The 72,089-nt window shown below is 32.9% G+C and overlaps 5 protein-coding genes and 1 pseudogene across 5 annotated transcripts; 5 read left to right on the forward strand and 1 right to left on the reverse strand.

The window, feature by feature from the left end:
• Positions 1-5,374: 5,374 nt before the first annotated feature.
• Positions 5,375-10,101, forward strand: LOC120122200 (annotated as a pseudogene).
• A 3,836-nt stretch (positions 10,102-13,937) lies between these two features.
• LOC120122036 (GDSL esterase/lipase At3g48460-like) lies at positions 13,938-15,102 on the forward strand. The gene has a single exon (XM_039141292.1). The coding sequence runs from the start codon at positions 13,944-13,946 to the stop codon at positions 15,090-15,092; it is 1,149 nt and encodes a 382-aa protein (XP_038997223.1). The 5' UTR covers positions 13,938-13,943; the 3' UTR covers positions 15,093-15,102.
• Positions 15,103-20,095: 4,993 nt separating this feature from the next.
• LOC120122079 (kelch domain-containing protein 4-like) lies at positions 20,096-26,649 on the forward strand. Its single transcript, XM_039141320.1, has 20 exons — positions 20,096-20,227; positions 20,398-20,484; positions 20,599-20,667; positions 20,776-20,908; positions 21,008-21,054; positions 21,144-21,230; positions 21,447-21,508; positions 22,110-22,152; positions 22,252-22,332; positions 22,537-22,656; positions 23,277-23,382; positions 23,564-23,627; positions 23,923-23,965; positions 24,138-24,410; positions 24,496-24,657; positions 25,037-25,165; positions 25,431-25,583; positions 25,880-25,966; positions 26,245-26,313; positions 26,421-26,649. Exons 1-20 carry the CDS (start codon positions 20,096-20,098, stop codon positions 26,505-26,507), a joined length of 2,034 nt encoding a protein of 677 aa, XP_038997251.1. The 3' UTR covers positions 26,508-26,649.
• Positions 26,650-42,776: 16,127 nt separating this feature from the next.
• LOC120122032 (cyclin-dependent kinase G-2-like) lies at positions 42,777-45,293 on the forward strand. The gene is made up of 5 exons (XM_039141288.1): positions 42,777-44,182; positions 44,278-44,413; positions 44,504-44,592; positions 44,722-44,833; positions 44,919-45,293. The coding sequence occupies exons 1-5, from the start codon at positions 42,792-42,794 to the stop codon at positions 45,015-45,017; spliced, it is 1,827 nt and encodes a 608-aa protein (XP_038997219.1). The 5' UTR covers positions 42,777-42,791; the 3' UTR covers positions 45,018-45,293.
• Positions 45,294-47,837: 2,544 nt separating this feature from the next.
• On the reverse strand, positions 47,838-50,411 carry LOC120122033 (adenylate kinase 4-like). The gene is made up of 6 exons (XM_039141290.1): positions 50,261-50,411; positions 48,962-49,107; positions 48,780-48,899; positions 48,533-48,700; positions 48,271-48,360; positions 47,838-47,989 (listed from the first exon to the last, which is right to left on the reverse strand). The coding sequence occupies exons 1-6, from the start codon at positions 50,370-50,372 to the stop codon at positions 47,891-47,893; spliced, it is 735 nt and encodes a 244-aa protein (XP_038997221.1). The 5' UTR covers positions 50,373-50,411; the 3' UTR covers positions 47,838-47,890.
• Positions 50,412-53,760: 3,349 nt separating this feature from the next.
• Positions 53,761-56,994, forward strand: LOC120122031 (SWI/SNF complex component SNF12 homolog). Its single transcript, XM_039141287.1, has 3 exons — positions 53,761-53,936; positions 54,239-55,872; positions 56,408-56,994. Exons 2-3 carry the CDS (start codon positions 54,338-54,340, stop codon positions 56,475-56,477), a joined length of 1,605 nt encoding a protein of 534 aa, XP_038997218.1. The 5' UTR covers positions 53,761-53,936; positions 54,239-54,337; the 3' UTR covers positions 56,478-56,994.
• Positions 56,995-72,089: the final 15,095 nt, after the last annotated feature.

Genomic DNA, 72,089 nt, shown 5'->3' on the forward strand with positions numbered 1-72,089 from the left:
TCCGAAGTTACCCTGACCATCGAATTTCGCGACTTCGAATTTTGCTCCTGACATCTGATACCAATTGTTGACGAAAACGGGTAAAGAAAACGAAAGAACACGAGAATTTTACGAGGTTCGGCAATGTGCTTACGTCCTCGGTGCCTAGGCGACGCTAGAAGTTTTATTCAATGATATTTTAGGTCTAGGTTACATCTCTATTTATAATAGAAAACCCTGGTACATAATTATAAAATCAACCCTGTACCGTACCGCGGGGGCTGCGCCCCCACACCCCCAACCCACATAATTCGTAACCCCACAACGAGACTTTTTATGAGCCATACATAACACTTGGGAATAGTCTAGGATTCCACACCCTGGTTTAGGGATGTGCACTGTACCGTACTCTACGGGTTTTGATCCATCCTGGCCTTATTAGATTGGGGTTTTTTAAATTGGGTTTGGATCAGAATTTTTAGAGTACGAGTTTAAGTTGGATTAAGTTCGAATTTTGAATAAAAAATCCAACTCAATTTAAAAAATAACATGATTATGACCTATATATATGTAGAGATAACTACATTAATAAGTCTTTATATATTATTTTTTTAATTAGATTCCTATTTTATCTAATAAACTTAAAAATAATATATATATATTTGTGTCAGATCAAATCATGTCATATTTGAGTTTCATACAGATCGGATGAAGTCGTCCTAACACTGGATTAAGGGGCTGTTTGTTTGGCTCTGAATGGAATCATTCAACGTTGAATGTTGAACCGTTCAGCATTCAGACTGTTTGTTTCTCATCTCTGAATGATTCAGCAAAACAGTGTTGAATGATTCAGCACAGAAGTATATTTTGAATGATTCAGAGTTATTATCAAACAGCATGTCAAATTCAGAGCTAATTTATACAGAGCCTCTGAATCATTTAGCATTTGAATCATTCAGCGCTTAATCATTCTGAAGTAAACAAATAACCCCTAAGTCGAATTTCATGTGAAGAGTGTATTTTTATCGAAAAGGGTCGGGTTGGTAAAAAACTCGACCCATGCCTATGCTAGTTCAAGGGACAAGTTTTTTTTTGTTTTTAATCCGAAGATTCTTTTGAAATTTAGAGTATTTGAACAAAATATTAAATTTGGAATATATATATATATATATATATATATAATCCATTTAAAATATGAATTGAATTCAGATTCTAAGATTTAAATTTCGAGTTTGACCAGACTTGAATAATTTTTTAATTTTACAATATATTTTTATTTTATTTTAATTTATAATACTGTAATGTAAATATTATAAATTTATATTAAATTAAATTATTCATATATAAATGAGTAAAAAATAATTTTAGTAAGATAAATATATAAATCACTAAATATTAAATTAAAACTAGCCTTGATACAAAGGTAAGTGCCCAAATTATGTCTCGAAAAACGTTTTAGTACTTAAAGAGTTTTTTATTAAAAATAAGTGTTTAATGTTTCAAACGTTATATTTTAGGTACTTAGACGTTAACCGTTGTTAAAAATCCTCCATAAGTTATACGTGTAACATTCCAGTAATTTTGAGGATTTATTCAAAAAAAATTATATATATATATATATATATATATATATATATATATATATATATATATATATATATATATATATATTGTAAAAAAATAACTGACAGCAGCAACCCCCCTCATGCTCCCTCTTCTCTCCTCTTTCCCCTTCCATAGTCGTTAGTCGACCAGAGGTAATCGTCACCACCACCGTCATCATCACCGGTGACGACCCCTGATTAAATTCTCATTGATCTTTCGTTGTAATATGTCATCGTTTGTTATGGAGAAGCATTCAAAAGTTCGACGGATACCGTCATCTTTCTTCTTTAATTTCGGTCGATTTCGACGTTCATAAGGCATATCACCGCCACCATTCGAACCATCATGTAATTTCGATCGAAACCCAACTGTTCGACAATGACGATGATGGCCGAAGATGGTCGGCGACCGTTTGGGTTGGGAAATTGAAATTGGGAATTAGGGGTTTTAGGTGAGGGTAAGGACGACGATTGATCATTGGGTGAGTGGCAACAGGTGGGTAACCGTTCGAAGATGAAGATGGTGGTCAGAGATGGTTGGTAGTAGGGTTAAAATGAGAGATTTTATTTTTTATAATTTTAGTAAAAAATTGAATTTTTAGTGAAAACATTATATTTTTAATTAAAAGCAATATTTTTATTATTAAAAATTGAAAAAATGAAAAAATAAATAAATAAATGGTATACACCTAAATGTATAACTGAGAAAATATTATACACATATTTTTAGCGAAAAATTCTTTATATATTAAAACGTTTTTAGAGACATAATTTAAGTAATTATTTTTGTATTAATCCTTAAAAAAATATAAGGTTTAACTACACGGATGGTCACTTATGTTTGTGTTTTGTCCACTTTTGGTCACTGATTTTAAAAAACTAAGATATGATCATTTTTTATTTAATTAAGATGTGGTCACTCCGAGTTAACTGTCGTTAACAGCAGTTAAATATTTTTTATATAACCACACATTTGGTCCATGCTATTTGCATATTCTCTCAATTTAGTCAGACGTTTAATAAATTAAAATAAATTTATTCCTCCAATTGAATGATGTCACATATCATACCACGTAGGAGTGTTAAAAAATGCTCGACCTGATTGACCTGATCCGTCGATCCACCGACCCAGTTAAAAAATATCGGGTATTTATAATAAATATACCCGATTTTTCGAGTCGAGTACCTAACCCGCTATTTTTTTCGGGTTTCTAGGTCGGGCATGGGTCAAAAAATATTGATTAACCAGGTACCCACCGACCTGGCACCCTATTTATATTATTTTTTTATTCATAATTCTCAAATTATTTTACTCTAACATTATAAATTCTAAATTTCTTAAATTTTGACACCATAACGTTCTAAATTCTCAATTTCTTAAATTATTTCACATCAACCTTCTAAATTATTTTTTAAAATATTTATTTTAAATCTAAAACATTTGAAATTTAATTATATTTCTTTATTTTAATTTTTAATATATTTTATTTCAACTATGAATTTTTAAGTTTTATGTGTGGGTTATATATATTATAGACTTTTAAATTTTATAATTTATATATATATATATATATATATATATATATATATATATATATATATATATATATATATATATATATATATAAAATAATATAATTTTAAAAAATATGAACCGGGTACCCGTGACCTGAATTATATATAATATAATTTATATATATTTACTTAAAATATTTTTATAGTAACTTATTAAATATATTTTATTATGAACGTAATTTAATTTTTTTATTTTCATTTAAAAATATATAATTTATTTTAATTTATTAAAAGTATGACTAAATTAAAAGAATATATAAATAAAATGGATTAAATATGCGATTATATCAAAATATTTAACTACTGTCAACGTCAGTTAGCTTGGGTGACCACATCTTAATTAAATAAAAACATAATTGATAATATTTTATGTTCTTTGAAATTAGTGACTAAAAATTGACAAAATACAAATATAAGTGACCATCTTTGTAGTTAACCCAAAATATAATAAACATTTTTAAATAACTAAGAGATACAACCGAGGGGTTGTCTCAGGAAAGGCGGACTAATATAAGGCGTTACCGGATACATTAAAAGATATTTGATAAATTCGATTTAGCGCTACCGGAAATATCGAGTAATAATAATGTAATAGGTGGAAATCATGAAGAAATATTAAAAAATTTGACAACCGACAAACTTAGCTTGTCGGTTTGTGTCGATACTTTATAAAAATATATTAATCCATAACAATATAATAGGTAAAAAAATGAAAAAACCAGACTATAAATGACAAAACAGGTAAAGCACTACTGGATATATTGAAAGTGTCGATACTTTATAAAAATGTATCGATCCATAACAATATAACAGGTAAAAAAATGACAAAACCGGTCTATAAATGACAAAACAGGTAAAGCGCTATCGGATATATTTAAAGTGTCGATACTTTATAAAAATGTATCGATCCATAACAATATAACATGTAAAAAAAATGACAAAACCGGTCTATAAATGAAAAAACAGGTAAAGCGCTACAGGATATATTGAAAGTGTCGATACTTTATAAAAATGTATCGATCCATAACAATATAACATGTAAACAAATGACAAAACCGGTCTATAAATGACAAAACAGGTAAAGCGCTACTGGATATGTTAAAAGAGAAGAAGTTATATCGCTAATAAAGTGTCGATACTTTATAAAAATGTATCGATCCATAACAATATAACAGGTAAAAATATGACAAAATCGGTCTCGAAATGACAAAACCGGTAAAGAGCTACCGGATATGTTGAAAGTGTCGATACTTTATTATAAGTATCGACACTTTTGGAATTTAAAAGAAAAGAAGTTATAGCGGCAATAAAGTGTCGATACTTTATAAAAATGTATCGATCTATAACAATATAACAGGTAAAAATATGACAAAATCGGTCTTGAAATGACAAAACCGGTAGTAAAAAATGTGCTTGTGTGGTCATTTTTATTTCAGATTTTTCATTTTTTAATACAAAAGGTTGGATATTTTAAGCAAAACCCAGTAAGAAAATAACAAAAACTTTACAATAACAAAAAAATAACATTGAGAAACCCACTATGTTATCAGTTTATCAAAAAACAAAAAACTAGTGCACGCATAAGTGTCGATGCATTTATGAAAAGTATCGATCCAAAAAACATCGAAATCAATAATTATTATGTAACAAATAAATTTACAATATAACCGGTAAAAATATATTGGTTAATTAGCAAATATGTTTACGTTATGTATCGACACTCTTTAAATATGTGTCGATATTTTTTTCCCAAAATGAAAGCACAACGAGATGCACATATAAAGTGTCGATACATTTAAAATTGTATCAATCCCAAAAATATCAAAACCGATAATTATAATGTAATAGGTAATTTTACAATGTTACCGGTTTAAATATATCTATTTAGTTAGAAAATATATCAATATAAACACTACCTATTACATTATATAAATGATACCTAATATATTATTGTACTTGATAATATTTCCGATTAAATGATATAACATAACTTATTTAAATTTTAACCAATCACACTATTTTTTAACTTTTTTTTTTTTTAAGTTGCCGCGCAGCGGAAGTTCCCCAACTGAGGCCCTAATGCCTATGTGAAGTTCAAATCCATTCCAATACCAGATTCTTTGTTCTGCAACTTTTAAACGAGTCATATTTTCAAAAGTTCAGGTTAATCAGGTAAACAGCGACGGAAGAGTGTTGGGAACATACGGACTCTCAAACTTGTGAGCAACACGATGAAGCGATTCTTCAAACCAATTGAGAAGGAAGGCTAAGCAAAGAAGCCCACGCTCTCGCCTTCAAAACAATGTGTTGAAAAAGGTGATTCACAGCCTGAAGTGGACATCAAGAAAGAGCCATTGAAGTTCCTCACCTGGAACGCTAACAGTTTGCTCCTCCGAGTCAAGAACAATTGGCCTGAGTTCTCCAGTGTTGTTTCCAATCTTGACCCTGATATCATTGCTATACAGGTGATCATTCTCTCTCACTTTATTCCACGTTCCTATCAATTTGTTGTTTTAGTTTCTGTGAGGGGTTTTGATGATTTTGACAAGAGTTGGGTATTTTAGCTTTGGGATTTTACTGCTTAAGTGAAACAGTTTTTTCTTCTTCTTCTTTTTTCAAAGGAGGATTATTTTACATTTGGCCATGCCTCATTGTTGTTTATGCAATTTAAAATATTTATGTGATGGCCAAAGGGTTGTTCTGCAAGAGGATTAAATGCAGTTAAATGGCAATGTGATTACTGATTATGAACTGCCTATTTGCTCAATGTGAACAAAACTATGTTCCTACTAGTCTTCAGATTTCTTGAAGTATTCGTATCCAATATTTGTGGCAGACAGGCGGATCCATTCATGAATCTGCCCACCCTTAAATTTGAATTTTCTTCGATTTGTCACCTAATTTATTGATGGTGACCCTGAAATTTAAATTTTCTTCAATTGGTCACAGATTTTATTGATGGTGCCCACACTGAAATTTTATTTATGCTCAACCATTCAAAAATTTTATATTGTTAACACATATGTTCTCACCCTCAAAATTATTGCTGGCTCCGCCACTGGCTGTTCCCCGTTGAGTTTTAGTTAAAGATGGTAATGCTGTTTCCTCAAGGTTCATTTATTTGTGCAAGATAGTTTACCTGGTTATGATGAGATTCTTTTTTATTGCCTGGATTTTGTTTTTAATCACATTGCTTCATATTGGTTATATCATACATGCCTATGCTGACCTATGGTTCTGGGATTTAAGTTGGGACACTATCTAATTGTTTGTTATGATAGGAAGTAAGGATGCCGGCTGCTGGTTCCAAAGGTGCACCTAAAATCCCGAGAGAACTAAAAGATGATACCAGCTCTTCCAGAGAAGAAAGCAGGTAACATTTTATCTCATGCTACCATCCATGACCGATATATCCTAACTCTACTTGTTCTGTTCATGTCTGTCCTATCACTTTTCTCTGTTTATTACCTTAGTGTGTTACTGTGTTTTTATATTCTTGATGATCTTATGCAAACACTTTTAAATATTCTCTAAATTGACTGTATTAGAATCTTCAGTTACATTTTTTATGGGCAGAATTATGTTTTTCTTTGCAAGATACTTGGGAGATTCTTTATCATTATTTTCGTAGCTGCATAAGTCTATTATTTTTATACATTTGTTTAAATCATGCAAAATTATCTGTTGTTAATTGCAAAGTTACAGTTACAGCCAGTATCTGTAAAACCTGTGAGGATTCTATGTGATTGCGTCCTATTCTAAATTATAGGTCTTACTGTTATCCGTACATGTGAGTTTGCATGAAGAGCGTTGTATATTGCCTTCATCTTTTTGTCCCTAATAAACTGTTATATTGTTTTCGGTTAGGCTACAGTAAAGTTTTTCTTTATTTTTTTTGGGGGGGGGGTGGAGCTTAAAATGAAGGGCCAAAATAGCCCATTAAAGAACAGTTTCGTATTAGAGTAATGCATGTTTATTTCCCATCTACTCAGATTATTTCAAACCATGCAGGTATTGATACGTGCTCTTTCTAGTCCACCATTTGGAAATTATCGTGTTTGGTGGTCTCTGGCAGATACAAAATATGCAGGCACTGCATTGTTAGTAAAGAAATGTCTTCGACCATTAAAAGTTTCTTTTTCTCTAGATAGAACAGGTATTTTTGTTTACGAACATCCATTATTCAAATTCCTTGTGAGGAAAAAAATTTCAATTTTCTCTTTCTCTTCATATTGAGTCTGCACGTTTGTGTGTGGGTATGAATATCTGCCTGCACATGAGAGAAAAGAATGTGTACCATTTTTAATTGTCCTAGTGACTGTAAATTGGAATATTGTCATTTCGACATCTAATAAGAGATATTTCTTTTCTTATGTTCTTCCATGTTTGTTTCAATAATATATGTTTACCAAATTTTTTGCCAGTTTCAAAGCATGAACCAGATGGCCGGGTTATTTTAGCTGAATTTGAGACAATCCGTGTATTGAATACATATGCACCAAACAATGGTTGGAAAGAGGAGGAAAATTCGTTTCAGCGGAGAAGAAAGTGGGATAAAAGGATTCTAGAGTTTGCAGTTCAATCATCAGATAAACCTCTTATTTGGTGTGGCGATCTGAATGTTAGGTGAGTTCTTCGAGTGGTATAAGGGTGGGTAGGCTTAAAGAGCTTGTTAGGTTCATAGCATATACCACCTTCTGGAATTAACGTTGCTCTTATAAAGTTCCATTGCCTGTGTAGCCATGAGGATATTGATGTGAGTCATCCAGAATTCTTCAGTGCAGCAAAGATGAATGGTTATGTTCCTCCAAATAAAGAGGTTATCAACTTCATCTGTCTTTTGTTTTCACTGAGGATTAAATTTGATTCGAACCATTTCTTGACATTACATGCTTATTTATTTATTTATTATAAACTTAACCCTCAATTCCAAGATCGGTGCCAAAACTAGAATACAAACTGCAGAAATCAGTGGGGCAGTTAGATCACCAGGAACAAATTGATCATCTTATTTTTAGGTCGTCTGCCAAGTGATACTGGATCTATTTTAGAAATTGATAGGTTGGGATTACTATCGAAATGAAATTGATGGTTGAAATATCACTTAATTTTGCATATGCAGGCCTTGTGATGAAGAATGCATGTTGAACTTTATATCTTTAATGTTGAAATTCATTTTTCTTCCTTAATTCCTTTAAGATCCAGATATGGACTAGTTCAATGTAGTGTACCCTATATCCAAGAATAACTGACAAGATAGTTCACGATGATGTGCAGGATTGTGGACAGCCGGGATTTACCTTATCTGAGAGGAAGCGCTTTGGGGCAATATTAAAAGAGTGTGTCATATCTTCAGAGAGCCCTTTCTTCTATGGTTTCCAAACTTTCCATAACCCACTAACATGTTAAAAGTTGAAACCATGATGTGTACAAAAAAATTATCTCCATACAAGCGTTTAATATAAGTTGAAATTGAAAAGTTTTAGCTGATACTTTCACTTATCAATATATATTGAGATGCTATCTTCTTTTTATTTTCATTTTAATCTACTTTAAATAAATTTGTGAATTATGCTTTAGGGGAAGGTTAGTAGATGCATATAGATACCTGCACAAGGAAAAGGACATGGAGTTTGGCTTTTCATGGTCGGGAAACCCTGTTGGGAAGTAAGTAGTTTTTATGCCCACACAAGTATCTTCGATTATAGTATTTTTCTTGTGGTTATCATTCTTATCGTTGTTAACATTATTCAGAGGCTTTGGGGCAATTAAATTTTTGGATGATGGAGTTTATGATACTATTTAAAGCGTTAGCCTATCAATTTTCTGTAGAGATAGCTTACCAATCTTCAGTGGGGATGTAATGGTGGTGGTTTCATTGCAGGTATCGAGGAAAACAAATGAGAATAGACTATTTCATTATTTCAGAGAAGCTCAAGGAGAGGGTGGCCTCATGTGAAATGCATGGGAAAGGGATTGAATTAGAAGGTTCGTATTGTTCGGGTTTTTTTTTTTCTTATGGTACTTTTTGGTGAAGATAGAAGTTTAAGCTAGTGTTAGTCAGTTTCAGTTAGTTCAATTGCTCGACTGCTTTTCTAGGTCAAGTGGCAAGCATATGGTCACATTTGCTCAATATCTTTAGGTAGTTTGCAATGAACCTTCGATCCCATAACTCCATTATCATATTTATGTAGATCTGTTGGCCTAATTGTTCAAATGCACAAAGATACCACATATGTCATATGAAGGGAAATTGAAGCATTTAAATTTTGAACTCGCATGTAGGAAAACAAATGCGAAAAATAATAATAATAACTCTGAACTTTACTACTTCATCTAGATAAAGCTCTATACTTCTAGTATACCCTAATCAGCTCCTAACTTTTAATTTGTATCTCAGTGTCTTTTTACCCTTCAACTTGTACTTAGTTAAGCCCTCAGCTTTTAATTTATATGTGTATAATAGAAGCATAAGTTATATATTTCCGACTCTTCATTTTTCTTAAATGTATCCTTGCTCCCCAGACATGTCTATCTGACAAGTATACGGACATGGGTATCAGAATATGACCCTTCAAGGACCCTCCAAATACATAGAAAAACTTCTGCAAAACCGCGTCAGGCATATACCTATGTCTGGTACTTATTTAAGAAAAGTGAAACAGTTCAGGGTTTTCCAGTATTTTAGCCTAAAACAATTTATTGGAACTTCAGTATATTATTTAAATGCCTTATTTTAATGTGGATTGTTTTGTTTTTAGTACACAAGGCATCCTATTCCCTGCATTGATCTTCAAATTTTGCAGGTTTCTATGGGAGTGACCATTGCCCAGTTTCTCTCCAACTTTCAGAAGAGTGCAAAGAAGCAAATTGACATCTCACGGTGATTATGTAATGATATTAGTTAACGGTTTTTGTTGAATCTTAAGTAGTGTTTTCTAGTCATTGTAATACCCTGGACCTTCTTCTTTCTAACATGTCTGGATTGATTCATTTTGGTTTTAGATTATATTATGTTTTGAGCCCTTTTTGAGTTTGGATCTTTTCAATTTATAGTAATAATAATATTTTTAATTCTTGTTATCAAAATGGTATTAAAACAATATTATTGAAAGTACTTTTGAACCTTGGATGAATATGAATATTGGCGCCGACCGTTCCCCTATAGTTGAAAATGCTCACGTGTGACAGTCTTAATATACGGCTTAAAAAAAGTTATCGGTTTTGTTATTCTATAAATAACAAAACCGATAAAAAATTACCGAAAACATTATTATTTCTACCAGTTTTGTTATTATTTGGCTACTGGTTTTTTTTATTTTTTCTACCGGTTTTGTTATTATTAGACACTTTTACCGGAAATGTTAAAAAAATTGATGTTTTAGGTAAAAATAATAATGTTTTAGGTAATTTATTATCAGTTTTGTTATTTAAAGAATAACAAAATCGGTAGCACTTTATTTTAGCCTTATATTAAGATGTCGCACTATTGAACTTTTCCTATAGTGTATTGTACGTTTGTGTTAGATGGAAATAGAATGCGTAGGACCGACATAGTCTTGATAGCTCCATCGTTGTTGTCGTGGGTATTGGCTTCAAATTGTACAATTATGTTACACCTGGAACAACTTGGAAATTTGAAAATATTATTTAAATGAAATTTGAGGTTTTAATTTTTGTAAATTGATAATTTTTTAGGACTAAATTGAAAGTTTTTAAAATTTGTATCATATTTTAGAGTTAAAGAAAATTCAGGGACTAAACCTTGAATTTACCCCTAAAGTGTCGGCAGGCTCTAGTGTATTTAGACGTGCAATTGGTTTCTACAGAAACCAATTGCTCAAATTTCTTCTTTTTTTCACACAATTTTCAAACCCGATTCCGACGCCATCCGACCTACGATCGTCATTTTGAAACCACCATCGTGTTCATCATCGAGCGAGGAACAAACCCTTTAAATTAATTGAAGCGAAACGCTGTCAAACGCCGGGAATTTCCAGTCAAAGTCTCGAATTTTTTTAACACAATCGCCGAGAAAATCTTAAATTCATCGCTGATCGTTGCTCCGTTTACGACACCTCCCGCACCATCGTGTCCCTTGTGCCGTTCCGAGTCCGCCGGTGTCATCCTTGGTCTCCGTAGACGACGGCGCGTGGGGAGGTGAAGCGGTCAAAGTTTCCGATTTGTTGAAATCGAGCTCTCCGCCGTTCAAAAATTTGAACCGAGCTTTGTAAGTATCTCGAAATCGCTCAAAATAATTTTTAAATTTTTTTTCGTGAATTATAGGACACCGTAGGACGTCACACGCACCCCCACGCGGTGCCACTGCGTGGGGAAGCTTCGGCAGCAGCTTGAAACCGATTTGACCGGTCTGGTTGACCCGAACCGTTGACCCGACCCGTTGACCGTTGACCTCCTTTGACTAGAACTTTGACCGGGCATTAAACGACCTTTGATTTTGACCGAGTATACCTATCCTGACTTTTTTCGACGTTCCAAATCCGAATCCGAAGTCCATTTCACCAAATTTGAACCCGAAAGTCTCCAAATTGTCAGTCAAACCCTTTGACTTTGACCAAGAATTTAAATAACCGGAAGGTCATACTTTATGTTTTCGACATCTTGAATCTGATTCCGAAGTCCGTTTTGCCAAATTCTGACCCGAAATTCCTGAATCGAGCATGTGAACCCAAAAAGGCTTAGTATTTTAATATTTTGATTATTTAATTAAGTTTTGGTTAAGGAATTGATTCAATAAAATATTTTATGAAGGTACTGGTGTTCCAACTGAGAGAGGATCAGTTAGGTCCGGAATTGTTCGTTCTTCATATCAGCCCGAACCGCGTACTACGAGAATTACCCGTAGGTTTCCGTATATTATTTAAATAAATATTAAGATTATTTATATTAGGATTCCAATATGGATTTTTCCAATTCGTAGGATCTAGCGCTGCAGCAGAGCTTAATCGACAAACCCAGTAGTAGGCTTCCCTATCTGATTTCTCATACTGTTACAGGTGTGTTTCCTGATAGTGTTATATTATTGTTTTAAAGTATATAAATATCTGAATAATATGTATATGATTTCTGATTTACTGCATATTTCTGATATGATTTCTAGTTACGGTATTTTATACCGTTTTCTGAATACTGATTACTCAACATCTGAATTACCATACATTACTGATTTGATTTTTTGATTTCTGTATTTCTATTTATGGTTTTCAAACTTGAAATATTCTTAAGTTTTTAAAGAATTATTCATTGTTTTACGCGAATACATTCATGTTAATTACTATCATTGGGGGAATATTATTGGAGGAAGATTATCTGCATGCTCCTCAGCTGTGTGCTCAGGGGCTTACTGGTTGTGCGGGATGTATGGTTTTGGGAAACCTATACAAACATATTGTGAAAGGATGGGGGTAGTGTTCATGTTTTCAAAACATGTTGCATAAACAAATTTTATTATAATATTTTGTTAATATGTTTTTATGCACTGTATGGAGCACACTGGGCTTTTTAGCTCATTCTGTAGTTTTTACCTTTTTCAGATAACAACAGACCGTAAGCTAGCAGATTTGGCATCAGGAGAGATCAACTACTTATTTTGTATGAACATATATCTATATATGTTTTTCGGTTATATTTGGTGACATGTATTTGCTATCGTTTTGGATATATATGTATTATTAATATTTTGTTCTATATTATATTTAATGTTCTATAAGTTGTAAAAAAACCTCTGAATGAGACATGTGACCACTTAAGTTTGGGTCTAACTTATAGACCGGGTCTGATGGGTTACAACACCTCCTCATACTTTGTATTAATTTAGATTTAATGCAATCCAAAAATAAATAAATAAAGTGATTTTTTTTATTAAAAATAATTTTTTAATATTCTGAAGTAGTTATAAGATAATATATGTTCATAAATTTTTTAATTATTTGACAACATACATATCATGTGACATAGTTGTTCGATCTCGAATACTCTGAAAAAATAACATTGTCACTAAAATTACTTGGTATTAAGTTTTGCAGGATGAGTCACCGAAGAAACAGGTGATTTATTTAATTCACGCATTTAATGCCCCAACTGATCTTACTGCAACTACTTCCTTAAGACCTTCACCAATAAAATTCACTACTCTTTACTGTATTATAGTTAATGAAATATTTGTTTAAAGTAAATTGAAATGTTACTGTCTCTTTACTGTCAAGTAAATAAAAGTATTTTATATAAAAAATATATATAGATAAATTTCATCTAATAAATAATTATTGAGGAAGTATTAATGAATATATATATATATATATATATTAAATGACCATCCAGCTCAATTGGTAGAGTACAAGATTCTTAACCTTGAGATCGTGGGATCGAGTCCCATGGAGGGCATTTCATAAACTCTAAGCATAGATCATTTGATGGGTTCTCAAAAAAAAAATTAAAGTCTTGAAGAAAATATTATTGATCTAGACAACTATAAACTCTAAGCATAGATCATAAAATACATATAAAAATAATAAATTAATAAATTTGATATTATAAATATAAAATAATTACAATAAATATATTTTTGATAAACAATGTCATATTGTAAATCTCATTAAATACAATACTCAAAACTAACTGAATTATACGGCTGATCGTCACAGTAAATGTATGGGCACCACCACTATCCCTTGCCATGCCATTAAATGAACTTTGTCAATATATATATATATATATGTGTGTGTGTCTTGAAATCCCATAGGACATTGAATAAGCTTGTAAACCATGGCTACCCTATTTCCCACACATTCTTCTTTACGAAACATGCTCATCACATTCACCATAATCTTCTTCGCATCATCTCTTTTGTCTTCATCCTCTGCAGCATCCTTTAAGAAGATCTACGCCTTCGGCGACTCCTTCACCGACACCGGCAACACCGAGGCCCACACCGGCCCCAACGGTTTCGTCCACGTTTCCAACCCGCCATACGGCACCACATTCTTCCACCACCCCACAAACCGTTACTCCGATGGTCGACTAGTCATCGACTTCGTGGCCGAGTCGCTGTCGTTGCCGTTCTTGCCGCCGTTTCGTGACAGCAAAGCGAACAAAACTCACGGGGTTAACTTCGCCGTAGCTGGTTCGACTGCGATAAACCATGAATTCTTCGTTAGGAACAATTTGTCGCTCGATATCACACCGGAGTCGATCGAAACTCAAATGATTTGGTTTAACAGGTACTTGGAGAGTCAAGGTTGTCGAGATTCGGAACCGGGATCGGATCGGTGCAGAGAAGTGTTCGATGATGCTTTGTTTTGGGTTGGTGAAATCGGCGTCAATGATTATGCATATACCCTCGGATCCACCGTTTCCGGCGATACCATTCGAAGGCTTGCTATTTATAGTTTCACCGAGTTTTTGCATACATTGTTGAAGAAAGGAGCAAAATACGTCGTCGTCGAAGGACTGCCGACAACCGGTTGTTTTCCGTTGGCGATGACGTTAGCACCTTCCGATGACAGAGACGACATAGGTTGCGTGAAAAGCGTGAACAACCAAACGAACGCCCACAATCTTGTCCTCCAATCCAAGTTGTCGGAACTGAGACAACAGTTTCCCCAAGCGGTCATCGTTTACGCCGATTACTGGAACGCATACCGGACGGTGATGAAAAGTCCGGCGAGTTACGGGATCAAAGAGAGCTTCAAAGCGTGTTGTGGAACTGGAGGAGAGCCCTACAATTTCGATGTCTTCAACACCTGCGGCAGCCCTTCGGTCACGGCTTGTCCCGACCCTTACGAATATATCAACTGGGACGGAGTCCATCTCACCGAAGCGATGTATAAGGTGGTTACCGGCATGTTTATCGATGGAAATCTCAGCGATCCGCCGTTCAAAACCTTGTTGGAAAGAAAGGTGCGGAAGCCATGAATATGGGCTTTGAAAACTCTATTTTGTCTCTTGAATTGGTTTCCTTGCTTCAGATACAAGTGGCAGAGTCGTTCCCAATAGTTGTACTGAATGGAACTTTGTTTTGCTTTGGTGTTCTATTTTTCAATGCATGCCTTTTGGATTGTTTGTTTTAGCACAATTGATTATAGCTATGTTTACAATCACAATAAATATAAAATATTAAAATAAAATCCGTTAAAATAGCATGTCAATCCAATGAAGGTGAAGTGTTACAAAATATCAAAATATAATCCTTTAAAATAATTAGGCCAGTTCGATTTAAATAAAATATGTCAATAAAATTATTTAAAAAAATTATGTCTCAACTATATATAATTTGAACACTTATTTTTAAATTATTATTTTTTAAATATTTGTACCCAGCATGATGTATATAGATAAACATAAAAGGTATTGAGCATGCCATGTAGCTTAAGACCTTTAAATGATTATTTGCATATATAAAGTGAACCTTTTGCTGCTTCTTTTCATGTTCCTAGCCAACGAAGTTGTCATGATCTTACCTCAACATCCCCAAATAAGGGGACAACCATTATTGGCCATTAAATTGGCACTAACCAGCCATCAACTTCGCAGCCACCAAATATAATGAAACAATTTTTGAAATTTGATTATAAATTGCCCTAATAAAACATTATTTAACCCAAAGTAGAGCTTTGATCGACTCACCTCTTATACTACCTATATGTTTGCGGTTGGCGACATGTAATTAAAATTTCGACTTTAAATTTCATTTACTATTAATACTGTAATATTTTGATGGTATGATTATGAGACAATGGTGGTTGACGTTTTAAATTTTTAGAGAATCAATAGAGTATAATGTCAAAAAATATTTAATGTTGTGTTAAATAGTCACTTCGACTATTTTTAACTTTCAATGTCTTATTTTGAGATAAAAAAGGACCATTGATGAATGTAAACAATTAGTTAATAAATGATTTTGGTAACATCTCAAAAGTTGAGTTAGTGACCAAAATGAAAGTTTTTGAAACTTAGTGACCAATTACAGAAAAAAAAGATCAAAAGTTCAAGGATTTAATTAGAGAATTTTGGTGTTGGAGTTAATAGCAAAGTTTGAAAGTAGAAAGGGTATAATGGCCATTTGATAAGAAATATTTTTATTTTCCCTTTATAAGGGATTTAACCACGTGGAATGAGAATGGAAAAATAAAGGAAAAATCTGGAGAATTGGAGCTTCTTCTTCCTCCTCTTCACCCGTGAGCTCATTTCAAAGGTAATGTTTCTTACAAGTTGATTTTACCTTTAATTTTAAGGTTAGCTTTTGGTCTTTGGGTGTTAGAAAAGCTTAAGGAAAAATTAAGATGGCTTAAAACTCAAAGATGAATGGGTTAAGAGAGATTAAGTAAAAAGAGTTTTTAAGTGAATTATTGGAAGAGAGTTAGTAATTCATTTTTGACTTGTCAAGGGTCTAATTAAGAAGTTAGAAGTAATAGAAGTGAATTAAGGACATGTTGAAAATTTAGTAAGATTCTTGGTTTCAAGAATTATAATGAGATATTGAAGATGATGATGTGTTATAGTGTTAAAAGATGGTTTAAGTATGTATAGTTGAGTTTAATAGCATGAAGGGAGTTAAATAAAGGAAGTTTAAGTGAAGCATTGGTAATTTTCGGGTTAAAAGTATCGGTATTGGTTGAGTAAGTACCAATACTACAAGGCAAAATATGTGATTATTATGCGTAGGGTATCGATACTGCATGAACAATATCGATACCATAAGGCAAAAATGGGATAAATCTTCATGGGGTATCGATACTGAAGTGATAGTATCGATACCATGGGTATCGATACCAATGTGGTGGTATCGATACCATTTTTGCGATAAAATTACAGAATCAAGGAAGGGTATCGATACCGTGATAGGGTATCGATACTACAAGCATAGAGGTATCGGTATTGTGCTTGTAGTACCGATACTAAAGTTGGAAATCAGAAATTAGTGTTGTATTTAGTTTGCATTGGTAAGAATTTGTTAGAGTAATTCGAATTCCGACATTTATGTAAATTGTATTATTGTGTAGATATTGATCGGAAACAAGTATCTGATGGTTCAACGAGTTAAGATCAAGCAAGAAAGAGATAAGTGTACGATTTGGACTAGTGAGGCTAAGGTGAGTGCATATAAGAATCTGTTAGAGTAATTCGAATTTCTATATTAGAATGCATGAACTCATGAATATAAGCATATGATTAATATGAGTATATGTGTTGTATGTTATTATACATGTGATATGATATGTGTGAATGCATGTTATGTGATTATGATATAAATCCTGTGAGAAGGAACTATGTGAACATATGAAAAATGAAATAAGCTAAATAATATTAACATATGTGGCTATGTGTGAAATAGTATTAGCTATGCGATCATAAAAGTATGTAAATACATGCCTATGAGATAAGCCATGGGACTATGAGCTATGTGAAAATAAGTGATGTGATTACATGATCACAAGAGTTAAGCCATATGATGTGAATTATATGATAAGAAGCTATAAGAATATATGTCTCGGTGATATGACTATGTGAAATTGTGACAAACATAAATGATAAATTCCCATGTTATGTGATATGAGAGGTAGGGGTATAGTTGGCATGCCAAGAGTCGAGGGTTCTATGTGGTTCTTCGGGATATATATGTAATCCTTTGGAACATATATGCGATTCTTCGGGACACGTATTTGGTCATTTGGAATATGTATGTGATCCTTAAGAAGTGGTCATTCGGGACATCTATGTGGTCCTTCGAGACATATATGTGGTCATTCGGGACAAATTTTATATGCCACTTAGTGGGACTTTATACGAGCTGTGCTGACAGTATATGTGCACAACCTCAATGTACTCACATATCTTTAGTTCTCACAAGTGTACATGGACTATTAAAAGATATAACATAAATAAAATATATTTTTTATTATGTGTTTTGTTGTGTGAAAAGTATGATATGATGTATGTAAGTGTTAAGTACAAGTTTAAATCATAAGAGAGATTAATGAGAATAAAATATGATAATGTTAAGAATATAGAGGATGATATATGTGCATGTATGTATTTGCTACATGAAATAGTATATGATTTTGTATGATATAATAGAATTAAATGTTCATGCATTGTTAGGAAATTTCAGTTACATTATATGTTTTATATGCCTCACTAAGTCAACGACTTAGCGTGTGAGTGTTTCACACGTAGGTTTCGATGAGATTATGGAGCAAAGAGGAGCAAGACATGTCAGATTATCCTTTCCAAAAATCAGATCATAAATATATTTGAATAGTATGTATTTTGTTTAAGAAATATAGTTGGCATGTAAATAAAGATTTTAATTATATATGCTCTGGTCAGTTTTGTAAAATCATATAATTGTAATTAATGTAAAATATTCATCGTTTTTCTTGAAAGGTGAATTTGAATTTTTAGCTAATTTGTAAAGAAAAAACGTTTTAAAAAGTCAATGTGACACCAAAGATTCGTATCCGGGTCAGGTAGGGGTTGGGGGCGTTACAATGTTTTTGAAAAAAAAAATTAATAGATGATTAGTGCTCCAAATGGGGGAACGCTTTTTCCCTAAAATAAAACGTTGAGGGATAAAATACATTAAAAAAAATATAAGTCAAAATGATCATTTTAATAAACATTGGAGATATATTTTAATATTATATCAACTAATATATATATATATATATATATATATATATATATATATATATATATATATATATATAATTAAATTTGACTCAATGTATAATGTGATATTTGATACAGTTATACACATAGAACTTTAATTTTTTTATAATGATATATATTCAATTTATCAATTGATTAATTTGGATCAGGTACTGCAAGAGAAACTCTCTCAGTCCAATTTACTCCATTCACAAATGTCAGGATTCGAACCCATAACTTTACTTAAGGAATTTAGTGTTTCATTTCACCAGACCCATTGGTTATTGGTAAATTTTTACTTTTATTTAATTATAAATATCTTAAAAACTAAATATGATAATTTTATATTAAATTAATATAATTTTTTGAATTTATAATATGTAATAGTAAAATACTTTTATACTAGATAATTGTGATACTAGTTTATAAAAATTAAGTTAAATAAAAATTTTATTTATATAATTGTGAAAAGTTATATTATTTAACAAAAAATCATATAATCTTTAGATTTATCAAGTATAATCCATAATGAGATGTTTAAGGACTATTAAACCCAAGGTTTTGTGGGCTTACTCAACAGTCAATACCGGAAATTTTGGCCCAATACCATACGGGCTAATTATTTAATCCAATTTGACATTAGATTTTTTATTTTAGGAACTACGATATTTATTACAGTAACTTATAACTCGTCACGTCGAGATGATGAGTTTTAATAAAATACATTTTTATTGAAACTTGTCACTCAAACAGGACAAAAACTAATAAAAAATTATATTTTATTGAAACTCGTCATGACGAGTTTAAATAAAAAAATATTGTTTGAACAAACTCATCATATGAGCGTGACGAATTTATTAAGTAATGTAACATTTTTCATAGATTCCAAATTAATTTTAAAGATGATCTAATTAATTAATTTTTTTATGCACATGACGTATTGGGTCAATTTTACCATCAACACCAGGTTGACGGGTTGATTAATTTTTTATGCACATGCCTATTGGGCCAATTTTACCCTCAACACCAGGTTGACTGGTTGACCCGTTCATATTGTAGACCGGATTGAGGATATTAAAACGACGAGGTTTAGTACATTTAGTGTTTCACAATTTTGAAACGCCGCCGTTCCGTGAAAATGTTACTATTCATGGTTTCTGAGCTTGTAAAACCCTGTTTCTGCAACTGTTGAACTTTGAGATACGCTGGCTTTCGGTTGAGTTACTGTTAAAAAGAAGGAGCGAATTTAATCGAAAAACCTTGAGAAAATGGGGAAGAAATCGAAGAAGCCGGGAAAAGGCAAAGAGAAAACGGAAAGGAAAACTGCGAAAGCTGAGGAGAAGAGAGCTCGTCGAGAGTCCAAGAAACTCTCCCCTGAAGATGACATTGACGCCATTTTGGTAATTTAAAAATCTTCATTTCTTTCTATTTAATTTCACAGAAATATTTGAAGCTTGGAATCATCTTCCAGAAGATATAGTTTTAAGATTTTCTTTCAAAGCAATTTCGGTTTGTTTTTTGAAAATTTGATTTTAAAATCATTGATTTGAACATGTACTTTGAGTTTCAGTTGAGTATCCAGAAGGAGGAAGCAAAGAAGAAGGAAGTTCATATTGATGAAAATGTTCCTGCGCCGTCTCGTCGATCAAACTGTTCGGTATTGCCTTGCCTATGGCCGCTAAGTCATTTTTATCAAGATTTCCTTTTAAAGGGAAATATATATATATCACTTTAAAATTGATTTTTTGTTTATTTTGTCTTAATTGTGTAGTTAACGGTTAATCCACTGAAAGACACTGAGTTGATACTATATGGTGGTGAATTCTACAATGGCAGCAAGGTTAGATTTGAAAAGGAGCTGTTTTGGCTATAGGAATTGAGTTGGAGTCGGTGATTTTTTTTTTTCATTTCAATTTGTAGAAAATGATGATGATTTGGATTGGTGCAGACATTTGTATATGGTGATCTTTACAGGTTCGACGTGGAAAAGATGGAATGGAAGTTGGTCTCAAGTCCTAACAGTCCACCTCCTCGTAGTGCACATCAGGCAGTTGCTTGGAAAAATTATCTCTATATCTTTGGTAGAATTGGCAGAACTTTGCCTCATTTTGCGTATGTAATTGTAATTATGCAAACTCTTGATATTTCTTCATGTAATACTTCATTCTTTGTTCTATTAGGTGGTGAATTTACATCTCCAAATCAAGAACGGTTCCATCATTACAAGGTGAAACTGCTTTACTTCAATGTACCATTATGTCTTTCAATCCCTCTTCTCTTTCAATGTTAAAGATTTCAAGTTGAAAATTATTTTAGGACTTTTGGATGTTGGATCTGAAAACAAATCAATGGGAACAACTGAATTTGAAAGGTTGTCCAAGTCCACGTTCTGGTCATCGAATGGTAAGTACAAGCTCTCTTAACTTTGATATTTATGCAGTTTAATTTATAAGAAAATGATGTTGTCATTTAGGGTTTCTATCTCTCTGTAAGGCAGGTTGGATCAAAGAGCTAAATTAATTTCCTATTAGTTTTAATGCCAATTCAGGGGGAGAAAAAAAGAAAGGAATTGTCTGTCTTCTACTCTTTATTTCATCTTTTATTTTGGTCTTGTTGCAGGTCCTGTACAAGCATAAGATTATTGCTTTTGGAGGCTTCTATGATACTCTCAGAGAAGTGAGGTTGTTGATGGTCCTTTTGAGATATTGTTAAAGGTTTCATAATCTCATTTATAATTGGAAATTTTCAAAAAATTAAAACCAATTTCCTCCTCTATTTTAAGCTTTATATAATTCTTATCAACATTATGAGGTTGGTAGCTGTCATTGCAATAGCTAACTCTTGATATGCATGTGAATGACCTATCAAGAATTTGGAAGAGGATTTAATTACCTCATGTCTTGTGTTATCTATAAAATAAGATACAGTGATGCTTCAATAAATGAGTAATTTCCGTGCAAGGAATGCCTTCCTCTTCTAACTTTTAGGGGATTCTACTTTTGATAAATATTAGGAATTTAAGTCAAAATTCCATGATTTGAATTCAAAGAGACAGAAGGTGAACTAACATTCAGGTGCTGTTGAAATCTGAAGTACTTAATATTCTCTAAAACTATATTTTACTGATGCTAATACTGATATGCCGTGCATTAACGTAATCGGTACTACTTTCTTGACTTCTTTCCTGACAATGAACTTTAACATTCTAATATTTGCTTAAAATTATTACCCTCTTACATTCAAGGTTGACTATTTGACTCCACACGAAATACTTGTCTATAGGTATTATAATGATCTGCACATCTTTGACCTAGATGAGTTCAAGGTGAACATTTTCCTTTCTTTTGTTGATTTAATTTATTATGTGTTACATGTTAAGAATCATTTAGCTTTGGAACTAATGATATGTGCTTTTGAAATGTAGTGGCAAGAGATAAAGCCTAAGCTTGGTTCCATGTGGCCTAGTGCTCGGAGTGGTTTTCAATTTTTCATGTACCAAGATCAGGTGAGTTGACCAAAAAAGGCCACTTGCATAGGCATCATGAAACTATTTTGAATTCTTAAAATCTAAACTGGTGCTCTGATTAATGCTTGATATTTGTTAGTTAGCTTAACAATGGATTTTGCCTTGTATTCCTTCTCACCTAAACAGGAGCATTTTGTACGTCACTGATATTTATGTATTAATTTCTTTAAATATAATTTTCAGATTTATTTATACGGTGGATACTACAAAGAAGTGTCTTCTGATAAGAGCAGCAGCTCGGAGAAAGGAATTGTTCATGCAGACATGTGGTCTCTTGATCCTAAGAATTGGGAGTGGAACAAGGTTTGTAGGTCTTTCCCCCCCTCCGATCAGCATGAATAAATGGTGATAAAATGAAAGCATATTGTTACCTACATTTGATTGGATTCTAGTTCTGTACAACTTCATACATCTTTAACTTTTCACTTTCAAACGATTAGCTGCTTGTGTACATAAATAGAACAGAGTGTCATCATGATTGGCTTTTAAATCTTACTTATTAATCATATTATCCACTGTTTAAAAGAACTGCTTTAATTGATTTCATAGAAACTATTGCATCCGACGTCTTGGCATCTCGTTCTCACCTCTTTTTCTTTATGAAAATCAGATTAAGAAATAATTTTGTAAAGTATGTATGCTTAATTAGTATGAGATATGTTTTTCCTTATATATTTCAGCTCAAGTAAAATAATTATACTATGCAGTATTAATCAGGCATCTGTTGCCTTGGAACAGGTGCTTGTGCAGATTATTATAAATACTTTGTTTTAGATTCTTATGACTTTTAACAGCGTACAGGTTTTTGTTGATATGGACAATTGTCTTTTGTAATATTTGCTTTCTATTTAAGTGTTTTTCTTAATTTTGAAGTCCTATCTATAATTTTACTCTCATATTTGATAAAACTTCCTGTCTTATAGGTTAAAAAAAGTGGGATGCCACCTAGTGCTCGTGCTGGGTTTTCCATGTGTGTTCATAAGAAGCGTGCTATGCTTTTTGGGGGTGTCGTAGATATGGAAATGCAAGGTAACTCTCCCTTCATCTCTCTGATCTTCTGCAATATAAACAATCACACCTTAATTGCAATTAAAGAATGTTATTTTGAGGTTCCAATGATGTTCACTTCACCTACCGGAATTAATGGTCTGTTAAATGATGATTCTGCAATACCTGTCATCTTTGTTTTTGACTAAATTTATATGCGCAGGTGATGTAATGATGAGCTTGTTCTTGAATGAACTATATGGCTTCCAACTAGATAACCACCGATGGTAAGCATGGTCTATTCAACAACTTAGAATCTTTAATTCATATCCATTCTATCAGGTAGATTTTCTAGTCATACTCACTTTCTGACACTTTAAAAGTGTTATGGAATATGGAATAATGAGCTGATAATTTAACCAAAGTTCGCTGTCTGTGGGCTTGATAAATAATTGTGAACAAAACAAACATGACCGTGTGTGTTGTGTCAATCTGTATCACTCTCATTTTATTTTAAATTTTGAAATTGGCTGTTGAGTGATATTGCTGGTTTTTTTCACTTAATGAGAATGTTCTTATTAGGTACCCTTTGGAGCTACGGAAGGAAAAGTCAACTAAGGTCAAGGTATTGTGATAAATAAGGCTATAAGTATTGGATCTATCCACCGGTTATGCAGTTGTCCCTCCTACTTTTTCCTACTCTTAAGTTGTGCTGGCCTTTCTTTATGTTGACAATTATATTTTGTGATAGCTTTTAGTTTAATAACACAACTTGCTTTTCAATTGGTGTTTCTCAGTCAAAAAAGGATTCAAAACAAGAACCACCAAGTTCTATTTGTAATGACAAGGTAAATGCAATTGAAGAAGAGGCAAGTGGCATGGATGATAAAGACCTGATTTCAGAGTACGATGGAGAAGCAAGTTATGAGGAAAGCAACATTGATGAAATGTCTGAGAACATGGTTGAAAACTTGACAATTGATGATGATAGGTCAATTAAATCTGCTTCAGTGCCCCCACAATCTAAATCTAAAACTATATTTAATTATCAAGATTCTGTTTCACCTGAGGTTTGTCATACTTCATTCAAATGATTGTTCATCTGTTTTAAACATGCCTAACTTATTAATATGTGGATCTGCCATCAATTTTCAGGTCATAAAGCCCTGTGGACGCATAAATGCCTGCATGGTTGTTGGTAAAGATACTTTATATATATATGGGGGCATGATGGAGGTTAAAGATCAAGAAATTACGCTTGATGATTTGTATTCACTTAATCTTAGTAAACTTGATGAATGGAAGTGCATTATTCCGGTTTGTTGAATTCTCCTCTCTACTTTCGGTGTTTATTTATTCATTACTTAGTACCTGTTAAAACAATGGACTGTATACGAGAATCATTCTCTTATCATACATCCCAATATTGTGACAACTTGTTGATATATGTTCAAATAGGATGAGATCTTGTTAAGAATACAGAAGAATGCTATTTTAACTATTTTCTCTCCCTATAACCCTTCTCCGGGACCCTTCTAGATTTATGTACTGAAAGTTGAATCTTTAAAGTTATAAGTAAATCTATTTCTTTACTAATTTTTGTTAGTGATTTCTTGATTACGTAGTAAATGGTGTTTTGCTATTAAACGTGCATGTCTGCTTTACCTTTCAACTTCCTTATCCCTACAATTCGCAGGCATCCGAAAGTGAATGGGTAGAAGCCTCAGAGGATGAAGATGATGAAGACGAAGATGAAGATGATAGTGAAGATGGAGAGAGCGGTCATGACGATGAGGAGACTGATGATGATGATGATGATGCAGAGGTGATTACTTCCTTGTTTAAGCATCAATACTTTGGTTAATTGCAACTTCTTTTGTTGTTTCATCCTCAGGAAGATTATGTCGTAGATGTCTTCTCCCTTCGGAATTTATTATTTGTTTTCTTATTCTGTTTCTTCTTCAAAAACCTTTTTGTCACATGAATAATATGCCTAAATGTTTCATTGGAAGCCAATACTTGTTTCTTTCACATGTTAGGAAAAAAGAACCAGCCAATTTATATGATTTTGTATTCACTTGTCCGTGCAGGGTACGAATGATGGTCCGGGATCACTTCAAATGGGAGATGCTGTTGCTTTAATAAGGGGCGAGGGAAAGAATTTACGAAGGAAAGAGAAACGAGCACGGATAGAGCAGATTAGAGCCAACCTTGGCCTCTCAGATTCACAGAGAACACCAACGGTAGTTCCCCTAATAGGCTTTCTAAAATTCTTTTGTTCCAAGATGATGTTTGATAGATTTTTCATTGGTTAATTGTAGCCTATGTTGCTTCGACTTTCCATTTTCTCAAGTTATTTGTGTCTGACAGCCATGTCTGATGAGTATGGAGATATGATCCAAAAAAGATCGCCAAATACATGGGGAAAACTTAGAAAATCTATGTTAGGGACATAATAGTATCCAACACTCATATCCTATAAAGTTATATAAGTCCCCAAATTGCAAACTCATTCTCTGTAATGTGTTCCCTTTTGCAGCCTGGAGAATCGTTGAGGGATTTCTATAATCGTACTAATTTGTACTGGCAAATGGCTGCCCATGAACATACACAGCACACCGGCAAGGTCTGTTTGTTTAACATTTATGATTTATTTCTTTTAAATTTAATGGATCTAACCATTTTCTGCAAATTTGTTTTTTCTTGAGCTTTCTTATTCCAAACAAGAGTACCGTCCATTCCTTTGTGCGTGTGTTTTACCTATGCTATTCTCTTTTAAATGCACGTAACTGCACACACATACACTGATGTGCGCACAAACATATCAAAATGTCCGAGTAACATCCTGCATTGTGGTTTCTCTTCTTTTTGGGGTACAAAACATGATGAAGTTTGACTATGCAGGAACTCCGTAAAGATGGTTTTGATCTTGCTGAGGCTCGTTACAGGGAACTTAAACCACTTCTTGACGAGGTAACTTCTGTCGATGTTGACGTTTATATTGAAATGCTGAGGAATTGTCGAGATAATCATATTTGTCTCTCGATTTAATGAGTTCTTTTTCATTCTATGTGGTGCAGTTGGCCATATTAGAGACAGAACAGAAGGCCGAGGAAGCAGAAGGGCCAGAAACAAGTTCGAGAAAGAGAGGGAAAAAGAGAACTTAATTTTCTCCCAACGCTTGCAGTACTTTCAGCTTTTTGGTAAGCGTGAAAATTTAAAAGTTTTGTTGGTTTAATTTATGTGCTCTGAAGTCTGAACTTTGTCGTACACACCAACATGGCGATTGGTATTAGAACTGTTTTTATATGGGGAAATATTTATTAAATCCGAAGAGATTTTGGTGGTTATAATATTCTATATTTATAAGATCTATTTATCGAGTTCATACCAGTGTTTTGGTAGTTTGTAATTAATATTTTGTCGGAGTATGTGTCTGGTATTTCATTCTTTTATATTTTTTTAAAATAATCCTCTTAATTATTTATATCACGACATGCGGCCTTTACATTCCTTCCTTCAACTGATGCCGTTACTTTATTCATTTTATTAAATTTTTATTTAATATATCTTACTTCTTTCCTTTATTTTCTTGCAACCAAACAACCTCCAACTAGGGGTGTTCATTCGGTTAATTGGTGGCCGAACCGACCGAACTACCATTTTCGAATTAATCGAATTTTTTTTTTCTTTAACCGTTAACCGAACCGAATTTTTTTTCGAAAATATTAACCGAACCGAATAAATTTCGGTTAATTCGGTTAATTTTCGAATTAACCGAAATTTTTTAAAATTTTCTAATTTATATAAAAATTAAATATTTTATAATTCAAAAAAACAGTTTATAATTAATTTAAATAATATATAATTATAAAATAAAAAAATTATATAAATTTTTAAATTAATTAATATTGATTTAGGTTTAAAAGTTAATGAATCTTAAATTATTAATTGGGTTTTAAATGGTTTGGGCTGAGCTCATATGTTATATATAATATATTTAATATTTTTTAATTCAAAAAAACAGTTTACAATTAATTTAAATAATATATAATTATAAAATAAAAATTTTATATAATTTTTTTAATTAATTAATATTGATTTAGGTTTAAAAGTTATTGGATCTTAAATTATTAATTGAATTTTAAATGGTTTGGGCTGAGCTCATATGTTAGATATAATATATTTAAAATATAAAATTTTATTTCGGTTAATTCGGTTAATTAACCGATTTCGAACCGAATTAACCGTTAACCGAATATCCAAAAAAACCTTAACCGTTCCCCGACCGAACTAATTCGGTGGCCGACCGAATTAACTGAATTAGTTCGGTTCGGTCGGTTAATTCGGTTAAAACTGAATTTTGAACACCCCTACCTCCAACATTATAGATGCTAGTTGGGGGTGACTGTTCGTTCTGGCAATAGAGGGCTTAAGAACTATGGCATTTTTGGCCCAATATGGCAGCCCGGATTTTTTTCCCCTGCAAAATAGAGCACATACACTTTTACTTGCTGTATACACTTTTACTATGGCATCTACAGTATTTTTTCATGCAATGCATGGAACTTATTACAGTGAAGTGATGAGTTTTAATAAAAAATATTTTTTTGTTCGAACCTTTTTCCTTGCTGTGATAAATTTTAATAAAAAAATTATATTTTATTGAAAATTGTCACCTAGAACGAGTTTAAATAAAAAATATTTTTTATTGGAACTCGTCACCTATGTAGAAAATGTCGTAGATCCTAAAATAAACTTCTTGCTGTTTTTTACTATATAATTTACATGTTTGCCTTATTGGGCTAAAAAACCTTTATAGCTATGATTCGGGCTCTCGATCCGATGGGGACCTGAAATGGTAATTGGAATTGTGATTTTTTTGGCCCGATACGACAAGATGGCTAAATAATTAGCCCAATATGACACAAAAAAATTATTTAGGGATTTACGATATTTGTTACAGTTTTCATGGAATACGTCATGACGAGTTTCACAAAAAGTATACTTTATTAAACCCAAATGTTGAGTCTAATATTTATTATTTTCTAGAATTTGGTATGGCGACATGATGAGTTTCATTAAAATAATATTTTTTTAATTTTGATAGATTATTTTTTTTTGGAAATAAATTTCTACGAAAAAATCATGGAACTTGTCATGTTGACGTGACAAGTTCCAACAATCATATTGATACTTTTTATTAAAACAAAGTATTAACTCGTTCATCATATTAAGTTAGAAACATTAACTTCTACGTTACGTTAGAATACAACAATACAATAGAAGCATTAAGTGGTTATTCACACATCTTAGTTTTCATAGTCAGTTAAGTTAAGTTCTTCAATCTTCCATTCTATCTCTTGTTTTCTTTTATATATAAATAGCTCAAGTTCTTGAAGTTCAGTTTCTATATTGTTAGAAACATCAGGAGATTATGTTTTTGAAATGGAAAGAGTTGCGGCTTGCTTGTGATACTCGACAAATAAATCAACATTACTCACCGAATTGATAATGTATGTGTCAATCATTGTTCTAACTGCAACATCATTATTCATATAACCCATTGATGAATTTTGCAGAACTAAAGAGGTTGGAAATTGGAATTGTATTGAAGAAAGTGTTGAATCTTTAATAGCTACAACCTTGTATGAAATTTTGTTATAAAGTCGAAAAGTTGAATGTCTCACTCGAAAGGGATGGTGAAAGATTTTCCCTCACAATAAATTGTTGCCATAAAAAGTTTCAGAATATGAACTTGAACAATTAAATTTTGTGTCTGATAGAGACATGACTATATATAGGATTGAAAAAGTTGTGGTGAATTAGGATAGAGTATGATGAATTATTAAATATGGTTAAAAATATCATTTAATTGTATGATATATCATTGAAGTGAAGTGATATATTACTAAAAAGTTCAGAAATGAAGTAACTGGGTACTAAAAAGTTTGTTATTGTGTATTAAATGATCTATGAGAAGAGGATGTTTTTCATGAAAGCATTGGTCAAAAATGTCATTCAATTGTCTGATATATCACTGAAGTAAAGTGATTTATCACTAAAAAGTTTATGTTGTTGTGCATTAAATGATCTCTGAGAAAATAACGTTTTTCATTAAAGAATTAGTCAAAAACATCATTAAATGGTCAGATATATCACTGAAAAGTTTTTGTCATTGTGCATTAAATAGTCATTGATGATAGCTCGGTTTTCATTAAAGAATAGGACAAAAACATCTTTCAATGGTTAGATATATCACTGAATTGAAGTAATATATCACTGAAAAGTTTGTATCATTGTGCATTAAATGGTCATTAATGATAACTCATTTTTATTTTAAATTGGCTTATGTTCTGTGAATCTTCACAAAACTTCTATTTTTTACAACTTCATTAAAGCAGCAAAAAAAATTTCTCAAACAGTGGCTAACAAAATTTTCACATTTGTCCATTTCAATGCCCAAATTATACAAACTGATGATGGTGTTATGTTTACGTCACAGAGGTACCTAAATAAGATGTTCCATATAGATGTATCTTATCGCCAAATGAAGCAGAAAATTGAAAGAAAACTTGGAGTTTTTGTTTCGAGTTATCGATACATAATCTCAGAGATACCACTCACATATAGAGCAATCCATCTTGAGAATGATGACGATGTTGATGTTATGGTTGGATTGCATCAATTATCAAATGATCGAGATTTACACTGAAATGACAAATCCAACAAATCTGCCTATCTCATCAATAGTTGTACCCGTCGCTGAAGAACCAATACCATATATAGTGCATGAAAGTGGTGTAGATGATAACCTTGTTGGGCGATTCGGTGAAAGCCTTACTGAGTTTAGCGATGATGATGAAATCGTTGCTCCAATTATGGAATACGATGACACCAATACTTGATGATTCTAATATTGCCAAGACTATTTTATAAGGATAATGTTTCGATATAGAGGGTGATGTCTGGGAGGCAGCGGTTTCACGGGGTCATGGATTACATAATGCTCCAATCGGTTGGGCCCATTCACCAACACCCCTTTTACCTTAAATGACACAACCTCAAATGCCTCATTATAATCATTCAGTCGCAATGCTTTCTTTAATTATGATGCTATGTGGAGTCCCGAGATTCCTGACATGTCGGATATTTATGTTACCCACTAAGGTGCATCTGAAGTCGGATCAATAAAGTTAACAGTTGGGTCCATATTTGAAACTAAAAATGATGATAAACTAGCAGTGAATGAGTACTGTATCAAAGCCCATATCGAATTCTATGTTGTAGAGCCTAATCAAAAGACATATTCTGTTAAGTGTATAAACCATAACATCAGTTGTAAGTGGAAGATACGAGTTTTATACTTACAACGGAAGATGTTGTGGGAAGTGACAAGGTTAAATAATTAGCACATATGTACATTGAGCTTATTGACACAAGGCCACAAACATTTAGATTCCGATGTCTTATGTTCATATGTGAAGCTTCTGGTCAAAAAAATCCAAGGATCCTAGTTTCAGTGATAGTGACATCTATCTGGAATACATTTGGTTATATTTTGTCTTACTACAAGTTGCGAATGTGGAAATGAAAAGTAATGACACTGTTGTACGACGATTGGGATCAGTCATATAATAAGCTATCATATTTGTTGCGCTTAATGAAATTTTTCATCCCTATAACCATTGTATGATATTATATTCATCTTACGACCACGATTACTAGAGAAGTTATCCCAAGAAAGTTTTTGGTGGCTTGTTATGGGCTTTCAAGTCATCTATTGAAGGGTTTCTCTTTTGCAAACAAATGGTACAAGTGGATGAGACTTTTTTGTATAGGGTATACAAACACGTCCTAATAATAGCTTTTGCACAAAATGGTGAACAAAAACATTTTCCCTATTGCCTTCGCAATTGTTAAAAACGGGTCGCATGAAACTTTGAATTTCTTTCTCTTCAACTTGTATTCCCATGTTGTCACTCAAGATAAATTTTGTATGATATCAGACTGTTCACTTGGGTTGTTAACGACGATTTCTAAACCGAGAAGTAGGTGGTCGTTTCCCTACGCATATCCGACGTACTGTATACATTATATTGCCTCTAACGCAATGGCGAGATTTAAGAACAAAAATGAGATTATCAACATGGGTAACTTCTATGTTTTTTTTCCTTCGTGTTTTATGTTTTATTTGTGTTTTTCATTTATTATTCTTAAATCCAAGTTTTTTCAAGATATGTTTTACTACAACCAAACTACCGTGTGAGGCTAGAAAATTTGAGGAGATACGAAGAAGATATTTATAACTTTGTAGTTGAAATACCTTGAGAAATATGAATACATACATATGATGATTAGGGTCGACGTTGCAGTCATATAACAGCCAATCTTGCCGAATGTATCAACTCAGAGCTTAAAGAGACTCGACATTCTTCTGGTAGTAAGTATTGTTAGGGAGACTTACTTCAGATTGGAAAAGTTTGGGCAAACAAATGTGAACAAATAGAGCCATGATCAACGATGAGAGAAATTGGGATCTAGATTTGGAGAAAGTAATGAACAGAAAACAAACAAATGCAATATCAATGTTTTTTTCATAATTTCGACAGACTTGATTCTGATTACGTTATCCAAGCACTTGTTCGACCACATGAGGGTGGCAATTCTGCCACATACACTGATAATCTCAATAGAAGATGGTGTAATTGCAGACGATTTGAAGCTTTTAAATAATCATACACTCACACTGTCGCTGCATGTATACATGTTAATGTTGACCCATACTCTTATGTTGATGATTGTTATAGCCTACATATTATATGTAACACATATAGTTGTGAGTTTAAGTATCCTTTAAACGATGCTTATTGGCCACTAACAATTTTTGAACAATGGTTGCCAAATCCAAAATTATGAAGGAAATTGAAGGGTAGACCTGAATATAGTCAAATTCATACTGATATAAATGATCTCAACGAGAGCAAGGTCAACCAAAGCATGGTGGCCACTGTAGATGTGAAGGCCTCAACATGAAGAATTATCTGGATATTTCTACATACGATCTGACTGATTAAACCTTCATAATTTTGTTTTCATGTTGTTTGTTATACCTTTTTTACTCCCTTTATGTACTTCTCTAATTTCTTGTCTTTAGTTTCTTTTTTTGGATAATTTATGAACATCATTAACCATATTTATTCTTAACTTTTCATATATAATTACAAACTATTCATAAATAACTTTTAACTAAACACAAATTCATACATATATTTAAAATATTTTTCAACATAAAAATAAACTTTCATTCTTCTTCTTCTTCTTCTCAATTTTCATACTATTATTTTTCTTTTCTTTTTTTCATTTCTCTCTATAAGTTGTTTGTTATATCGGATTGATAAGTTTTCATGCTTCTTCTTCTTCTTCTCGATTTTCATCTCCTTAATATCTTCTTCAAGTTTTCTTCTCTCCTTATGTTCATCGAGCATTGACTTTATTGTCTCATTTATCCACTTCTCATATGAAGACAAGCTTGAATTAGAATTGTCGGTGATTGAATCGTTAAACCCAAATAGATCGTTCGAGATTTTTTTCATAAATTGTTTCCCACAAATGCATGATTTGATTCTCAAAATTTGTTCTTTCTAACTTCTCATTTAAACTTTATTAACTAACCTCACTCCTATTTATACTGAAAATTTATCAATATGACCGTTGAAACTCGTCACGCCCACATGACAAGTTCTATCAATTGAAAATGCCATTGCCCAACGACTATGTACAATAGTATCAAAATCACATCTAATATGTATTCAATGTAGTTGTTAATACTCCAACTCTATGGCATGCCAACTATACCAAGAACTCTCAATGTATATACAATGTACCTTTCCATTATTTATCATTTATTCTTCAATCATCAAAGATAACAATATATTGAGCATTTCATATAATAGCAGAATGAGCAGTTTATACCCTAAATATTCTATTTCCACATAACATGAATATATCATGAAAATATCATTAATCATTTACCTTTTTGACACGTAAATATCATGTCCATCATATGATCAATATCATAAGTATCATGCCAATATAATAGAGTTGGCTCCTCTAAAACCTCTATAATAACATATGATACAAAGGTGACATAAATTGCATGATTAACCACTTATCTTTCTATTATGGTAGTTTGTGCTACCCTTAAAGCATTATTATTTTGTATTAGTATACACACCGGAATTCAACTACGTTTGTTCTATTAGAAACTACATTCGGATACGAATCTAACCATATAAAGTACTCTTTCTAGTTTGACTTCTACAATTTATGGTGAATTTTTTAATCCAACTTATAGAATATATTTTGACCAGAATCTACATCCCCGTTCTCTGACCTATCATGGATAAAAAAAATCATATCTTCTAGTATATACTTCGAAATCAGTATCCGTTTATTTTACACGAAACTAAATTAACATAAAAACAATAGTATAAGAATCACATTCTAATCATTTTTATAGAATTTATGATGTTTTTTCAAATCTACTATTAAGATTATAAAATCTATGCATATTTCATTATTTTGCATATCTAGCTTATCCACTGATTCTATTAACCTTCTAAATACAAACTTAACCTACATGCATGAATCAAAAAGTCATATAATATTCAAGAGTTACTTCTTACCATAATAACTCAATCATTAGCTTATCGCAAGCTAATGTTTACATTAAACATAAATATATCATAAACATTCACTCACCTTGACACTTTAAACATAAACCAAAATACAGTTTTTTTCAAAATCTTTATAAGTGCTCTTTTCTTTTACTTTGTTATTCACTTCACCTCAATTGAACTTGGATGGTTCACACACTTCAATTACACAACAACTAAAATCAAAGATACATGTTAGAATCCATTCTAACCATGCATACAAAAATAAAGAATTTTCTAAAAATTCTTTCGATGATCAATCCAAACTAATTACACTTCATACATTTTAAATTAACCTTGAATACCAAAATTTCACTAAAACCTTATTTTCTCTCTTGGGTTTCAAGGACCAAATTAGGGGTCTTCATATTTCAATTCCAAATTTAATAATTTTAATTTCCATAAAAATGAAACATAGATGATGGCAACCAACATGAACACTTCAATTTCATCAAAACCCTAAAACCCTAATTCAAAACCCTAATAGTCGAACACAACATGGTGTGTTCATACTTGAATTTTTACTTCAAACAACATTCTAAAGCTTAATCCTCCATGATAAATATCAAAACAAGTTTGGATAATTTTTATTTTTTTCCTAATTTTCTTATTCATGGCCTAACCTTGTATATTAACTTATCCATTAAATTCATTGTAACACCCCTAACCCATACTCGATCCGAATACGAGTCCAAGACGTCACATCGACTTTTCAAAACATTTACTTGTACAAAATTGTGAATAATTTTAAACTTTTACTAGATACAACTGAATAATTTACATAAAATATAATCATATGATTTTACAAAACCAATTAGAGAATAACGGATTCAAATCTTTATTTACATGCCAACCATAATCAGTATTACAAAATACATACTATTCATTTCTCTTATGATCTGACCTTCAGTAAAGAGAAACTGACATGTCTTGCTTTTCATCGCTCCATAAGCTCGTCCAAACCTACGTGTGAAACACTCACACGCTAAGTCTTTGACTTAGTGAGACATATAAAACATATAATGTAAACTCTTACTTATAACGATGCATGTACAATTGATACTATCATAACATACAAAACCATATAGCATTTCATATAATTAAATATATTCATATACATAACTTATCATTTCCATCCTTACTTTATTTATTATCATTTAAACCTCTTAGTAATTCTTAATTAAACAATACATACAACCACTTATATTCTATCATGCAATAATTATCCACCTGCACATATATTATCATTTACAAAGAATAACACATAGTATCATCTAATCCTTATAACATGTCACATATACACATGTTACATACAATATATTTATATTATTGCTTTATTAGCCCATGTATACTTTTGAGAACTTAAGGTATGTGAGTACATTGAGGTTGTGCACAAATGCTGACACCACAGCTCCTATAAATTGCACCGAAGTGCCACATAGAATTTGCACCGAACTTAAGGTATGTGAGTACACCGATGTTATCCATAAGGACCATATAGAAATTCCTTAAGAATCATATACATATACCAAAGATCAAGTAGGTGTCTCAAAAGACATCATATATGCTCCAAAGAATACATATACGTCCCGAATGACCATGTAGAATTTTCCCGAATGACCGCGTAGACCCTCTACTCTTGGCATGCCAACTATACATCTAGATCTTATGACACATAACATGGGCATTATTCTTTATATCATTTCATATATTCACATAAACACACAGTTCACTTACACGTAGATCATTTCTATATGAGTCACATTCACATGTCACATGGCTTATATCTTGTTCTTATGCCTTTCATAGACATATATTCACATGTTCAAATAGTCACATAGCTTATATTCTTTCTCACGTAATCACATAGGTCCATGTCATATAACATATATCATATAGCACATAGCTTATCACATATACCTTCTCTCATGGGATGTCATCACATAGCTTATGTCACATAAATTGTATTACATATACATGTAGTCACATAGATTAATTTTACCTAGCTTCTATCAACTTTTCATGTCATTTCACATTTCTTGTATCTTATTCTTATGACTTCTCATAGACATATATATTAGTTTATAAACTTGCATTCACATGATTTATAATCTTCTTCTTATAATCAAATATATCATGCTTAATAACATATATATCATATAAGTATATACTAACTTATATCATTTCATATAATTGGACTTATATTAAGAAAATACGATAATATATTATTGAATTATGCTTCGTTATAACAAATTTAAGGAAAGAAACGTTTTTATGAATAATACTATATTGTATGAATAGTACTATACGGTTTAAATAGTATTATATTGTATAAATAGTACTATATGGTTTAAATAGTACTATATGGTATGAATAGTACCGTGAACAGTGTTACAGTGTACTGATGCACTGCTACAGTAACTTCAACTCAACTTATATAAAACTCATAAAAAATTAAGCTTTCATTTAAACACATAAATTTTACCATATAACTTATCTTATATATTTATAAAATCACTTATGTCTATGCCTCCTAACTTAAATATTGTTCTCATAGAGTTTCATAACCTTTCTCGTGTAATCACTTATACCATATAGTATAAATTATACTTGGTTATCTTATGTTCACATATTCATTTCATTCCTTATGCCTTTATCACATAATTTATTTCATATTCTTATACAATCATATAGATCATTTGTATTATTTTACATGACTTATCACACTAACATATACTTATGCACAAATATAAATCATAACAATCATAGACTTGTGCTTATGGAATCATGCATTTAAACATGGGAATGAGACTTATCATAAATCTTACCTAATGATGTATACAATATCTATATATAATGTTATGAATGCATTACAAATCAAATAACATTTTAAGAGTCACTTCTTACCATAGTAACTCCGTCACTGGCTCATCACAAGCCAATGTTTGTTCTATAACATAACTATAAGTTAAATTGCACTCACCTTAGCCTTGCTTACTTTGAGTTGATCCTAATTCTTTGATCGTTCTTAATTCTTTGATCATTCCAGAACGAAATTATGTTCTATATCTACATAATCACACATATAATATACATATCAGCATTCCACTTGGCATACTCTAATATTTCATTTCTTAAACTAAAATAAATATCTATTTTCATTTTTCCTTTGTAGTGCATCGATACACACTATAGTGTATCGATGAACTTATGGCATTCGATGTTTTCATTTTAAGGGGTGCATCAATACACTTCCTGTGCATCGATACACACTGAATAATTTCTGGAAATTTATCCTTGATACATCGGTACATGTTGAATGTGTACCAATGCACAATAGCCCATAATTGTATTTTAAGCCCGAAAATTCATCATTTTTAGCTTAAATTCTTCATGTTTCATTCCCTTTTCTATTCTTAACTCAAGTACATATACTTAAACTAATTTCTACTCATTCAATACATCCTTAACTTCAAAATTCCATCTTTTATATGGAAATCAATAATCATACCAAATTTTCAAGATGCTCTAAATCCAATTCTATCACTTCATATCTCTTAATTAAGTTGATGACAAGTCAAATTTAGTTTCAAATTCAACTTATCAACTCTTTTCCAGAAATTCTCTTAAAAACTCATTCTCTTTAATCTTTCATAACTTACAAATCTTTGAGTTTCTATGACCTTTTTCATCTTCTTCTCAAAACATGCTCAACAAGGGTATTATAATACCCACTAATTATTATTCAATTATTTTCCTTGTTCAATGACCTATTTGCCCTTTGATTCTTTTGATAATTACTAATAACTTCCAGGAAATATTTCTAAATAAATCATTGAACTATTCAACTATTCTACTTTAATCACCAAATTCTAAAATTTTACAATTTAGTCACTAATCCGGTATTGAGGATGTTACATTCATCTTGATTAAAGCATGGAAAAACTATATAAACAATTAATCCTTCAAGTCCAAGTCTCAATCCAATTTAATCCATAAACCCTAAACTTTCTTTCATTAAATTCAAGAACTTAACCCAACCAATCCATGAAATTTTACTACCAAATGAAAGAAAATTCCATGAAGAACAATTTTTTATTTTACAACATAATCTTAAAATCAAGTCTTTAGGATCAAAATTGTTAAAAACCTAAATTATCTTATTTTTCTTTTTCTTCTACCTTGGTTCTGTCCACTTTGATGAAGAATGAAGAAAACTCTTCAACTTTCTTTTCTTTTATTATAGTTATTTTTGACTTTTCAAACTTTAATGAATTTAAAATTCATTTTAATCCAAATGACCATTTCACCCTTAAAATCCAATGCTCACCATTATGTAACATGCCAAGATCTTCATCCAAGGGCTAAGATTAACCCATTGAGTTAATAGTTACCAACTTTACCCTTGTAAAATTTCATATTTACAATGTCATTTTCATCTAACGGCTTAGATTTAACATGTAAATTAAACTTTAATCCAATGGTTCGTATTAAACCTTATCCTTTTAAAGCATGGAAATGATATTTTTCCCTTGCTCTACCATCTAACAAAATATCTCAAATTTTTAATTCAATCTGATTATCCAAATTTTTTTTCGAACTTTAACCCTTATAGCCTTTAACAAAAATTATGTATCAAAAGCCCGAGTAACACGAAAACATCATTCTTGGGGGGTTAAACTATTCCTTCATGGCATAAAATACCTATTTTGGGAAAATTACCATTTTGTTCCATGAACTTTCAATTTATTCATTTTGATCACTAACTAGAGGTTTGAGGTATTACAATTTGAATCCACACTATGGCACATAGATATTCAAATTCAACATATGGTACACAGTTTAAGAATTTGCTTCTAAATTGTTGGAAAATAGACTACTGCAAAAAGAGGCATTAACACTGACTGAAAAATATTAAATAAAACGTATAAGCAAAGAATTGATCAGTCTTGTCATGGTATTAACACTGTCTTAGAAGCGAATTCACCCCGATGTGTGTAATCGCTACAATGGATGAATTCCCCCTAAGGTTAGCACAACTCTCCAAGTTTCGAATACCCGAAAGATGGAGTGGACTTGGATGATACTACTCTTCTCTCAACTCAAAATAACACTTAAGAAAAAAATCAAAGATTGTTTCAAAGCAAATATTTACTTAGGGATCTGCTCATATGAATGAAACTACCCACTATTTTACCAGCTAAATAGTGAGGGTCAAATCGTCATTTCTAAAACACAATTTAAAGTTATTTAGAATATAATTAAATAGCATTTAAAATTATGTTATATTTTGAGAATTAACAACAATTACCTTTAAATTGTTATTTTACTTAGAGATCTTTAATTGCTGGACTTTTTAAATATAAATGATTAAATTGATTAAACTATCTTAAATTAAGACTAAATTAATAAAATAAATAAATTCTTAAGATTAAAATTATTATTATACCATACTACATCTTATTCATTTAAAGTTCAAAGATCAATGCTTGTTTAGAATAATATCTTAATCGCGAAATTAAATTATAACATTTTTCAAAAAAAATAACACATTTATAACTGAACAAATAGTTGACATGTGATGTATCTTATCCAATAATAAATTTATGGGTAAAATATAGTAACAGTCACTGAACATCTCTGAAGCTTGCATTTAGGTCCCTCAACTTTTAAAACTTGCAATACGGTCTCCCAACATTTATTCCGTTTGCAATATAGTCCCCGCACCTATGAAAATTAGGGTAAATTATATAAATGGTCACTAAACTTTTTAAGTACTTGAATTTAGGTCCCCCAACTTTTAAAACTTATAAAACAATCCTCAATTTCATTCTAAACCCTAAATTCCAAAATAATTCAATTACATTCTAAAACTCAAATTCTAAAATACTTCAATTTCTGTCTTTTTTTATAAACGACGCCGATGTCACTAAATTATTAATTAATTTACTTTTTATATTTAAAAACATATGAAATTTTTTTAATATTAATTTAAAGACATGAAAATTTTTTAATAGCAAGAATATATGATAATAATTCATTTATTTAAAAATAAATATATTTATGATTATTTGTGTATGTTTTTATATCTAATCATACGTGTTAATATATTTTATATATTTCATATAAATATTAAGACTAAATAAATAGCAGAGTCAAAATTTTATATATGAGTTATGTTAATTATAGTAATGATGTATAAATATATTTTTATTTTTATATTATTTCTATTATAATTAAAATATAAATATTACCATGATAATTAAATATTTATTTACTTATTACATCGAATATTTTTGTAGAAAAATTATTTAATAAAATCATAAAAAACACAATAAAAAATAAACACTGAAGTTTACTACTTCAAAAATAAAATAAAAAATCAATAATTTAATATAATATACCCTAAGTTGATGATAACAATCAACTCAAAAGAGATGGGGTTTGTGCCATGTTTTCGTAATGTACGTAAACTTTCTATTTCATGGTCACATATTCTTTTAGTTCTAGCACGATCTATTTTTTAATTTTCTAATACATTTAACAAAATTATATTATAACTCGTTAAGTGATTTCATAGGTAAAAGAAATGTTATTTTCTTTAAAAGTTTTAAATTCAAACAATTGTGTTTGTAGGGTATATCTATATTATTAATAAATTAAAAAAATTTGAATAAATACTATCTTATAATCACATCAAACTATTAAAAAACTAAATTATAATTGAAATAAATACAAATTATAAGGATGTCAATTGGGGATTTTGATTCTTAATTTTTTCATTGAGAGATTGTGTTTTTTTATTCAATTTATTCCATAATCATTTTTTATATTTAAATTATTGAAGGTCACTAAATTTATATTTATGAGGAGGGAGTGTATTTTTTTCTTCACAAAAGTAAAAAATCAAAACGCTATCACGTTCTTAAAGATAATATAATATATTCCTCCTTAAATTGAAATATTTTAGAATTTGGGTTTTAGAATATAATTGAATTATTTTGGAATTTAGGGTTTAGAATGAAATTGAATTATTTTGGAATTTGGGGTTTAGAATGAAATTGAGGAATGTTTTGTAAGTTTTAAAACTTAGGGGACCTAAATTCAAGTACCTGAAAAGTCCAGTGACCATTTATATAATTTATCCTAATTTTCATAGGTGCGGGACCATATTATAAATGGATTAAATGTTAGGAGATTGTATTGCAAATTTTAAAAGTTGATGGACCTAAATGCAAGCTTCAGAAATATTTAATGACCATTACTATACTTTACCCTAAATTTATTAGAACATTGCCGGCCTAAGCAACGCTTTTGTTAGGCTTTAAAGGCCAAATATGCTATAAAGTAATTTCAAAACTGAATTGCGCACCGACTAAAAAAATAAAGGGTAAACTACACCTCGCTGGTCACTAAATCATTGTCAATTTCATTTTGATAATTGAATATTTTTAGTTAAATAGTCACTGATGCGCGTTATTTTTTTAATAACCAATCACATGTCAATTACACTCGAATTGCGTTTATAGATATTTTTTTACGTCGTTCGAGTTTGATTTGCGGTTTGTTAATGGTCTTCAATAACTTGACCCCTTTTTATGATTCATTTGTCGATACGATCAGATCTATTTGTATCTATTTGTGTTCGAGTTTCTTGGTTAGATTTAGTTTTTCCTTGTATGGTCCTTATGTGATCTTAAGTTAATAGTTTTGTTTCAATAATTATAGAAAGTTTTCTTAATTATGTGCTTAATTTACGAATGTGGTTGTAAATATTTATTATAATTTGAGATATTTCCTATTTTAAATAAAATTAGTTGAATCATGTTAAAATAAAATAAAATAAAAATCAAATGTTGTTTTTATGGAGGGTTGAACCATGTTAAACTGTTATTATAATTTTACTAAAATTAATATTTTGTTTGAACTCTACCAACATCTCATTTTTATAACTTTAATAAGACAATATGATTTAACCTAAATATATTATTTTTATAGAATTACAATAATTGTTTAATCTGGTTCAATAATTAAATGATAGACCTTTATTGAAGGGTCTGAATTCAATTCTTCTCAACATTATGTATTTATTTTATTTGATTGTCACCCCTTTATTGACAAATATTATTAAAAACAAAACACAGACTGTTATGTAGAGAGAGTAAAAATAACGTGAAAAATAAAAGTATAAATATAACTTGATGGCTAATGTTGTAAATAAACCAAAAATAAACAATAAAACTCTAAACTGCCTAGTCGTTTTAACGCCTTTTTTTTCTATTAAAAGAGAAGAGGGGCGGCTCGAAGATAAAGCAACGCGGGAAAAAAATCTTTGGAGAGATTTGTTGTCTCGATTATCTGGATTTTCTTTGCATGTGGTTTCCATCTCCCTCGTTCTTCTTTCCGGTAAGATCTTCAATTACCTCTGATTCAATTGAGGTCAGATCAGATCCGCCAAAAGAAGCACGGAAATTTCATGTTCTAGGGTTTTCGATCTGATTGTTGCCGTTTATTTCGTTTGGTTCTGTTTCGCTTTGATTGTCGTCATATCTGAAACCTAGGTTGTAATCTTTTTTTGCTCTTTCTATTGATTGAATCTTTAAAAGTTGTCTGCATATCTAGGGTTTGTACTTTGCAACCCTTGAAGTGATTGGCTATTTCTTTTGCTATTTTTCTTGGAGTTTTTGTTTGGTGTCTTTTTTATTGAGAATAGTTGTGTGGTTCTTGATTGGTATGGCGGCAGGGCGAGTTGATGTTCGGAGGAGAATTGATGTTGAGAAAGTGAATCGGGAATATGGCCATACTAATCCCGTTAAGAATGTATGCAACTACCCACCTAATAGTAAGAATTCGGCTTCTTTTCATAAGAGTAAGTTGGGTTTGGGTCCTAAGCGATGTGGGTTAGACAATGTTGCAAGAGTTAAAAATGATGTCAGGTCGATGTTGGATAATGAGGCTAAGCAGCCGCCTCAGAAAAAACGGAAGTTTTCTCCAATTGTGTGGGACCTAGAAAATAAGGAACTAAGTTCTTCATCCAAGACCAGAGTTATAGCGACAACTACCTCTCTGTCATCTCCACCTTCACCTGTGAAGTTGTCAAATAGTGACTCCAATCAGGTTGATAAACAGCCACCCGTCTCTGCAGATCTTATCAAAGAAGAGCGTTCACCGCCTGAGTCTCTAGTGTCAAATTCCGGTGCTGCTTTATCTCCTTCACCATCTGGCCAGGGATGTCAGGATGATGAACAAGAAAAAGATTTGATGGGTAAAGATAGCTTTCAAACGCCCAACCTATTTACGTCACGATGGGCTTCAGATGATGATGACGAAGATGGATCTCTAACCGAGGAAAAGATAAGGAGTTCAAGTCTTGAGAGTGGGGAGTTTGAAAGAGAGGAACTGGAAGGTGATGGGGTACAGTCTGATGAAAGAAGCAACAATGTACTGTATGCTTGCAAGGGTGAAGATAAGGGGTGTAAGTTGGACTCTGGTTATGTTATGGATATTGATGACATTCGTGAAGAAGATGCTATTGCTGATCAATCAGATTTAGATGTTGAAGAGTCTGCAGGAAGTGGGATGAACATGCTTCTTGGTTGCAGAAGTGTTTTTGAATATGAAAGATTGAACAAAATAAGTGAAGGTACTTATGGTATTGTTTATAGAGCCAAGGATAAGAAGACTGGAGAAATTGTGGCTCTAAAGAAGGAAAAAATTCTTGGCGGGAGAGACTTAGAAGAATATGGTTTCCCAGTGACATCTCTGAGAGAAATCAATATTCTTGCATCTTTTCTTCACCCTTCGATTGTGAAAGTTAAAGAAGTCGTTGTAGATGACCATGACAGTGTTTACATGGTTATGGAATACATGGAACATGACCTCAAGTGGCTAATGGACTCAATGAAGCGACAATTCAGTACAAGTGATGTTAAAAGCTTGATGCTACAACTACTGGAGGGTGTGAAATATCTTCATGATAATTGGGTGCTACATAGGGATTTGAAGACATCCAATCTTCTCTTGAATAACCAAGGTGAACTCAAAATATGCGACTTTGGTATGGCACGACTGTATGGGAGCCCACTTAAGCCATATACGACCAAGGTGGTTACCCAGTGGTATAGGTAAGTTGCTTTCTAAGTACTTATATTCTCTTAACATTCTGAATTTTATGTGCTTTTGAATTTGAAAGCACCTTCCTTTGATTTCTGCCCTTCAGAGCTCCTGAACTTTTACTTGGAGCAAAGAAGTATTCAACAGCTGTGGACATGTGGTCTGTTGGTTGTATAATGGCTGAATTGTTAACTAAGGAGCCCGTGTTCAAGGGAACAAATGAAATTGATCAGCTTCGTAAGGTAATTACTGTTTCTATTTGAAATTTCTACTTTATCTTATTATTATTTTATTTATGATGTTTGGTTGTGAATCATGGACGATGATTGCAGATATTTGATACTCTTGGTGTTCCAAATGAGAAGATTTGGCCTGGGTTTTCTGAATTACCAGGGGCCAAAGCAAATTATTCTAAGCAACTGTAAGTATTTTTTGACAATTAATATGTTCATCTGATTGACCATACTATTATTTTGATTTTATGTTTACTAAATTCCTAGTCATGTGACTTGTAATTTAACAAGTAGTTGCTTTTGTTTTCTTGTACCAGGTATAATTTGTTGCGGAAAAAGTTCCCTGTAGCATCTTTTACAGGATCTGCCGTTCTTTCTGATGCTGGATTCGACCTGTTAAACAGGCTTCTTACATATGATCCTGAGAAGGTAATTATACTCGAGTTCTAAATCCAACTTTTAGTATACATGTAGGTTACTTCAGCTATAATTGAAGTTTCTGTTATTTATGCAGAGAATAACAGCAGATGATGCTCTCAATCATGATTGGTTCCGGGAGATTCCTCTACCTAAATCTAAAGAATTCTTCCCCACTTTCCCACCAAAAGTGTGAATGGAGCAATTTCCTGGCCTGATTGGTGAAGAAGTTGGACACAATCAAAATATATATGGAGCTATGCTTTAAGGATCCATATCTGATATATCAGTGGTAATTTTTTTCGTCTATTGGATTGTTTCATGATACAGACAATTAGGTGCATTCAGCCACTAGGTTATCATCAATGATAGTTGTATTAGGTAGATGATAGACAAAAATGTGAGATGCTACAGTTGCATGTTTTGTGGTAGCAAATTATTGGGAGAAACTGATATTGTCTTTTGGCATGCACCTTCTGCCTTATGTGGTCTGGTTGTTTAGATCATTTTCAGATGATATATAGTGCTCATCAGCTCAGACCTTACCTTATAAATTTTTCATTTTTCATATTCTTGGTATTGTATTACATAACTCATAAAAATGTTCTTAATCACATTTAAAAGTTCCTTTTTAATTTCATCATCATTACTTACATTGTTTTCTTCAATTTTTTCTCACATTGCTTGCAAGAGTCCACTGATATTTGGAAGGGTACAACGTTGGTGTTTCCTGTATTATGGGCAGTAAGTTTTGCATACTAAATGTGCTTTGTAATAAATAGGTTGGTTCTTCAACTTGTGAGATATCCATATTTTTCTTTGTTTCCCTTCTGTTTTCTTCTTTGTTTGCAAGTGTTGCGGCAGCAAAGGTGGTTCAAAGCCTGCACACTGTTTTTTAATTTGCAAGTAAGGCATTGTTGCTTCACTTATTCCCTTGCAATGATTACTTATTATCGATGATGATGTCATTGACTATGCATGGACAGAGTTTTCTTGCTTATCATGCAGATGTTACGTTAGGAGAAAAAGATAATAGAACAACGGATCATCTAATGAGGCTTGTTCTTGTCTTACATTGTATTTTGCCCTCTTTACCGGTTTATGTCTTTAATCTCCTTTTCGGATGAATGAATGCTCTTACAGTTCATTCTGTCGGTTTTTTGGAAGATTCGTTTTAATCGGTTACAAGTGGATGTTAAAATACCAAACTTGGTAGGATTGCTAAAAAAAGGTTGGTATTTATTATCATAAGGTTATAGTTTTGAATAAACAATGCCAAAAATCTTCTCACCTTGTCTAATTTTTAACGCTAGCATCCAAATTCTCTTATAAATCAGTAGAAGTTGAATGCAAATATGGGGGTTGTAAATACTAGTAATTACAACTGCATCAATTTTTAATGGTATGCGATATAACGTTGTCGTGAAAATATGTTTGAAAGGAGATCGGAAATGTTTGTACTTGAATGAGGCATTTACTCTTGTTTGTTTTCTTCTTGGATGAGCCTGCAGAGGAAGTAAGCAAGTGTATGAAAATGTATGATTTTTTAAGCAGTGGGATTTTGAAGCTTTATGGTAATTGGTTCATCGAGGGTTTCATTCTTCTGTGCTATTGAAGAACCGTTACGTAATTCCCAGATTTGCCGAGTTCAACTTCTTTTCGATTTTAATTCCTTATACTCTGGAGGGGGGGGGGATTACTTAGATGTCTATACGACAAGATCTTTTATTTTGAGAAAGCGTTTGGATGAAGCAAGGGTTTAGTGAAAATGTGTCACTGGAGAGGTTGAAGACTTGTGATTTCGTGGTAGTAAGGATGAATTTGGTTCAAAGGTCGGTTACAACATTTAAATTGGAAGATATCAACATGAAATTTCACATAATTCTTTCTATTGAATTGTCTATAATTTGCATTTAACATATTATTAAATAATATATGAATATATTATATAATATTTAAAAAATTACATTTTATGTTTTGTATTTTATTTGCAAGGATTGAACTAATAAAATAATCTCACAGAAAGATTATACAAAACTCTCATGTCTAAGAAATGAGAATAATATCATCCCTACATTTCCAAATACTATTTATTATTGTTAATATTTCATTACAATCATCAGATAATGTTATGGAATTAAAGTCGTTAATCTCTTTTATTTTTTTTACTTCCTGGTTTTAGGGTTTAGTTTTGATTAATAATCAGGACCGACTCGTGTTGTATACCTTACTTTAGTGGGTGAGTCTTTTGGTAGGGATTTTTTGCATATACAAGAACTTGAATTTAAGACCTTCAGTAAGCGATATCAAATTGCTCGCCACTTAAACTAATCTTTGTTAGTAATTTTTTTATGCAAGGTAATCTCATTTTTAAATTTTAAATTATCAAAAATAATATGGGATTACCATAAATATTTGTATTAGCTCAGTATATTACAAAGGAGGTTATAATTTGTATTATAATCGCTCAGTATACTATGGAGGTTACAATTTGTATTATATGAACCTTAAGGCATCTAAATACTTGTATCGAAACCGATTAGGGTACCAGTGTTTTGTAAGGAATTTATATATGATTTCAAATGCAGTAGAATCTAATCCCAAACCCAAAACCATGATAACCCCAATTGTTCTTCTACCGCTCTAATCCAGTTTTTTTTACGACTTTTAACCGGGTAAAATAGCTCATTGGTCAAATCCGATTTTTTAACCAATGTTCTCACCAATGAAATAAGTGGAAATATCACCTCAATATTATAGGAACAGAACCAAGTGACCAAACCGACCTGACCAGCAATTTCCATTCATCTGATTGACAAACCATACAAGACAACTTGATTTTCAAAATAACTTTTCAAAGAAAAATATCCAAAAATAACAGATTTGATGTCAATCGCCGTGCCGTTTGGGCCGAAATAGCAAAGAGATGAAAGTTTAGAGCATTCAAATACCCATGATAAAAAATCTATGAAAATTCTTAGACAAAAAGAAAAACCCTGTTTTTAGGTTAAAAGAACCAACATCCACGAGTAAAGCAACTTCTGAACTTCATGCCTAACTGCAATTTCATCATGAAAGTGCCTTCCGAATATCATCCGTAACATATTTTTGAGGCTTCTCCGCATCAAGCTTAGTAACTAGCCCCTTCTTGGAATAATAATTGATCACCTATATTTCGAACAAAAACATTGATAATGATAATAGCAATCTAAAACGTACTTAATCCAACATCACTTTAGATACAGTTTATACCTAGATAGAACGTAAAGAACAAACATTCATGCCCCACGCTAAGTTAGGTTGCTACTTAACTCTTTTATCCCGTATTAGGAAAAACACATCACATCCATTTTAGTAACTAGCATTTCAAATAACTTAAAAAGAAATGAACGAGAAAAGATTACAATGTTTCCATTCTGCTAGAAATAGTTAGGAAACGGAAAACATACTGGTTCGGTTTGCTTGTGAAAGGCCTCGAGTCTTGACCTGAGCACAGCTGCAGTATCATCCTTTCGTTGAATCAAAGGTTCCTCAGTCACCTTGAAGAGAATAAAGAATCCGATAAGTTTGCTAAGTAAGACATGGAAATGTCTAGTGATAATTGATTAATTTACAACTTCAACTGGTGAAAAAGGGGGAAAGGTTTCATCAACTGAATTTGCATTTATGTGAGAAACATGATTACAATGAGGGTTATTATGTTTGACTTACATCATCTACACCATGAACTTTAGGAGGTGCAAATTTCGTATGGTAGGATCTACCACTAGAAGGGTGGATCCAACGACCAGTAATCCTTTCCTCCAAGATCGAATCATCAATTTCAAAGTCGAGCACCTTATCTATTTTAACTCCCTGCCTTTCAAGCATTTCATCAAGCTGCAAAGCAAAGATCAATAACAAATGATTGGAAGCATGGTTCGTGGGTAAAACAAATTATAAATAAACAATGCATCACCTTCTGTGCTTGGACTACGGTCCGGGGAAATCCGTCAAGAATGAAACCTTTTTGACATGAAGGTTTCTTCATCGCTTCATCAATAATGCCAACAACCAGGTCATCAGAAACAAGTTCTCCCTACAAAGCAATAGCATCAGCCATTTAAATAATCCAGACAGGCGGGGGTAAAAGATTTTCACCTTATCCATGGCTTCCTTGGCCTTGATACCAAGTGGGGTTTTAGTGGAAACGGCAGCTCTAAGCATATCACCAGTGGCCAAGTGGCATAAGCAGTACTCATCCTTAATCATTGATGATTGAGTGCCTTTCCCTGATCCAGGTGGACCTGCCAATAGTAGGATTTCCAATAATTAGAAACTGACCATCCTTATATAAAATTTGAGAGAATAAATTGATAGAAATGTAAAGAATGCTAACTTAATGCAGCTATGAATGGTGCAATTTACACGTGATAAAGACGGTCAACAATGCTTGAGACTTCCTTAAAAGGTAAATATAAGCATCTTTCTATTCACTTTCAAGCCACCCTAACTCCAGAGCCTATGCGAGCAAGATGTGTGATTCGGATTAAATGATTGTCTAGACATTGCTGCATGGAACTCAATTACTAAAGACAGACTTCTCTTAGTGGGCCATGGAAAAGGAACTGTGTCACCCCACCTCTTCATTTTCCCTACGCAAGCAATCCATATTCCAAACCCTACACAAGCAAGATGTGTAATTCGGATTAATCGATTGTTGGGCGTTGCTGCATGAAACTCTATGACTGAAGACAGACTTGTTTTTCTTTAGTAGGTCCTGGACAAGGGGCAATGTTATCCCCACTCTCATTTTCTCTAAAGCGCCCATATCTGTATCCAAATTCCAACACACACCATAGTCTAGACCCTATGCAAGACTGTAATTCCACACACTATACAAGCAAGATGTGTAGTTCAGATTAAGCAAGAGTCCGGTAGTTACTGCACTCAACTCTAAGACTCAATACAGAGTAATTTCTAAGTACGCCAAGGACGAGGACTGTATTACCCACAACCTCATTTCACGATCTGACGCACCAGAATCTGTATCCGACACACTCTCGAGTATAGGATAACATAGGTAAGGGGCATTAATATTTAGCCTTCCGAAATCTATATTACTGAAGCAAAGCAAAAGGTGAATGTACAAAGAATATGCAAATTCAAAGTTGGCATGAAAATTCATTTCATTTTGTCTACATGATGAGCATTGGTTCACATATTCTAAAACCAAAGTTTCATAGCACGGCACTTTTCCGAAATCATATTCATTTGTTTAAAATTACATGAACAGAATTCAACACACTCTTAAATCTGAAAGCTACACCTTCTATGTTATTTCTCAATGTGTGTGTGTGTGTGTGTGCATATATATTAAAAAAAATCCAAATTCCAAAACAATGTGAGTTTGAAGAAAACAAACAAAAGTAAAAATAAAAAAGTGGGGGAAGGGTATACCAATGAGGATGAGGCGGTTCTCGGGTTTGGAGGCGCACTTCATACGGCGGAGAAGCTCATTCATCAACGATTCGGACGGTATTTCTTCCAAGTTGACCGAGCTGCTCGACATTTTTTCTTTTTTTTTTTCTCAAAAACTTTTTAAGGGTTTTTGGGTCTTAACGGAAGATATATAAGTCTTGTTAAAAGATAGGTTTTATATTCTTCGAAAACACAAAAGATGGTTTATTTTATGGGTAAATTATATCATTCCTCACTAAATGTTATTCTACTTCCTATTTATTTATCGTACTTTTAATTTTTCTATTTTATTAATTTAACTTTACAGATTGAATCATTTTGCTCACTCTGTCGTTAACTCTTTAACGATGTTAAGATGTGTCATTTTTTATTATTATTATTTAATATAAAATTATTGAAAATATAAAAGGTAAATTACATCGTTTCTCACTGAACTTTATTCTCTCTTCTATTTTGCTCACCCAACTATAAAAAAAGATGGTCGGATACCATCGCCAGCCACCGTCTACCGCCATACATAGTGACTGTTCAGTCCCAAATTTCATGGGTCACTTCGCCTCGAAACCTTAAGTCCAAATCCGACTTCCATTTTGTCGAAACTTGCTCTGAAGTATATGAAATCAGAGATTAAAAGTGAGGAAATTGAAACGTTTTAGTCGAAATTCATGGATCATGGGATATTTTTCGGTGAAACAATCACCAGATTCGGACTCAGGGGATCGAGAAGAACCAACCCATGAATTTTGGGACCGAACGACCACCATCAACGACGGTCAACAGTGGCTGAAATGCAAAATGACGTGGTGGTCGTCAACGACAATGGGGAAAGAAGAGGATTCAAAACAATATAGTTTTGGTGTATATTTGAGTTTTTCAAAACGACGTCGTTTTGATGTTTGTGTCATGTTATAACACCATTAAAAAGTTAATGGCAGAGCGAGCAAAATAATTCAATCTGTAAAGTTTAATGAGAAAAATAAAAAAAATTGAAAGTACGTTGAGCAAAATAAGAGAGAGTAAAGTTCAATAAGGAACGGTGTAATTTACCCTTATTTTATTGTTGAGCACATCACCCTTTTAGCATCTAAACTATCAGTTTTAGTTTGTTTTAGCATCTAAATATTTATTTTTTTTCAAAACCATACATAAAGTTTTGTTTTGTTTTATTTTAGTACCCGTAGTTAAAAACTTTAGTTTTTGTTTCATTTTAATATCCGTTCAAAATTTAATATTAAGTTTTGAAAATTTTAGAAGTTTAACTACTAAAATGGACCAAAATTGATAGTCTAGGTACTAAACGAGTTAAGTTTTTAACGACAGAATACTAAAATGAAACAAAAACTAAACTTTAGGTATAATTTTAAAAAAAACAAAAATTTATATATGAAAAACAGACAAAAGTAATAGTTTTTGTACTAAATACGTAATCTACCTTTATTGTTTTATTTTGCTCTTTCTTTACTTTTGTATTGGTTTGGTTCGGACCTCGGAGCCACCAAAGATTCAAACTCAACTACTCAAGTACCGATCTCCAAAGTTACTGTTTTGTCCTTTCTCTTCCACTTTTTTTTTTTTTTTGATTAATCTTACTCTTCCACATCACTTTTGTCACCTCAATTATTACTTTTGTTCTAATTTGATACTTAAATTTTTTTAAATCATACTTAATGTTTAGTTTTAAGTTTTATTTTGGTAGTTTCATTAAAAATTTACTGGTGATTTGAGAAAAAGTAAAGTTTATGCATCGAAATATAATAAAAATAATAGTTTAATCACTAAATGTATAGTTTATGTGAGCAGTTTTGTTAACTGCCAATGTGAGAAGTTTTGAAAGTGCTCCTTAAAGTTGGTTCATGCCCAAGTCTTAGGCATGTTCCCACTCTTTCCATGGACGTGCATTAAGGGAGAGATGGGTAGTTTTGGGTGGTTTTTGATGGGGACTATACTTATAAATATCCATCTACACTAAATTAACATATTCTAAAGCATTTTACATCTAAGTGAGGTTTTGAGTGCTTAGAAGATCTCTGGCGGATCTAGTTTTGTGTAGTTAAGTTTACGGTGGTTCATGGTGGTCCGACGTAATTGACGGTGGTGCATTCAATTCTCGAATTTCGACATATGGTGTAGGCAATGGCTGGAGGTATTTATAATGATCATTTTTCAGCTACGTTTATGCTCAACGTGTGAAAGAATGTCTTACATTTGGTATCTGAGCATGGTTAAATTTATGTATTGCCTGATTTTCGAAAGTTTACATGTTTATCGAATTTTGATTCCATAATTTTTGAAGATTGAGAAAATTTGTGTTGCAAACTTATTATTTAAATCATTGGATTTGGTAATTAGTGATTTCTAAAATTAATTATGTTTGGAATAATTTTATAAATTTTTTAGAAATATTGTATGAATTTTATTTGCCTAAATTATGATTATAGCGACACTTCATCACGAGTAATGGAAACTGCCCTTGCTGCAATAACTCTTTAGAAGACGTAGAATATTTATTTCGCAAGTGTTCGGTGATTATGCCCATTTAGGCGACACTTATTAAAGATGAAAAGCTTGTTGAATAAGAACAATAAATAAAATAATTCTATAATATAATAATTCTTCTAGAGCATGCAATTAATTTTATATTATCAGATATTTAACATTAGATTTATAAAATTTCCATTCACTTTTATTGATATTATTCAAATTATATATCATGTATATTCCATTTGTAGATTGTAATGTCATAATCAATATCATTTCCACACAATACATTTGATTTTTTTTCACATAATGCGTTTAGTTTTTATATATGGAATTTAACTATTATTAAATATATAATTGAACTAGTGTCACAAATTAATTAGATACTATTTTAGTTAGAAAAATATTAAAAATTTATCTCTTTATTTTTATTTTATAAATACAATAATAAAAGTATTTTAATATTTTGATACTTTCACATGATTCTAAATAATATAATGAAAACACTATTTAATGCATCATATAATTAATAATAAGTATACGAACCAACTTACCTCAGTGGTTAAAAGAATTATTGTTATTCCTAGAGGTTACGGGTTCGAGTACCAATGATTACAACATGATGATTGAACATTCATTGTCAAATAATATAGAGTATTTAGAACATATACTACTTTGTAATTACCTTCAATTTAATAAAAAAATATGATTAATAAGAAGTTATAAAAAAAGTCCTTCACCACTTGTAATTGTACACTAAATATTCTTTCATAAATACATTTCTTTAGAAATAAAAATGTTTTTTTCACCCCCCAAGCATAATATGGGCCTCCATCTCTTTCCCCATTGTTAAGCCCATTTATATAGTTCCCTTTGGGGCCTCTAAGTCAAATTAAAAGAGGCCGTCCGTTTAACGAGAGCCAATAATACCTTGCCACGTGCAACCTTAAAGGCCGACAAAATGGTAGAAGCGAGAGACAGGCAGCTGATTTGGAGTTTTGGCTCCGTTTTGCTTTAAAAAAAAGGAGAAAAACAGGAGGAGAGAAAAAAGGCGCCCCTTTAACCGATCTGGGAAGAGAAACAGCAGAGAAAATAAGCTAAAGAGTGAAGCAAATAAGAACCGAATCGGACCTGACAGGAATTACTCAGCTCCCTTGGGCATCGTAAGGAAAAAAAGGTTTTTTTTTCTCTGTTATTCAATCATGGCTTTGTTTAGTTTTTGTTTGCTTCCAGTTTTGTTGGCAGCTCTCGCTGAGATAGAATCGCTGTAAAGTTACTGCCATGTTTGATTTCTAGTGACCCATGTTGAGAATTAGAATTAGGGTTTTTGATTCATGCCCTTTTTTAACCTTTTGCTTTTACAAAGATTGAGCTGATTTTGGATGTTGAATTTTATGATTTGAAGAAATAAAGCTTTTCTTTTTTTTGGTTCACATCTTATTTTGATGTTGCTGCTGCTGCTGCTGTTGTCAAAATCAGGGATTTGTTTGGCTACATGTTTGGTAGTCTGCTTTTCGGCATAGAAGAGTGGGTTTATCTTTTGAAGGATATTTTGGGTTTCAAGTTGGTGATTTTGGGATGAATAACAACAGTAACATTCCCAAGACTTTTGGGGCTCCATCCCAGTTTGGGAATTCCGGGACGGTGGCTAAACCGCAATCAATTCCCATAAACAATCAGCCTCATCCAGTGCAAGGTGGGCCTCAGTTTCCGGGTCACTTTCAATTTTCTGAGCCTCAAGCACAGGTGCTTGCACGGGCACAATACGCCCAGGCTCATGCTCAACCGCAGGTTCAGCCTCATGTTGCCGCTCATTCCCAATTCCCAGCTCAAGTGCACTCGCAAAACGCTAGTAATAGTAACGCTGCATCCATCCCTTCCCCTTTGGTTACCACCCCTGGCTCAGGAAGTGTCAAGCGGTCTTCTCAGAAGCCACCTTCAAAAAATTCTGGTTCATCTAATAGTAGTATGGCTTCTCTGTTTAAAACAACGGAGTTAACCCCGGCTGCTCCTAGAAAAAAGCAGAAGCTTCCGGAGAGACAAATACCTGATAAGGTGGCTGCAATATTACCGGAGTGTGCTCTATATACTCAGTTTCTTGAATTTGAGGCTAAGGTGGATGCTGCTTTATCGAGAAAGAAGGCTGACATTCAACAGTCTCTTAAAAACCCTTCCTGTATTCAGAAGACTCTTAGAATATATGTTTTCAACACGTGTTCCGATCAGGGAACGACCGACCCTGACCAGAAGAGCACTGAGGCTCCATCATGGTCACTTAAGATTATTGGTAGGATATTGGAAGATGGGAAAGACCCAGTTCTGGCCGGAAAGGTACAGAAATCATACCCGAAATTCTCGTCTTTCTTTAAGAAAATTACAATATACTTGGATGCAAGTCTCTATCCAGATAACCATGTGATTTTATGGGAGAGTGCTCGATCTCCTGCCCTTCACGAGGGGTTTGAGATGAAGAGGAAAGGAGACAAGGAATCTACTGTGAGAATAAGAATAGAAATGAATTATTGTCCCGAAAGATTTAAACTCTCTCCTGTTCTCACAGAACTTTTGGGAATTGAAGTGGATACACGTCCAAGAATCTTGGCTGCGATCTGGCATTATGTGAAATCTAAGAACCTGCAGAATTATGAAGATAGCTCCACCTTTTCATGCGACCCACCTCTGCAGAAGGTATTCGGGGAAGAAAAAATGAAATTCATTATGGTTTCACAAAAGATATCACAGTATTTAACTCCTCTATCCCCCATACATTTGGAGCATAGGATCAAGCTTTCAGGGAACTGTCCTATCGGATCCAGTTGTTATGATGTCCAGGTTGATGTGCCTTTACCATTAGAAATGGAAAAGTCTGCATTCTTGGCGGACATGGAAAAGAACAAAGAAATTGATGCTTGCGATGAAGTGATTTGTACCGCCATAAAGAAAATGCATGAGCATTGTCGAAGACGAGCTTTCTTCCTCGGTTTCAGCCAGTCTCCTGCAGAATTTATTACTTCTTTAATTTCTTCCCAAGGCAAGGATTTGGAGCTTTTTGCTGGAGAAGCTAACCATAATGCTGAGAAGGAGCGGCGATCTGAATTCTATAACCAACCATGGTAAAACCTTATTCCAGTAATTTTATTTTCATTCTATGTTTGTTTTGATGTCTTAGTTTGACATAAATCTGTCACAATTACCTGTTTAATGCAAAGCCAACTTGATCTTATTATTTGATAATTTGGTCCGGCAGAACAGAAGAAAATCTGGATGAATTAGTACTCTTATCGACTGACCTGTATATTTTACCAACAACAGTAATACTTTAGAAGAAATTCTTAGGGACTCTCTAGGATTGTGCAATCCGAGGCTATATGATTTACTATGTTGGTTTCCGGTGTTAGTTTCTTGCTATGATAAACTACCTCATTTTTTGGATTCTCTGAATAAAGTACAGTCTATCTATCTACGAATTTATACATGTTGATATGAGAAAGCCATGCCTTTTATAAAGTCTAGTTTATCATAATGATCCTGATTTGATTTTACTTAAAAATTGTTGGTTCACATGAGGGTGATAAAGTTAACTGTGGGATCTCTATTAAAATCAGCTGACTGTCTTCTCTTTTTTAATATATTTTGTGGAATTTCAAGGATTGAAGATGCTGTAATCCGGTACCTGAACCGCAAGTCTATTGGAGGAGACTCTATTGGAAGTACTTGAGCAGGTTTTTTTGGAATGATTGACTGTTTGTAAGAATCCCAAGGCTTCTAAAGTTATATAACTTCTGGCCTGCATAGTATTTCTAATTGGTTCTGGATGCCACTAAAAAGGAAACTATCCTGAGGACTTTGGGAGGAAATTTGGATCGAAAATTTCCTCCCAAAGTTATCCAAATTCACCACGGAATTCCAACTCGGTTCGCATACATATTTGCTTCTTTTGTTGTATTTTTCTAATGCAAAATGCTTAGGTGGTCAACCCCTTGCATTATTTCTGAATTCTCCCAATCATCTCCGCTCTGGTTTCCATGCCGTTTGATTCACCGAACCCTCTAGAATATATCTGTTTTGCTATTCTGCTTTAGAGTGATTCTTATCATGGAAGGACAGAGGAGGAAGCACACTAGTAATGTAAGTTGATTTGTTTTCTTTTAGGTGTAGTTTTAACTTTGAACAGAACCAGTATTGTATCCTTTTAGTTTCCTAATCAATATTTCATTTAACCTGGGAAAGGGACACTTTAATCTTCTCCCTCATGTTTTCTCTTTGCTGCACATTCTCTTGGCATTTTCATTTTATACTGCACTCTAGGGGTACGAGTAGATTTCTGCCAGAGATTCATCAAGGATGGACCGATGAGAGTCGGCGGACAATCTCCTGAAAATTTTTTCATTCCCTTAAAATTTTATAAGTTTGTCATTTAATATAAAATCTTCACATTAATCAATGATCTAATTTATATATTCAATAGTTGATCATAAAACAATTTGCATTCAGTCGTGATCAACTATTATAATTTAAATATCTAAATTATATGGAAAATTAAAATTAAAAGTTTAAAATATTATAATTAATTTTTTTAAAGCAACAAGTGCGAGAAATGAGTCTACTACGTCCTTAAAGCACTTGGATCTCATGCATGGGAAACTAAAAGAAATTAAAAGTTGCAATTTGCATAGTTGCGTTGGACCACGTGAGAAGTAATGATGGCATGGAGCCATCCCACTAAGCAAGCAAGCAAGAAAGAAAGAAAACCAGATGCTCGGATCTCTCATGGCGCACATTAGAGTGGTCGCCAATTAAAAACAGGATAAGAACACCACATTTGTTTTTCCTTGATTCTTGGAAGAAAAAAAACAAAGCCTTGAGCTTTTGACCAAACTACCTCTTTATCATTGAGTTATCCCTACATCTCTCGTCGTACACGTGTCCCGACAGTCTTCTCACATACCCAAACCAAACGGTATGATCGGAAGGTGTTCAATGATGTACCCTTTGGAATTGTCATTAAAACCATGATTTCTTATGTCACAACTGGTTAACGATCCAAGTAAGTTCATTGTTAGCTTTTTTGAACTTCGAGTTACGTTATAGAGTTTAAAAAAAAGGACCTTGCAAGAGAGAGAGAGAGAGTCTGTGAGTGAAGTTTATTTTCAAGCTTTTATCGAAGATATGGCTATGGCGGGCGTTAAACTAGGGAGACAAAGTAGCATACAAGACAGTCCAAGGAGCCCCGAAGCAAAGCTCGGGATGCAAGTTGAAGATCTTTGGGATGTTCAGGAACCACAGCTTAGTCCTAGTGACAAACTCAACGCTTGCTTTGAAAGCATCCCTGTTTCTGCTTTACCTATTGCCCTTCAAGGTAATTGCTTTTTCACTTGTTTTCTATGGATCCTTCTGATCATTTACTCTTTGTTTTAGATTATGTTTTGATTGATCAAGAATTTTGGGATTTCTTTTCTTTTCTTGGCTGGTGGATTTGAACTAAAAAGATGATGAATTTGGTTGATTAATCATTTACTGTTATTATTATATTCGTGCTTACGAGCTTTTACATCTGAAAATCTGAAATAATTTTTGTTGTGTTTATATTACACTGTTGACATAGAGAAAAACACGAGACAAGACATGCTTACATGGATTGTTAGGTCTAGTTCTTTCTTGGGGTGCCAACCAGTTGCATAAATTGTTTCTTTTTTAGTATAGTGACTGTCAGTGTGACTGATATATGTATGATGGTATTATCTTTGTAATGTTTGTGTTTCCAGGGATCGAGATCAAATCGGATGCGAGGCTGGCCGAGGCACCTTTTGAACTAGCTCACCTGTTGAACAAGCGGTTCGAATACTAGCGCAAAACAAGATCCTTAGCGCACCTGTTGTAGACGTCGATGCACCGGAAGATGCAACATGGATGGACAGATACATTGGCATTGTAGAGTTTGCAGGAATTGCTGTATGGATTTTGCAACAGGGCGAAAATAGAACCGCACATGTTGAACTCTTTTCTCCAAACCTTTCAATTGGGAAACTAACAATTTGTGTTTTTTGTTTCACAGTCAGAACCATCTTCACCTAGAAGCCCATCGTCTCCGAGTGGAGCTGAGTCTGCTATAGCTGTAACATCCCAAAAACCGGGTTAGTGGTCAAATTGTAAACTTCAGAATTTAGTGACTAAAGTAGATAAATTGAAAAGTTCAAGGACTTATATGGAAAATTTTGTGTAGGATTGAATTGCAAGGAAGGATGAATGGAAGGGCATAATGGTCATTTGATTAGTTATTGAATTAAAAATGAGATGTGAAAGAGATATATATACACGTGGAGTTATATAGCAAAGGAAAAAGAAGATATCTAGAGTTTTCTTCTTCAGTCGTGAAACCCAAGCTTGTTAAGGTGAGTTTCTTGTGAGTTGATTATTTGTTGAAATTAAGTTTGGTTTATGATCCTTATGTGATACTGAAGCTTAAGTAAAGTTTAAGTTATAGTAAAACTATAAGATGAAGGAATTATGAGGGATTAAAGATAAGGAGTCTCTAAGTGAAATCTTGGAAAAGAGTTGATAAGTAGAATTTGAAACTAAATTTGACTTGTTATCAGTTGAATTAAGAAGTGTGAAGTGTTAGAATAGAAATTATAACATGTTGAAAAATTGGTAGGATTCTTAAATTCAAGATATATGATGGAATTTTGAAGATAAGAATGTGTTAGATGAATAGAAATTTGTTTGAGTATGTGTACTTGAGTTAAGAATATAAAAGGGAATGAAACATGAAAGAATTGAACTGATTTGGGTAAATTTTCGGGCTTAAAAAGTGAAATATGGGCTATGTGTATAGGTACTGCTTCATCCAGTATCGATACTTCAAGAGTAAAAGAATGATTTTTGGTATAGGGGTATCGATACTGGGTGAATAGTATCGATACCATAAGCTTGAATTTGTCGAAGGCATTCATAGGACATCAATACTTGGAAGGTAGTATCGATACCAAGGGTACTGTAATCACCATTTTTTACCTCTCCATTCCAGCATCTCCACGTTGCATTTCCAGCAGCTGCAGCAGCCCCTCCACACAGCATTTCCAGTAGCTTCCAGCGACAGCTGCCCCTCCACGTTGCAGCTACAAACAGCCTCCAGCAAGCCGGGACAGCAGCCCCTCCACGTCCCAGTTCCAGTGGCTTCCATCACCTCCTTTGGCCAGTGACTCACTGAAGCTTTCCCCTTTGGACTGGTCCAAGACAAGCACTGGAGGTGGCTATAAAAGCCACCACACCTGCGAGACAGAGAAGGAGGAACAGACAGGGGGAGAGAAAAAAAAACAGAGAGCAAAGATACAAAAACGAAGAACAAACAACCCACAACCAGCAGTAAACCAAAACAGAAACAAAAAAAAAGGAAAGAAGCTTACCGAGGAAGCCACCGGACCTTTCAAACGTCACCAAAACCTTCGGAAACCGAAGGTATTTCTTTAGATTTGCTCCGATCAAGAGCTATTTAGGAGAAAAAAGCACCGGAATCGTCCTTAGGACGGTCCGATCTACATAATGATAAAAAAATAAAATTTTCCGGCCACCGGATGCGGTGGCCGGCGGTGAGGGTCACGGCGGCAGACGGCTGCCGTCTGGTGACCGGCTTCCCTCCGATGAGGGAAGCTAGAGAGAGGGGAGAGCGTTTATTTCTCTCTCTAACTGAGAGAGAAATAAAAAAAAGAAATGAAATATGGCCCGAAGGGCCAGCTGAATTCGGCTTTAAATAGCTCTTCCCGAACGACGTCGTTTCGGGGAGGGCTATTCGTGTAATTAAATAATAGTTAAATCCTTTCCGCAGTCAGCCTAATTTGTAAACTTTACATTTTAGTCACTAAATCGAGTTTATAATCCTTTTAATTCGGTTCTTTAATTTTAATTTTATTTATTTTAGTTCTTTATATTAAAATAATATATATAGGGTAAATAACAGATTTAATCCCTTAATTTTAATAATTAATATTTTAATCCCGAGTTTATATTTTTAATTTATTTTAATCTGATATTCGAATTTTAGATAAGTTTTATTTTAGTCACTAAATTAATAAAATAAGAAAATAGCATGTTTAATCCCTATAATTTTGATTAATTATGAATTAAGTTTTTAATTTTAATTTTACTATAATTTAGTCACTAATTTTAAATGTTTTCATTTATTTTACTGCTTTTAAATATATCGTTCTAATTGTATTTTTATTGTTTTAATTTTACTTGTTTATATATTTAAATATTTTTATTATTATTATGTAGTCATAAATATATATAATAAATAATAATTTATATTTTTTCAATAAATTATTTTAATATTTATTTTTCAATATCGAAGAAAAGGGCAGTCTTAATACAACTGGATGTCCTATTCTGGTATTTAAAATTAAATATTATAAAAATATTATTTAATTTTATGTAAATTAATATTTATTAATATCAATAAAAGAGCTGTCTTAAGGCACCTAGAAGTCCTTTTCCGATATTTTTAAATAATAAATATTTTTTATATAATTTTGAAATAATAGGATTATAAATTAAATATATTTTGAAGTTTTAAAATTTTAATAATAGAGACAATTTATAATTAAAAAAAGTACCAATTTTGGGCGTTGTAGGGGTGCTAATCCTTCCCTAAATGTAACCGACCACGAATCCCTTTTTATTATTAAAAAGAATGAATTTTTGGTTATAAACGCAGATCAGTTCATTTTTTATTTGATGTTTTCTTAAAACTCTTTTAAAAAATAATTTTTAGGTATTCGACCTACCTGACCCAAAAGGCCGATGGCGACTCCCAAATTATTTTCAAAACCATTTATTCACATCAATTTTCCCGCCAAATAAATATTTCGTGCCCGGACGAAAACCGGTTACGACAGCTTGGCGACTCCGCTGGGGAACAGTCATGCTTTGAAATTAATTATAAATTGTCTCTATTAATTAGAAAAAAAATTCATTTATTTAATTTTTAATTATTTTCTTTCAAAATTTTTATTATTTATTATTTTTATATTATTTTATTAATATTTTTTTTAGGTATTAATTATTTTATTTATCTGTTAGAGGTTTGAACATTTCTCCTCACACACAACACTTGCATTGCATAACATAAAGCTCTATAATTGAGTTTGTCCCTTTTAAGTGGGAGTGAAAGCGACGTCTTCGTGAGAATTTATTCTCCGTGTCAGACCTAGCAAGTAACTTTCGGGGTTCATATGCTCTATGTCTTCGTGAGAGTTTATTCTCCGTGTCAGGTATAGAGAAATGTATCGCCTCGAATTGAACTCGATCCGCTTAAGTCTGTAATGGACTAGGATTGAGGGTTGACAGCCCAAGAGGGCATCAACAAGGACAGTTCGAGTACCTTTACTCCTAGAACTAAAAACCTTCATATAATAAACCCTAGAAACTCTCCTGATCTGAAACCATTGTAAATAGGTATACACAAAGGAGAAATAAGTTCTAGCTTTTAATTTATTCATTATTTTTTTCTGAATAAATGCCTGTGAACTAGAAATCATGCAGTTAGGTTAATTTTTCCAAACAAAGCATGGAACTAGAAAGCATGAAGTTAGGATTTATACTTTGATAAATAGGATCTTTTCTTTCCATTAATTGGTACTAACCAATTTCTTTTTTCACTTCTAATTTTTTTCATACATATTGTTTGCTCTAAACTTGTTTATATTTGATTTCTTTTGTTTGCATTGCATGATCATGGCATAATCAAAAGGTGTTGACTTGAAAGACTGTTCATCAAATTGGAAAGAAATCGTAAATGGACAAAAAAGTTTTATGATCAAACAAAATATGATGCGGCCAAGGAAAGACATCCTGAAGAAACTCTGAAGATAGAAATGAGCAATGCACACAGAGATCCTGTTATATTAATACCAAAAGTACTCCACAAAGATTCTGCCAGATTGATATCAAAAGCAGTCTATGGTAAGAGCATCAGTCAGGGCATTCAGAGTGGAGGAGGTTTTTATGAAGCTCAAGCATGTTATTTGAAGGACTTGAACGACCAAAACAAGAAATTGAGCACAGAAATGAAAACCATGCATGAAGATTTTCAGAAGATCAGTCAAGCCTTTCAAAATGCTGGCCTAGGAAGTACCCCAGAAGAGTGGATAACAGGGGTCACCAAGCTGAAAAAGAACTGCAACTTATATGAAAATCTTGTTCAAGAACTTCTTGGACAAAAAATTTTCTCTTACAAGGGAAAATGAGAAACTCCGAGAAGTGACACAGAAGATGAAGAAAAAAAATGTCACAGAAGAAGCTACAATCCAGACAAACAATATGACCCATAAGCGGATAAACCAACCTAACTTTACAAAGAATTGAAACAGACTGATAATTCAACTGTTGAGCATGGATGGAAACTAACTTGGCTTTAGAGAAGTTAGGTATGTAAAGTTTTGTTGAAGTTAGGACTGAAAGATGTCCCCTATATGTAAAGTTTTGTTTGATGCACGGAAACTTTTATGTTCAATGAAATATGTTCTAAGATGATCACTCTTGAGTAACACCTTTTCATACTTGCATTTGTATTTTGCATTTGTACATTTTTACGTTTGTATTTACATTTACATTTTTAAACTTACATCATGCTTTAAAACATATTTAATTAAATAATAATGTTTATTTATTTTCAATATCAAAGAAAAGGGCAGTCTTAATATAACTGGATGTCCTATTCTGATATTTTAAATAATTTACATGTTTACATTTGCATATTTACATTTGGCATCTTTGCATTTGTATTTTTATGTTTGCTTTTGTATTGCACAATTTGTATTCTTATTATTACATTCACATATTTACATTTGCATTTGGCATCTTTGCATTTTTTATGTCATAATACATTAAAACATTTATTCATTAAAATAAGGATTTCAAACGAAGTGATCTTGGTTTTTCCTTGAAGCAAGAACGCTCAGCACGACACAAGAAAAATGTCTAAAGAAACTGAAGATAGGCTATCCAAATTAGAGATAGAGCATGAAAAATTGAGGAGCAAGTTGGCACAAATCGAAGCTAATTCTCAGATCGATCTACTGAACAATATGAAAGAAATGATTGAGAAGCATTTGACTGCTGGAAAGAGTCTTGTTGAAAACTCCACAAATTCTCTGGGTATTACACCTGTTCACATTCCTGAGCACACCTCTGTACGTCAGGAAATCTAATCACCAGTTCATTTCGCTGTTAAGAACTCACAATATCAAGCTGGAGTTTCGTTCCCCACTGACTGTCTTACTGCTTCTGGGTTTAAGTCAAATGAATTTTGTACTACTTCTAGAGAGACGGTTGAATCATTTTATGAGATTGACGCCAAAGAACTGAACTTGGTCCCCGACTTAGTTCTCCCACCAAATTTTAAAATTCCAGATTTTGAGAAGTATAATGGGACCACATGCCCTGAATATCATATCACTATGTACTGTCGTCGTATAACTGGCTATGTGGAGAATGAAAAATTGTTGATCCACTATTTCCAAGACAGTTTATCCGGGTCTGCATCAAAAAGGTATAATCAGCTAAAACGTACTCAAATACGTTCTTGGAGGGACTTATCTCAAGCCTTTTTGGGTCAATACAATCATATGGCTGATATGGCCCCTGATCGAACAATGTTGCAAAACATGAATATAAAGTGCAATGAAAGTTTTCGACAGTATTCACAACAATGGAATGGCGTCGTTTTTCAAGTGCATCCACCATTGACTGAAAGGGAGTTCACTACTTTGTTCATCAGTACATTAAAATTTCCCTATATTAATCACATGATAGGGGCTGCCACTAATAATTTCTTTGACATCGACATGATTGGAGAAATGATCGAAATACCTATCAAGAATGGCAAGATAAGCGGCTCTGACGATACTAACGTCGAGAAAGAAGCTGAAGTTAATATAATGAGGTCTTATTCAGTTAAACATGGTGTCAAACCTTATAAAGTGGTCAAGAATAAAAAGAATGTGCAGGGTTTTCAATTTCCTCTCTTCCATTGTTCGAGTGAAAAACTGCATTCAAAAATGCTCTCAGCCAGATTAACTACTCCACGACTTGTTCCACCACAGTGGCCTCCAAATGAGAATTGGACCTATAAGGAGGTTCCTTGGAAAAATCAGACTGGAATTTCAAATTGTTCAGCTAAGGTTCCTGGTAACCTTGAGGGAAATTTCCAAGATCCTTTAGAGCAAACAATTCAAAAATACAAGATAAAAGAAGGGGTTAAGGTTCAATGTTCAGAAACCATTGTTGCAACAAAAACTAATATAACCAAATCCTACGAAGAATATCAGGCACAAGAAAATGGGAAAATAAATCAAAAGGCTCCCATGGATGTAATTCGAGATTGGCCTATAGGTCTAAGAAAGAATGAGGTAGATATAACCCAGAAGACACCTCAGATACCTATATCAGATTTTCCGAAAACCAGTAAGGCAAGGGGAAACTTAAGGAGTCTGGTTAATACTACCTCATTTATAGCTGAAATGAGCATTCAGAACCCCCTCAATAACATGAGAGCATTCATTCGTTCAGAACGATCAAAGAAAGTGATAGCCTCGCGAGCAAGAAAAACTCTAAAGGTGTTTAAAGAATCTATCTCAGACCTGTACCCTCATTTTGTTAAAGCTCAATACATTACACCAAGATTGGTGAAGGTGTCACCAAGGCCTTATGCTCATTGCTATGATCAAAATAGCTTCTGTAATTTTCACTTGGGAGTATCTGGACATTCAACAGGGAATTGTTGGTCACTGTTAAAGGAAATAGAGACGCTCGTCGATAAGGGAGTCTTGACACAAGAAATGATCAAGAAATGGGGAGCAAATAAGGATAAAAATCCTGGGCCAAGTACATACCCAACAATAGAGGAGTGAGTCATGATAAATAAATAAGTGGAAGTGTTATCTACCACTATAGTACTTTTCTATTTTCAGCATCTTGTTTGAACTTGTTTTTTTTTTGTTTCTTTCTCCGCCTTTTGTGCAAAAAAATAAATTGTGTTGCTTTTATGGTTATGAGCAAAGAATCAAGTTTTAATCTTGAGATTATTGAGTATCAAGTAGATTAAATATTCTTTTAAATTTGCAAGAGTTATAGATCTATTGGCAAGTGATAAAATTATATCTTCCATATCCCATCCAACACCAATTACTCGACCTTTACCAAAACCAAATCCTGACACTACATTTATCTGAGACTCTGAAGAAATGTCTCTACCTGTTTTTGAGACACAAACTCTAGATGTTTACCTTCTCGGGTAGAGTCGATTGATTGATGATACTACCTTCCACCATATACATGACTTTATAAGTCACACATTTGTCCTTCCAAATACAAAACCATCATAAACCAAAAGATCTCAAAAGAACCAAACTTTCAACTATTCGTGAATTTTACTGCAAGAAGAGACGAGATGAGGCATCATGGACCAACTCATTGATGATAATTTCGAGTGATTAGGGCATACTCAAAGAAGAAGGGGAAAGTGATTGATTGAAATAAATATATCATGCATTAATTACATTTTTTCATGTAAATAAAGTTAATCTTGAATCCCCCTGTGGATACCTCTTTTTACAAAGGTTTCTGTGTATGAGATGATGAACGGCATTGTTTCATTTATCCTTTAATATATATATATCCTTTGTTGTCCCCATTTGAGCCTGAATAATTTTTCTTCTAATTCAACCCTAACCAAGGATCACCCTCTACATTGGGGGGCAAGGTAAAGGATATTGGCTCACAAGAATAAAGATTGTCAATACAGTTTTATTACGAAGACAAGTTTCCATGAAGTCATGAAAGTTTTGAACTACAAAGTATGTCAAATACAGAGTGCTTGAAGATCAATCCAATCAAGAATAATGGAAAACCTCCAAAATGCAAAAGGAAAAGGAGGTGCTCAAAGCAATTGAAGTATTATACTCATCCAGCAAAGAAAGAAGAAAAAAAAAGGAAAAAAAAGAAAAAGGAAAATTGAATCAAGATGGGTGATTTATTGAGCCTCAAGTTACAAGGTTGATCAAGTACAAACAAGAAGAGCAAGAAATGCTGGAGATATGAGAAAATGGAAATGAATCCAAAATTTGGCAGTCTAGAGGGATCCAGTTGATGGAAAATTCCCCAGCAATGCAGATCCAAGTCAAACAAAACAAGATTGATGGCATCAGAATGAATTGATCATTGGTTTGATGACCCTTAAACACTTATTTGGGCATTTTTATCCCTTTTTTTCATAACCATAAGCCATGGCCTACGTTACGTACCTGAAAAGTCCATTTTAATCGTACATGGATTTCTAAGTAAAAGAGAATATCTTCAGAATTCATTCCGCCTTTCAAGATTGATTTTTATTTGCAAAAATTGGTTTTTAAAATCTTTAATGCATGATATGAAAAATGATAAAAAGAGGGTTCAAGATATAAATTTTTAAAAAAACATCTTTGAAACCAAAGGAGGATTCGAGTTGAAAACCTGAAAAGGCGGCTCGAATATTGAATGGTGCAAAAACGACATAAGAGACGATCTTAAGCTCTTAATGAAACACCACACATCTCAAAAACGTTCCTGAGATTCTGGAAACGAGAAGCATCTCTACAAGATGAGCATAACAACCATTTCTTCAAGTTAGTGGAAGCCCGAAGCGACATACTGAACCAACTTGAAAGAACCTACTTTACCAAAATCAACCTACACCTCAAATCAGTCAGTAATTTTGACACTTGCCATAGGACTATGATTTTTGAATGATTTAAAAGTGTAGTTGATTTATTTGATATTCATTAAACTCATTGTTTATGATTCGATTATATTGTGAACCTGAAAGGGGTAATACTTTGCAAAATTCTTTCATTCTTCAATAAAGAAAGGAGAAAAACATTTTCAAACAGTACAGTCTCAAATGAGGAAGGTCCTTAAAGCAATTGTTGCTTATTCTACCTCTGTTGTAGAAAAAGAATGAACGAAGCCAGAAGAATGAAGCGCTTCACATTTTTGAAGGCAAGTGGTCCAAGAAGCCAGAAAGTCTGGAGAATTGAACTTGTGACACTCTCCTATGACATTAGCAATTCATCAAGAAAGATTATCGTTTATCTCATGCTGAGGGAGATAAGCATCACCAGAAAGATTATTTTCCCCAACCATCAATTCATGTTCTCTAGAAGATTACATCATAAAGCCATGAACAAGTCACTACCTGCACTCTGGTTATACCGTGATGCTGGCTCAAGTCTTGATACATTATTGCTACTTCTTCTATACTGATCATTTTCTTTGTCAAGATGATATTCATTATGTCCTTCAGAAGATTGCTGAATTTGAATTTGAGGACTTATGGCACAGAATAAGACATTGGAACAGAATCTACCCTTATAGGCCTTTTATATAGGGTAACATTGGTTACAGGATTCCAAAAGTTGAAGATGACAAATTTTACTGTCAACTAAACCGTTCCATAATTCGAAAATAGTGGGATATATTGGAGCAACAGAAGAGACAGTTGTCGTAGCAGTCATTGCAAGAAAATGCACCAACAAAAATCTTCTAGTTCATCCTGATGATGTTTATTTCTTCCAGTAAGGTTGTTACGCTGGATGCCACCGACAACAAGGTCGAATTTGACAAATCTACTCATCAATTGCTCCAACCGATCATCATTCAGTTCTTGCACATTTGTTTTCAAAAGTATACTAAGACAGTAGAAGGTAACCTCTGCATCACTGATTCCAGAGAAAAGAGACAGGACATTGTTATCACTGGGGAACTTGTCTCTAGCAGCTCCTCATGTATAGTTTTTAGGGAAACCTAGAAACATTTTCACCTCATCAGGTTCAAGTGGAACAACTTTATTCCTTCCAACCCATACCAGATTCCATTTTCAGCACTCATCAAGAACATACTTCTGGACACTCGAAGGTGACTCATCGTCATAAGCTTCAAGAGCCTTACAGATCCTTTCTATCAATTTGACACTTCCTGTACATGTTTGTAAACAGTTCAACTTTATCCCATGAAGGCCATCATTTCTTTGTCAATGGAAAAGCATCATGTATGGCACACGGAGGAAGCAGAATAAGAGAAAATTTGTTCTCAATTGGCAGATTATGAACATAGCCCATTTTCAGTGTAGCAGTATGAAAATACTTTGAATCTACAAGTTTTGGTTTTACAACATCAGTACTGTGACATTTCAGTCCAAACATTAACTGGAGCAAGTGCCATGTTCTCGTAGTAGAAAAAAGGAGACCCAATAGCATCTTCTGGAAGTGTTCTTTGAGTTATCTGATCTGATTTGGTATGAACCCCAAAAACCAATCATTGGATTTGAAAGATGAATTTGCTCATAGTAGAAATAAGGAGACCCAATAGCATCTTCTGGAAGTGTTCTTTGAGTTATCTGATCTGATTCGGTAGGAACCCCAGAACCGATCATTGGAATTGAAAGATGAACTGCATGATCATCTTCATTAAGAAGCTTCTTTTCAAGCTTTCTATGCTTCTTCCTTTTCCACAAATCATAGCCCAAGTTTCGCCTTTGCTTGTAATTGGGATCATTGCATAATGACTTCCTACCTTCTACTGGAAGAAGTACGTCAGCAGCCTTAGCCATTTGATCAGCACATATAAAATCTGTCAACTCTGCAATTGATGAATCTGGACCACATCTCTCCATGGCTATTGAAGCCTCAGCCTCTTAGAATCCCATTTTTGTCAAGTATAACAATTTATTCTCCTCATCAGAATCAAAATTCAGGATTTCCTCGATATCAGAAGAACTATCAATATCTGTGAAATCATCCTGAAAGATCACTTCATAATCAGATGAGTTATTATCAGAATCAACATGTTGCATGAGTGTGGATTTTTCAAGAGCCTGTACCACTGTATATGTAGTCTTGCTATTGCATCAGATTACTGTTTGCATAAATTGGTTTCTCTCCCACAGAAAAGTATATTTCAGAGATGGCCTTCACTGAAAGATGATAAGCCACTGTGTCAGCCTGAAACGGATTACCAAGCTATTTTTACTGCTCTGTCCGACTAAATCCCTCCAGATACAGAAAATGGTCACATCATTCAGAAGACACATATCTCAGACGTTTCTGTTAGAATGATTGAGTACTTCTTAAGTTTGTGACAACATGAAGAGAATTCCAGTTACTTGACAATACTACTGTTTAGTGACACCATAATGAGAGCATTCAAGATAAACAGATTTGGGGCACGAATAAATCCACATGTACCCATAACAATGCATTGTCAAAATTGGACCTCGTGGGGATCATGACATTTCAGTCAAACTTATATTGAGAGTGAATCAGACAAATCTAGAGGGACATCTTGAGGGCCCATTTTCAACCAAAAATAGAATATTGGGACATTTTAAAGGCTCACAACAATATGAATATTTGGGCATTCTTGGAGGCTCATCTCAACAAGAAGTAATGTTGAGCACACTTTTAACATCTGTATCAGCAAATGTTGGGGCATTTTAAAGGTTCCTTCAGACAGATCCATGTGGGGCATTTTGAAGGCTCAGATTAATAAGAAGCAAATATCGGGGCATGCTGAAAGCCCATTTCAATCAGAATTAGTACTGTTAATGCATTTTTGAACGATCATATCAGCAAATACTGGGGCATACTGAAGGCCCACATCATCATTGACTTGAGCAGATATTTCCAATGAAACAGAAAAATATGAAGAATGAAAATGGTGAAACAATAACAGTCAATCTGACTACACATAATTGCTTCGTTCATCAGGCAGTTGCATTAGGGTCCTGTTGTTGAACAAATATTTATTCAGCAAGTATGGTTTCAAATACCCAATCTTCTTAAACCATGTGTCACATGACAGTGTGTTCTTTGTTAAGCTACATCATGATTGCATGAATAGAGATGGTCCCTTTGTAGACCATTCGATCCAAGGATCAGTTCCTCGAGATCTCAGCTTTGAATTTTGTATTCTCTGTGTCGGTGACAATTGAAAATATTTCTTTGAGATTCCTGGCAGTTAGTTTCAACCATATTGTTGAGGTTACGAAGCTGTTTTTCACAATAGTTTTCGCTTAATCGATGACATTGGAAAGGGAGACTCGACTCACTTATATTACTGTTATTCCCATTGTTACTGGGGTTATCATTGCCAGCCAGGCTGAACTGAATTTTTATCTATTTTGGGTTTTATCATGTGCGTTTCATCCCCAGCAGCAAGAATTCCACAAATATCTTTCTGTACATGGATCCTATAGCTGAAGTATTTCTACTTTCTACAATGCTCATTACAGAAGAAAACGTGATCAGTATTACACTTGCCCTTGCCCAGGATGATATCGAGATCAATTAATGTCTCCTATTCAATTCAACACCAGCACATTTTGTGAATTTGACCAACTTTTTGGTCATACTAACATCACACTTGAATCCCCACTGAGTTTTGTTCTCAAATGGTCTTGTGACATCATACAAAAATTTTGAACACCATGCAAAGAGCTTCAATGATTGAGAAATCTTGGCAGAAGCCACAAGAAATGAAGAATGTTTGTCAAATACTTTACAAACATCTGAGCAGAAACCACATGAGATGATGAATGTGTTGTCAAATGTTTTACGAACTAGTTATTCTGGTACTGAACCAATGTTGCAATCATATGGTATTTCCATTTATGGATCCAAGATAAAGTTTGTCTTCTTCAACCTCAAGGTCAGAAGTGAGATATGATGAAGATTTCTTTCCATAGAAGGGAAGCAGAAATTTTAACAACAAGAAACTAGTGGAGCCAACTAATGTTGAACGACAAGTTGTTGTTAAACATGTCGACATGATATGGTCCAAGTTGCCTTATTCGAGATCTGATTAGATGTGGAGACATGAAAAGAATTATGATAAATCCTCATTGTGATGTGTTTCAAGATTCAAATCAAAACAGACTCTACTTTCCTAATTAATCCCTGCTGAGTCAGACATATCTACATCTACATTCTTCAAAGATGATAGATTCTCTCTACAAAGATGATAGATTCTCTTTTCAAAGATGATAGATTCTCTCTTCAAAGATGATAGATTCTCTTTTTAAAGATGATAGATTCTCTTTCAAAGATGAAATCTTTATTGAATTTCTACACAAGTCCCAACAAAGAAAGCTGGTTTTATCCAAGACAAAATGGGGCATCAAAGTCATAGTTATGACTACAGCAAGAGTTCCACAAATGAAACATTTCTTATGAGACTTAAATGAAGCAAAGAAGACACCAAGATACAGATTGATCAGATGATTCTGCAGAAATGAAAGCTT

The sequence above is a fragment of the Hibiscus syriacus genome, unplaced genomic scaffold (assembly GCF_006381635.1).
Source record: "Hibiscus syriacus cultivar Baekdansim isolate YM2019G1 unplaced genomic scaffold, ASM638163v2 tig00110384_pilon, whole genome shotgun sequence".
Classification (NCBI taxonomy): domain Eukaryota; kingdom Viridiplantae; phylum Streptophyta; class Magnoliopsida; order Malvales; family Malvaceae; genus Hibiscus; species Hibiscus syriacus.

Bases quoted from the DNA above. Each gene is read 5' to 3' on its own strand.
- LOC120122036 (XM_039141292.1), top strand. From the start codon at position 13,944: ATGGCTACCCTATTTCCCACACATTCTTCTTTACGAAACATGCTCATC.
- LOC120122079 (XM_039141320.1), top strand. From the start codon at position 20,096: ATGGGGAAGAAATCGAAGAAGCCGGGAAAAGGCAAAGAGAAAACGGAA. The intron at 22,657-23,276 runs GTTTGTAGGTCT...CCTGTCTTATAG, and splicing joins AGAATTGGGAGTGGAACAAG to GTTAAAAAAAGTGGGATGCC. The intron at 23,383-23,563 runs GTAACTCTCCCT...TTATATGCGCAG, and splicing joins CGTAGATATGGAAATGCAAG to GTGATGTAATGATGAGCTTG.
- LOC120122032 (XM_039141288.1), top strand. From the start codon at position 42,792: ATGGCGGCAGGGCGAGTTGATGTTCGGAGGAGAATTGATGTTGAGAAA. The intron at 44,414-44,503 runs GTAATTACTGTT...CGATGATTGCAG, and splicing joins AAATTGATCAGCTTCGTAAG to ATATTTGATACTCTTGGTGT. The intron at 44,593-44,721 runs GTAAGTATTTTT...TTCTTGTACCAG, and splicing joins GCAAATTATTCTAAGCAACT to GTATAATTTGTTGCGGAAAA.
- LOC120122033 (XM_039141290.1), bottom strand. From the start codon at position 50,372: ATGTCGAGCAGCTCGGTCAACTTGGAAGAAATACCGTCCGAATCGTTG. The intron at 48,900-48,961 runs GTGAAAATCTTT...ATTGCTTTGTAG, and splicing joins CCAAGGAAGCCATGGATAAG to GGAGAACTTGTTTCTGATGA. The intron at 48,701-48,779 runs GTGATGCATTGT...TTTGCTTTGCAG, and splicing joins CCGTAGTCCAAGCACAGAAG to CTTGATGAAATGCTTGAAAG.
- LOC120122031 (XM_039141287.1), top strand. From the start codon at position 54,338: ATGAATAACAACAGTAACATTCCCAAGACTTTTGGGGCTCCATCCCAG. The intron at 55,873-56,407 runs GTAAAACCTTAT...TGGAATTTCAAG, and splicing joins GAATTCTATAACCAACCATG to GATTGAAGATGCTGTAATCC.